We start from the raw sequence: 72,089 nt of genomic DNA on the forward strand, positions 1-72,089 counted from the left end.
GCTGATCACAAGCTTGACAGAGTCCGAAAACATCATAAAGTTAACTCAAGACAGAAAATTGAAGTTGTTATGAATCCAGACCTCACTAGAACTACTCATAAGAACAATTACAGTTTAGACTAAGTCCATCTAACTTTTAGTACCCTGCCACCCCCAGTAGCCACCAACAGAAGCATGGGTGAAAGAAGAATTGAACCATAGTGATAATTCCTCAGGACGTTACCCCAGCTTCCAGAATTTTGTACCTGCAGGGTTTCCTGAATGAGAAACAAGGTTTGTGTGTTCAATTTATTTCCATTAATTTGTCTAATACCTTCATGAACCCTTTTGGCTCAGCTGTTACTCACTTTGCTTCAACTCACCATTAGGTTTTCTGGTTGCTTTCCAATTGCTATCACAATCCCAGAAGACAAAGGACAAAATTCCCATGGCTTCACCCACAGCAAGTAGCAAAGAGGGAAAGCATAGTGAAGACACAGTCAACTTGCATGGACATGAACCAAACCAATATAGTTATACTGGCTAATCTATTCCATGTTCTTTGAACCTCTAGGACTTACCTTGGCTTCTGACTCTTCTCCTTCATGTGGGTAAGAAGCCTGGCAGGAGAAAAGAGACATCAACTCTCATTTTGTTGTGAGACTTGGTTGGTTTGTGGTTCCAGGTGCAACCTGAATGAAAAAAGCTCCAAAGTATCCATACACTTCAGCCATCACTACTAACTTTTATCCTTACCAGTCTCAAAACAAGAATATTCAGGCCGAGTGGAAGAGGATGAGAACTCCACAGGCTTTAGTTTGTGCTTGGGGGAAGGAGGTGGAGGGGGTAGAACAATACTCACTTTCACAGCACTGAAGATGGATCCATATTTTGCTAAAAATTGCTGATGTCACCTAATTTAATATCATTGCAGTTCAAATGAGCACATGTTGGTAAACAAAGATGCAATGGAAGGGCAGCATCCTGTTTACATTTCATTGCATAATGATTCGTTTATGGTTCTTCAGCAGGGCAGAGGCTGTAATCATACAAAAGGTCAGCAATTTCTACTAGGGCTTTTGCATTTAGCCTGATAGTGTTTAGGTTAGAAATTCCAGTGTTGATATAATCCTGATGAGCAGTCTTCATCTTTCCTGGAAATCAAGAGTTTGACGTAGACAGAACTTTTTAATTTAAGGTTTGGAAAATACTCCCCATGTTTCAAAAGAAAGCTAATTGTCTTTGAGTACAGCAAATGTAATCCTTCTGCAAACTATACCCTCTGATGGATGCAGAGTATATGCTCTCTCTCACAGGTCCCATAAGGACACAACATTGCCAGACTTGAAAGGTGAAGGGAAAAAAAAATAAAAATCACCTTGAACATTAGTGGCCTCAGAGTTAAATATAGCTGGGGGAAGCTCTATCATTGTTTGGATAAAATAATGACAAGTGAGCAAATATTCTAAAGCCTTCAAAATAACCTTCCCTTCTTTCCACTCTGGAATCAGTTTTCTCAGTTCCTATACCAAACCACCCAGGTTCTTCAATAGCTTTGTGCAAAACTGGAAACTTGAGGTTTTGACATCAGTGCATTACGTATTAAATCAGTATTTACACATTGTTCTCACAGATATAAGGAGGGAGGTATTTTGCTTAGTATGGTGGCTAAGAAGAGATTAGTGTTCAGCAGTAAAACATTTGCATTCTACCCTGTTTACTAGGGAAAGAAATCATAGAAAATCCAAAAGGGTTGAGGGGGGTGAGGTCAATCTATTCATTCACCCGGTGGTCAGTTTTGTTTTGTTCTTTTGCTGGTAGAAAGACAGACAACGGCCTGTTCAGTTAGTATCAGCCAAGGTCTCACATGTTTCATGACACAGTCACAAGAGTTATCATAAGTTCAAGCCCAATTAGGGCTGTCTTGTCACACAGTAAAGTCTGAAATTAGTGAGTTACTATCTCCATTTCTTTCCTTCCCCCCGCCCTTTGACTCTTTTCTCTCTAAATAACCATAGCTTTTACAGCTTATAACACAAATACATGCACCAGCACCCTTGGCTGCAGCACCTTCAATTTTATAGAAGTCATCTGTGGAGAAAAGAAAGGTGACTGCTATTTTTTGAAGCACCTTTTTTGATACCAATAACTTAATTGCTTCCTCAACATACCAACTTGGATGAAAATTAAGCTGAGAAAACAAGGTACAGGAAGGAGTAGAAAGCAGGAACATGTGCAGCATTACAATATACCTTTTGTTTTCAAGCAAACTGAAGGCAGCCATTGTATTTAGGATTCAGCATTCCCTCCTCATCTATCTCATACCCTAGTCAGATGCCAAGCAGAGTTATAAGATAAAAGGCCTGCAGGATCAGCTATTTAACTGCAGCATTAAGATAACTAGCACAAAATCTTGACACAGTAGGAGCTAATGGCACAACTCCATCAGGTTCTGATAAGCTAAGATTTCTTCACGTTTAGTGTTTGCCTGAAATCTAATCTTCAGCTTTACCTTTCTTATGTATTAGTTAGTTTCTTGTGATCTCAATTCAGTGAAAGTCAAAGTCACAGGTAACACTGCACATTTAGGAAGGACTTGTCCCCTATGTCCACAGGAACACACTTTATGGAATTTGTGTGCGTACCCCCAAATAATAAATCTATTGATTTAGAGGTCGACACCAACTCTTAAAGATTGCATACCCTCCCAAGGTTTATCCTCTTCAAATACTAAACATGATTCACATATACCAGAAAACACACACAGAGCAACCTTTCCCAGCTGTTGGAAGAGTATGATTTTACAGTGCTACATGATTTACATTATGATCAAACAAACATGGCTTCTGAGAAGATTAAGAGCTACTTTGCAATCTCCAAATACTCCCTCACATACATACTTTCAAGCCAAAGATGTCCTTAAATCAATACTTCACAAGCCCTCAAGGAACTGGGATGTAATTATTGGAACACCAGCTCCTGATTAAGGACTTGTTTTTTAAAAAAAAAAAAAAAAAAAAGAAGAAGCTCATTAATTTGCATGCACATCTGGTTGATTATGATGGAAGGAAGCTGGTAGCAAGTTACACAGGGCACTGGCTCCACTACCTAGTGCTTGTAATGTCGAATATGTATCCATTAGAAAGAGAACTGCAACCTATTTGTCTTCTAGCTCTTCCAGGCAAGGATCTTAACCCCAAAAAACTCCAACCTCCTATTTTCTCACTGGCCCCAAACAATAACAATTCCATGCAATTCTGTCCACACTGTAAAGGCAGTCACAAAGCACAAAATAATTCAGAAAACTGACCTGTTTTCGAAGAGTATGTAACAGGAGAGAGGAAGGCTAACCTAGCTGGGGAAGTAACGCGCTTTGAATTATCCACTCCAATCCACTGCTACATGAAATAAGGTCATTTTAGAGCAATATTAAAAGTAGCAGTATACAATTGTAAACATTATATGAAGTACTGCTGATGGGAAAATAACCCAATTTTAAGAGTACATTTTAATAAGCAGAAAAATTTAATCACCGTTTTACTTGCACTGTGAAAATGAAGTAACCCAGCCTTACACCAATGTTACAAATACACTTCCTGCAGCACACTTTTGCAGCTTTAAGCCAGGGGTATGCAACTTAATTGCCAGGGCAACTGGCCAGAGTTCTGCTTGAAACCAGAAGGAAGCTAGCTAAGACTACAGCACTGCTTAAGCAAGGCAGAGACTGTTGAAATAGGAATTACAGGAATAATAAATATATAGGAATACGGAGGCCGATTGACCCAGCAGTGTTCCTCCAGTACCAGCTAATGCGACCACAAACCAGCCACAAGGATGGATTCCTGCCTCAGGCAAGCCCAGGCGCCAAGAGAAACAGTTCTCTCCCCCGCTCTGCCCCCGAGTCCTGTGCACATGTGAGCTAGCCACTTTGGCTTCAGTCTCTGGTGACTGTGGAGAGCTTGCAGGAGGTAACTACAATCTGATTTTAAAGACAATATATGTACCCTCACGCTGACTGTTTTGATGGAGCATTCTATAAGAGATGGAAAAAAAAAATTAAGTGGTTGTGCAGGGATGTCAGGAAGGCTCATATTCACCAGCACAGTAGTAAAGCAGAGTTAACACCTTCATCCTCCCAGTTACTTTTGCACTTCCTCCAGTTGTTTACCACATCCATTATTTTAGGTTAGACTCCTGTGCTTTCACACAAGCACCACACATTGCACACAAAATTCCTCATGTTCTTAATTTCATTAGTTCTGCAAGATTTCTCAGTCCCAGGGAGTTATGCCCCAAATAAATGTTTGCATGCTCTTTGGGTGCACTGGCTCTCTCTTCCCCCATCTGAGGAATATTTGACATCATCATGTCTTTAGGCACTAATCTCTACTCAAATACAAAGATTACACCTACAACACTAGCTTTTCACCTACTGCTGATTCCAGCCAGTCTTTAGCTTTTTCCCAAGCTGCAATCATTTTTTAAAGTATTCACTTGCTTATTGTATTTATCTTGGCAAAAACGTTTCTGTGTTCACAGTTAAACTTTCAAGTACCTGAAGAAATCCAAGAGACTTTCTCTTTCTTCCCTCATCTCAAAGGCACCTCTGCAGCTGGTATCACCCTTCCATACGGGGGTTAGAATGTTCTTTCCAAAAATCATTTCTCTTCTCTCCCCCTCCCTAAGGATTAATTCTCACACTCCTAACAACCGAGTTTTATTAGATATCTAGACCCTGGAGAGCAGTTTTTATCTGCAAAAGGACCACCATTGATGTGGACAAATGCCGGGTATTCTGGCCTTTTACATTTTTCCTACAAAACTTTCGCAAAGAAAAGTCTGCTGCTCTGCCTTTCTATTCATTTAATTTTAGCTTTGCTTTCCTTCCTGTGTTCCATATGCTTTTATACTGGTGATAAAAACTAAGGCCTGATAGCAGTGAATATACACAGCTCTCTCTTGTCAATAGCTGTTTAGCAACTAGCAAGCACCAAATGCTCAGAACGGTGATCGGTTCCTCGGGGGATTATTGCCTAATCCAGTATTAGGGCCGAACCCTTCCCCAGCATCCCTGCAGTTCTGACAGCACTACAACCAGAACTGACACACCGCAGTTCACAACGGGCGTTTGCATGCTTCTGCAGCGTGCTAACTGGGGCGCTTCAGCAACTAACCTGCTCCCATGAAGTCAATGGGAGTTTAATCATTTTGGAAGATTTGGTCCCATTCTTCTCATTTCTGTGTATCCGACACCCCCTCTCACACACACACGCTTGCACGCTGTTCCTACTGCAGAAAGGAGATGGAAAATTACCCAGCAGCCAGACTGGTTGGCAGCTCTACGGTAACCTCCCTTCAGCAGGGAAGCGGCTCTGCACACCAGACCTGCACGCCTGGCACGAGACGACTTGTTTCAGCACCTCGTGGCCTGCTACAGGAGGAACCGTTCCGAGAGGAGGGTGCCTCACACCTCGTGGGGCCCCGCCAGGCTCCCTGCTCCAGTGCTTAACTCAGCCATACTGACACTGCACCGATACAGAGCCCCTGAGCCCAGCTTCACCTCCAAGCTCCCGGAGAGCCTGCACAGCGAGGATCCCAGCCTGAACTCAGATGCAGGTTTCAAATAACCCTCAGGGAACAACATGTGAAAAAGCAAAAGCCCACAGAGTCCCTGGAGAACGGGCTCACACTTGGCCCTGGTCACTGCTGCCCTCCCTCTGCCCAGCCTTTGCAGCGCTGTCCCAGGTACAGTCCCCACAGGGAGGGTGGGATCTGTAGGCAGCCCAAATTCAAGTTACTGCAGGAGGCAATAAGAAATGTAATGAATTTGAGTCCACTCCCCAGCCTCGCCATTACAGACAACCCAGCAAGACTGAAGCTGGCACAACTTCAAATCTGTTTCCCCATCACTGTTCCCCATCAGTATGGCACAGAGAACAGTTTTCTTCAATCTTAACACCTTGGCCTTGTCAATTCATATTGAAGACAACTGCATAAATCAAGATCAGATATACTGCAAAATTCAGAATTATAATGTGACCTACTCCACCCACTGCTCTTGTTGATGAATGTAGAACCAGAATACAGTTAAGATTTAAAACAATCATAAAATGCAAATCAGCATACTTAAAGAAACACTGTCAGCTAGTATTAGGTCCAAGAAAATCTTAACTTTGTATATAAATAAGGTTTTTAGTAAGAGCCCAGTAGGAACGGAAATATTTTCTTGAGAAGCAGGAGAGAAAAATGTTTTAATCAAGCTGTCTCTGCATGGCTGCAAATCAAATATTGTTCTGGTGCATGGGAACTGTGCAGTTTATAACCTGACTCTAGAAGTACTAGACAGATCAGGAAAGAAAAGTAAGAGTTGCTCAAATGAATATGAACATGAAAAAGTTCAAAATCAATATGAGAAGTGACTTATTTTCATTGCTCAAACATGGAACAAAATAAAGCTTTAACACCTGCAGGTAAATCAGTTACAGCAACCCTGGTTAAAAAGTTGTCCTTACTCCTACATTTTTTTGATATTACCAGGACTGATGGTTGGGAAAAAATGAAATAAACAATGTCAATAAAAACCTAAATATTATAAAAGTGTATTTGCATTCTATTTAGGAAAAATCTGACATAGAAAAGCTAAGAGCTGCTGATTGTTGCTTTTGTTTCAAAAATGTAAACCCAGTGTACATTGTAACATCTACAAAACCAACAAATATGATGAGTTCATTAAACTAAATGTTCACTTTAACCCCAGCATATATTAATCTGTGTACAAACACTGTGCAAGAGCAGCTTTCTGTTTCTCAATTACACATTGTGGTTTGTAGACATGTGGTAAATAACCTTTAGAAAGACTGTCTCCAACTCCCTTGCATAGTCAGCCAAGTCACTGCTCAAATGTGAAATCACATACTTCTGGGGAAAAAAAGTCTGCTTTTTGTAAAAATCCTGAAAAGTGGAACCATTTGTCATGCATTCAGTATGTGTATTTGGAAAAAGTAACTTATAGGGACAGCTTAATTCCCTATACTACTTTTCATGCCTGGGAAGAACACAGTAGAGGGAGAGACCATCTTAGTTTTGTTTAAAAAAAAAAAGTTTGATGTTTTTCAAAGTTACTATATGATTTAGGATACTGAAAAATAAGTGTCCATTACCAGAAGCAGTCACTGATGAGATGTTTTTAGAAAGACACATGGTCATTACATTGGCATAAGTGCCATCTGACAGTATAGGAAGGAAACACAGCACAATTACTCAGAATCTGCTTTTCCAGATCCTTGCTGAGGCAAACTTATTCAGTCCTTACACACCACACTTGAAAATAACCTGCAAGCACTCAGACCTCGGTGCAGAGTTTGTATTTTGCCTCACCAAGACACAATTTTAATCAGTAGCAAACATATACAGCCCTAACTTGTTATGACTCTTTTGAAGTAAACCAAGCCAGAATGGAGGATAAGGGCATTTTTCTGTTTGTGTGAAGTAGTACGTACTGCAGTCTGGTGCTCCTCTGAATATTCTTACGTTTCTTCAAGGCAGGAGCCTTTAACTGCTGCAATGACTAACCTGCAGCCTACTTGGGAGAGTGAGCTCAGACAGAGGTAAACTCATTACCCTGGGCTGAGGCCTGGGCCATGAATATCATGGCCTTCTTGAAGAGCAAAATTTCCTATTGATGGGTTATGTGTAGTTCTTCCAAAGCACTTAAATGAAGTCAGCAGGAGTTCGGCACCTATATATCTTTGGATATCTGGGCCTTAGTGCCCACAACAAGTTATACAAATCTGAGCAATGTATCTGTTAATAGGAAAGGCAGAAAAAAATGAAATACACCATGGAAAATGAGATGGTTCTAAAAGACACTTTCTAAGAACTGAAGCAGGATCGGTTCTTAGAGTCTTCATATAGCTTTAAAAAGTTGTATACACACACATATACCCATGCACACATATACATTGGCTTCAAAGAGTTTTCTGCAGAGTAAGAATTATAAATCAACAATCCCATAATGTATATTCTGGGTTTTTTTTTTTTAATAGAATTTTTGCTGCAACAAAATTGCAAAAAGGTTTAAAAACAAAGAAAGCTACAGTTCCCACTTCAAAACTCTCCTTAGGCTTACTTTAAGTCTCCAGATGTACTGCATCCTACAATACCTTATACAGTACAGTGACATTTATGACACTCCTATATTTCACCGTTCTGTATCGTCCAATTCCTCTAGAAAACAGAGAATGGGGAGTATACCCAGGAGTGTCTTCACGCGGCCACTGACTGCCTTAGCAGCCCTCATATTCCAGCCTACTTTTTGTAACTTCCTTTTACCTGCAGAGTGAGATAAATTAAAGTGTTCTTCCTAGCAAGTGAAAGGATTTGGGCCTGTCTTATAGTCTAAGTAGCTGTGAGTCATCAACTCTCTTCTGAAGCCTGAAAAGCACCTGACTACTGGAACCAATAACCGAGCACCCTTGGTGAAAGTTAAGATGGCAGTGGGGAGGGAGGGCCTCCAGAAATAAACTGAAAAATAGTTTTAGACAGGTGCTTTTAGACTTTTTCTTCCACCCTTTCTTCTACAACACAGTTTCGTCTCAAACACTGTCACACAACGATTCTATCTAGCAATATGCATCCTGTTACTCTAATCAAGCATTCCCCTCCTTGTGCAATATTGCTGTAACCGCCAACATGTGAGAGATGTAATCTACTTTGCCTCTGGCATAATCAGGAAAAACCTTTAGGTTTGAAGCACTGCACGATACTAATGCTGAAGAAAAGGGAAAACAAAGATGCCCAATTTGCTCTTAACAGGGGGAAAAAAGTAATTGAAGAAATGGAGAAGGATGAAGGTAGAAGGCTTCTTTTTAAATGACTATTTGCAAGTGTTTTTGGTTTTGCCTTTTTTGTTAAAGAAGTGAAAATCTAGGTCCTGATTTAAGTGGTATGTTTTAGATGAACAAAATGAAGGTCTGGCATGAGAAGTATAGCAAAAACTCTTGAACATCTTTAACTCCAGTTTAGTAGAGGACAGACACAGGAGTAATTCCCTTACCACAGTGGTAACAAGAAAGGATTGATTTCTGCCCTGTCAGATGGACACCTCCTGCTGTTTTCCAAGGAGTCTGAGACAGCAGCAGGCAGCTCTGTTTCACTTGGAACGATCCCAGGACAAAAATCCAGCCTCTCCTGCTTCAGCTGCAGGCTCCATGAATCCCCAAAGCCTTAACACAAAAGACCTTTGTAGAAGTGCCGAGCCACCATTACACACGTAGCCTTTGATTTTTATTTAGAAAAACCTTTAAGCAGCTTTCTGGCCCAACACAGTTCCATGCTGAACAGCGGAAGGATGAACTCGCAAACGAACATGTGACCTGGGACTCCAGGCCATTTAACGCAGGATGCAGACACCTGCAGCCTCTCTCTCTCAGTGCGATGACAGAGAACTAGTGAGGAGAAATGCTCTCCTCCTCTCTCAGCTCAAGAAACAGAATATTGCCAAGACATACTAGAGACATGCTGTCATTTTAATACATCTTATTACCTATCTCCCTTAAGTCTGGACAGTTAAAACTGCTTTTATTTTAAAAGTCTAAGAATAAATCATGAAGTCTTATTTTCAACAATGGTGAGTATCTGTTACTACTACTGCTTAATAGGAACTGGGTTGCTTTCCATCTTTGAAAAATGAGGTATTTGTTCATCTAAATAAAGGTGCTTAATGCTAGACACCCAGATTTGAAGATTTTGACCAAAAGCTAAGAATTTATTACAACTGCTGAAAGCTTGTTTCCAGCAGGCACGGTTTAGTATTAGAGCAGCAGTGCAGGAGAGAGCATGCGAAGAGAAGAACACCTGATAAAAATCCAGTAGAGAAGAAAGCTCCTTTAAGTGAGCTGCAAGCTGTAGGTTTACTTTAAAAAGCCATCTCATCTCAACTTAGACGAGAAGCATTCTAACAGCAAATGTACGAGAGCATGTTCTAGCTATTTCTTTGCTGTCCTCTAGCGTCAGCTTTTTATGCTAAACAATTGGAAGAAACCTTGTTCTGTAGCCCATTCTATTTTTTTTTTTTTTAATGAACAAATACCTGTCATATTGTGAACTTCAGCAGGGATATCGATGCATGAGAAGAGGCCAAATTTTGATCCAATAGTAAGTTTGAGACAATGTCACAGCAGCACATGAATGCAACTAGAAATCTTCAAGTAGGAGATTTACCCCACAGGGAGAATCACAGCAGAATACAGAACAAAACTGATTTTGCTCCCAGCTTTTCTTTAAACAAATGTTTGTTTATGCACATCGTTTGTGTAACTGACACTAACAGAACTATCTTTCCCTCCTGACTGTTTACAATATACCTATATATGCAGGTTGTTCTGCTTAAGAGCATCTCTAGCCAACCCCAGCCTACACTAAGCAGTTTTACCAGTGGTTTCAAGAGCAGTCATAAATTTTACCAAAGTAGAGCAGCTCTATAAAATGTACAGTTGTCTCTGCATTTAGGGGTTGGCACAGTAAAGTATCACAAAATTTAGCTATACTAATTTAAAATTTAAAAATTTAATTAAAAACAAACAAAACCACAAAAACTTTAACCAAAATAACCCCTGCACAAAACCTGCAAGTATATCAGCACAGATCAGAGCTGGCCGAAGACCTCCAGCACCCTCTTCTGGTTCCTAGAGGACACGCTGCACGCTCACAACTAGAAACTCCCCCTCCTGTTTAGCGGGCACCAACTATGGCCCAGCTGTGATATACCCAGATGCTTGCTAATTGCATGCTGCTGCCCACACACAGTGGCACTGCAGTGGACAATACAGGACATCCTATTATTTTAAAAGTTTCAAGAAGAAATTCCAGTCCTTGCAACACTGTTCCTATCAGTCTCAGGATGCATTATTTGTGTTACTGTATCAGTTAGAAGCTGTATGTGCAGGGCCAGAACCTTAATACACACAAAGTACAGACACAGGGAAAAATTGCTTACAAGAGGCAGATGGAAGAGCAGAGGACAATTAACATGCAATAAAGTCCGAGAGCCCAGCAGAGATCAGAGCAGTCTGGCTTGCCAAGACTCCTCACTATTTTGTTTCATTTTGGAAGGTTTGAGGGGTTTTGCCAGACACCATCTCTGGGAAGGAAGAAAACAATGTAATTTTGCTTGCCTCCAGAAACAGCAGAGAAGAAAGCATAAGGATGCCCTCTTCAAAACTGAACACATGAATGACAGCCTCTGGAGTCACTGGCTAAAGGCAGGTGCCATCCTCTTTGAGATGAATGAGAAGTGATGCATAAGTTAGAGGTGTCTACATTACAGAAGGCTTGAAAGCGGGACAAGCAACCCATGTTTAAAGTAATCAGGGCAGGAAACAAGAAGAAGGAAGGAGCCAGAGATGATCCACGATGGGAGAAGATTCTTTGCAACATCACTCTGAGACAGGCAGGGCAGCACTGTGCTACAGCCAGACAAAGAGATGCTGCTGATTTGAGAACTAAGTTGATGAAAACAATCTCAATGAATATGCTCTAAACAGACAGAATAGGTTATACCTTAGAGATGTTACCCAGCGTAGATCTGCAGTATTTAGATGCAATACCAGAACCTAAAGGTTTGGAAGATTGAGACAGACAAGATAAATTAATAATTAGGAAGTGAAACATGAAACAGTCAAAAGATACTATTTAGAATTAAGAAAATAGAAAGTAGACCATTGATTGGGAAGTCTGTGCTCTCAGTTAAGCGATATCACTTCCACACTGCTTGAAGCTACTCACTTTTCTGCCTGTAGTGCTGACACTCTACTTCCTTCGTGCAAATTGCTCTGGGGGCCAGGCTACACAACATAAAGCAGATTTCTTCCTCCTTGGGTACTGCAGAAATGAGCAACTACAGCTCCCTTCTAGTCTCTTTTAATCATATTGGGGTTTTTCTCTCCCTGTAGTACTTAGAGAGTAAGAAGTCCTAAGTGTAGCAAAGTCCAAAGCCCTGGACTTTCATCACTTTGCATAGATACAGAAAGGGGACTTTTTGTATCTACTTAAGGGACCACTATACAAAGAAAAAAAATGAGGCCTTGACCAAGCAGCTGGAAAGGGAAGGATACAAGCACAGTCCTGGCATGGCCCAGGACTGACTTTACTCTAGGACTTTGGCTCAAGTAAGCCAAAGACAAAATGATCAGTGTATCCCTACGTGGTCAAGGCTTCTTGCATGACATGAGCAGAAGAAGGTCATGGCATGAGATACCATCAAGGCGCACATCACAGAAGAGGTTAACAAGAGAACCAAAATTATGCCGAAGATGATCTTGGGAACAAGAATTTCCTCAGGACCAGAGAGATCAACCAGATGCCTACACAGCTAAAGAGACTCCTACATGTACTCCAAGCTAAGCCACTACTCCCCCATTAAAGACCAGGAAACCAACCATGAGCACAACCATTAGATCTGTATACATCAGTGTGTGATGACAACAGCAGTCAGCATATTTTCTGGGCATGACTAACATGAGCAAGCATTATCAAATACCCTTTTCAGTGCCACTCTCACCCTTACCATGCAGCAGAGCCACCATCCCTCACCATGCAGCATTCCTCTGCAAGGCAAGGGCTCACCCTGCTCACCTTAACATCCACGCCTGCATACTGTTTCCTTTCTCTAACTGCCTGATTAAGCCAATTAAAATATTTGTGCTTTGTTAACCCACAGCTTTGTCAAGATTACAGTTGTTTCAGAGGTCATGAGAAACACTTCTTCTTTGCTGAGGTTTTTTATTTATTTGATAATAAAGTCAATCTGTCCTGGTTTGGCAAATCCTAACACAGTTACCTGACATTGCAAGTGGTGCATTTATCATTTTTTTCCTTACAATTCCTTTTTTTCCTAACAATTAACACTGAAACAGAATTGGTCTCCTCTGGTTAGCCCTGGACATCCTGCCTTCCCATGCACTCCCCATACATACAATTCCTTCAGACACTGCCCAGCAACTCATTGCTCAGGAAGAAAGTGAGAACTTCACCACCTCCACTTCATCCACTCATTTGTGCATTTGCTCTTTGACAGGGATTAAACACCACTAAAGCAATCAAACACTGACCGTATTCTTGTACTTACCAGTTCGCAATCAACACAGCACTGGAACCAGGTTTGCAGGTCTTCACTGCACTCACCAGGTAACTAGCAGTGCCACCAAAGACTTCCAGCTCAGGCCAGCAGCTCTATTGCCTCTCCCACAGCAACTGCTTTCCATGAGTCTTCCACCTTGCAGCTTCTCCTCCCCAACATCTTGCTCAGTATTTGCTCCCCCCAAATCCTACTCAGCACCTGCCAGTCCTCCAAACAGCACAGCACAGCACAGCACAGCACAGCACAGCACAGCACAGCACAGCACAGCACAGCACAGCACAGCACAGCACAGCACAGCACAGCACAGCACAGCACAGCACAGCACAGCACAGCGACCTGCTGTCTTCCTTGCACCACTCCTCACAGCTCCCCTTCCTTGCCAGCCTGCAAGGCCCCCTTGCTTCCCCCACCCCATCAAGCTGCTCAGTTCCACCTGAGAGCTAATTAGCTGCTAATTAGCTGCTGCTGCACTAGACTGTTGGGCTAACCCTACCTCAACTCTGATCTGAACCATTGTCCATTCTTCAAACATTTACCTCAGCTGTTTCTGCTAAGAACATTAACATTGAGCTCTTTCACTGCCTAGCTCCATGAGCTCTGTCTCATTACAGTCCTCTTTGCCTTATTCTTACTATTTCTTTAGAAGCTGTTCTCCACTACTAGAGCAGTTCCTGTTCCAGCCTTACCTCACCACATTTGCTCCTTAAAGCAGCTTCCACTGTAATCCCTTCCCTTTCATCCTGCATCCAGGGGAAGAACCCAGCAAGTGAATCTTTGCAGTTGAAGACATCCTGCCCTATGTCCTGCTGAGTCCAAACGGGGCAGCTTCTGGGCCTGTTTTTTTTTCTTTTTTGCTACTGACTCATTGGTTCTGCACCATAAAATAATCTGCCTAAAATACAAACATCAGAAGATAAGCCTTTAGGAAGTCTAATAGAAGCCAAGCAAAAATATACATATATTTGCTAAAGAAAAATGCAGATTAACTCACACTGCAGTTGCCTAGTTTTGACCAATGCAGGAGTTAAGCCATGCTGCATAGACTCTTTTGATTTTGTTCAAATAACAGCCTCAGCTCTTTAGAGAGCTCTGGCCTATTCCCCCTTTCTGCTCTACTCTAACAATGGTGCACCCTTCTGCAAGGGCACTTCTGCACCACTGGGTTTATTTGCAATCTGCCTTCAACCCTTACCTCACAGGACTGTTTTGAGGTTCACTCCTAAATCCTATAAGGATTTTACAGAAGCTCTAGCCTTTTTTCCTAATCCATTTTTCCCAATCCATTTTTCCCATTTTGATTTTCCCCTTCTAACAATAAACTACTCTAAAATCAGGACCACCATTGTTAAGCAGTAAGAAACATACCGAAATAAAAGTAAAGTCAAGCATTTGCGAGATAAGGAACACAGAACTTGACTGAAGGCTAGGTAACGTAAGCCTGTGTAATCTTCACACCCTTGCAGACATGCATTATTAGTTAGTCTTTAATTGTACAAACACATACCATTCACTTGACAGTACACCTGCTTATTCAGTAGTTTGTTTTTACCTACCTAACAAATGTTGTCCAGACTGTACAAAATGCAAAACCACTGGCCTCCTCATAAGTATCTCTCTGGTACTGTTGTATTGAGACCTTAACCAAGACAAAACTTCTGTTCACATTCTTGTGATTAGCCCATAACATTATCCACTTTCTCCAAATAAAGTCATAAATTCAGTATGAAAATTTTCAAAAACATCTACTAAATTCAACATCTCATTGACTGCAGGTTTCAATTAAACTATTCTAGTTTATAGCTAAACTGGAACATGGATATAGTCCCACATTTTCAGAATTTAATAACTAATTTGTTAACCTCAACTAATCAAACGATTTTATTCTGTAAAAAGATTATTTGTGCACATCCACTTCAGAGGTGGACAAAGCAAAAATAAAATCGTAAAAAGTAACTCAGAGCACAGAAAAAGTGCTCAAGTGAACAGTTTGTGTAAAATATCTGTGTACTTTACACTCCTACTCGAGCTTCTTTTTGAAATAGCTTTCCAAGGTAGATAAAAGCATCTTGCAACTTTTGGTAATGAAACGTTTCATAGCTTAGCACAAACAGTGGCTTGATTCAGTAGGCTACTTATACTCAAACATATTGATTTCTATGGACCAGCTCATTTCAGACATTACCATTTAAGTAATATCTCATTACCTAAATAATGTTACAGGAAAACAAACAAATCTGACAATCAATGAGGAAGTCTTTCTGTTTGGATATAATTTAAGTTTCATGTATCCTGGGTAGCAAAGAACCTGGATACTCATATGAAGAGTCACCAATGATATCCAGAGGTATAAATGGCAAGAGTAGGAATAACTTATTTTCTAAAAGCATTCTACAGTGTTCCCTTGTATACATGCGCATATGTACGCCAGATCACTCAAGTCTTGATAATATTTTACCCATACATAAGGCAAGTCCACAACCTACACATCTCCAGTTGTTTCCTGAAATGCAGGATCCTAATGACTGCACTGTCAGAGACACTGAAGAAAAGGAGGAGGATAGGAGATAAGTGCACACGTGGACAACACATCTCAAAGTAGTCTGCTAATAAGAAACTTTTCTTTGAGTGACTGTCCATACGCATATCTTCACTGAGTGACTCCAAAAAGCAATACTATATAGTTATAATGGAACAATGCAGAGTCCTTCACACAAACAGCGATTCCAGGACTGCTCTCTACCAAGTGATATTTTGGCTCTAAAATATACTCCAGTAGTGCAGCATTTGGTGAAGGCATAAATAAAACTGGAGATTAATGAGAATAGACACTTAAGCTCAGATAGGATACACTAACTCACTAAAGGTGGTTCTGCTTCAGCAGTCTTGCAACAGGAAACAACATGAGATGGAGCATGCGAAGGTTAGGATAGCACAGAACTCCCAGAGACCAAGCTATCATATAGAGAAGAATAAGAAACAAACAGAAGTCACCATACAAAAGCAGCCATATTAGGATAAGCCAGATCAAAGCAGTACATCATTTCTTACTATCAGCTAGACCGAGTAACAGATCAGAGGAAAAGCTGCATCACCTGCCTTCACCCAAATGTGAAGCACATATGGCAAGAAATCAGGAGGCTGGCTGGTTTCAGAGAAGGTCAGAAATTGTCTTCTGATATGTGATGCAAAGAGGTCCATTTCAGAATATCTGTAGACTTGGAAGATGCTAATTCAGGACACCACACTGTCAGTCTGGTAGTGCAGGAAAATGAAATAGCTCAGGCTACCAGGTGCTTAAAGTTCATCTTCTGAGAATTTTGAATCTGTTGCATCAATTCCTAAATTCGACCTCTTCCTGGCGGACTGGAAGGAGTTTGCAGTTCTTTACTTCTGAAGATGAAACTCTGTAGTATATTATCACCTGAACCAGGAATCTTCCACTTCCCCTAAGGGGACATCTTTCCCTCATATAGCCCCAAACGCCATCAGGCTGATGTGGAGATGCTTGTCCAGCCACCAACAACCTTACCACTTGCTGAAAAGTATTCCCCCCCTCTTCAAAGCAAGATCCTTGATCCAGACAGGACAGGATGGTAAATGGTCATTTGCTCTGCAAATATGGAAGGGTTACCATTCCTCTACAGGAATCACGCTTTTGCCAGGGGAACAAATAACCACATACCAAGACGCTGTCTGACGAAGACAAACAGAATCAACCTTAAATAGCAAGCATGCTCTCAGGTATCCTTGCAGGAATTCAAGACGCACATACCACCACAGACCCTGTAAAATCTCACTATGAGATGGAACTTCACATCTCCATCAGAGGATCATATCTGCACAAAACAGACCAACAGAAGCAAGGTGTTGGTAGGCACTGAGTTTAGTATCAGAGCAGTACTCTGCTTACCAAGAAGGTACAAACTTTTCTCTAAAATTGAGGCTTTTGTCACAAGTAAAATAGGATAGATGGATTTTTTCAGATGCAATTGTGTAGGAGAACACAATTAAATTTCCTCCATACTTGATAATATTTACCAATGATTGCAATTACAAGGAGAAAAAGTCTTCTTCAGAATTTTGACTGGGTCCAATATGCATCAATGGACAACTTTACTGTAATTAACACTGCAGCTTCTCTTACCAGTTAAGACAGAAAAAGGCCTTATACAAACTGATGAGGAAGGTCTCTGTCGTCATTCTAGAAGTAATGGAGGAGCCACAGCTCCCCTACTATAAACAAAAGTACCCTTCATACCTTTGGCAGGCAAGAGTGTATATCCCTCATCACCAATTGATCAAAAACTGACAACTGACTGATTAAAATTCTTCCCCTCAAAAGGAGGATGGGAAGGGGAGCCAAGAGGATACAGTACACTGTCAGCAAAGACAGGCTAGATAGAGAAGAGAAATTGTAGTGATTACTGCAAATCATACATCTGCGCCAAGTCTGTACGCAGCATTCAGTGATTACTTTCATTAAAGTTGAGCTTTCTGGACTCGGCACTGACAAACTCTATATCCACTAGACACAAAAATGTCTGTGAATCCTTTCCAGAGCATGCTAGAAGCTAACTAAAGGATTAGGCAAGCTTAGTCCAGCAACTTTTTAAGCCTTAAGGCAGCCATTTTTCCAAAGAAACAAAAATGTATCCTGGAAAAGGATCATGATACAGGGAAGACAGAGAAGGAAGGCTGATGAACAACTAAAATTAAACTGCTCTGGGACAGGAACAACCAAAGTTAGAGGTGAAAAATTTGTATTGTTACATACTAGTGAATCAGTGTTCACTCTGCTTTATGTACTCATTTGGGGAGCAAAACGGAAGGGGACAGGGTGGGCAAAAGACTGTCTTCATGTTTTCTGAAAGTAAAACAAGAAAAACAAACTTTGATTTAATAAGCCAAACCATTTGAAATAATGTCCATATGTATATTCATGACTTCTAAGTGTGAAGAGGAGACAGGATTCCTGATGAACAAGTGAGCTAGCTAGGAAGACAGCAAGGATTGGAAGGCATCTCCCAGGAAAATCAAAGTTGAAAGCTCAACAGAAAACTGCTGAGAGTTCCTCAGTGAGTAAGTAAAGGAAGTGTTTCTTAATAAGGGGGGAAGAAAGAGGCCCAACACACTACTCAGCTTTGCCTTAACTAATTATAATGCAAGGCTGGCCAGGTCCTTAGTGGGAAGATCAAAGCTTCACCACTTCTATCTCTTACTACAATGAGGGGCAAACTAAGTAACAGAGCAGGCAGATAACCATTTAGCTAAGGGTTATGCAGAATTTGACACCCCTTTCTGAACGAGCATGAAAGGTACTCTTACAGTTTCTGCATCTAGAGAAACAAATAATCCGAGTACAACTGTTATTTCTATTATCTCTAAAGAGAGTATTCTCTGTTAAAACCTGCAAATTTCCCAAGTCCATAAACTTATTATAAAATAAGTGTTCTACGATTATAGAATCTTCCCAAAGGATGAGAAGAGGTGACTTGTCACTAAACCGAAGACAGGAAAAACACTGAAGTCCATGTCCCACTTTGAGAGATGCCAAGGCAAGAAAGTTTTCAATTAGTAGCAAAATGAGTGCACTTACATACCACGAAGTAACTAGGATAGGCAGAAGACCCTGTTGATAAGATGAAACAACCAAAAAAACCAATAAAAACTGCATCAAGATGTCAAAGTAAATTTAAAAAAATGTGGGAAAGGGAGGAAGAGATCTGCAATGCATACAAGTACCTAAAGCATTATTGATGTGGCAGTTTCCCCCTCCCCCCCAAAAAAATCCCTTTTATCCTTTTAAATTTAGACAAGAGCACAGCATAATATTCCAATATATAGTGTCAAAATTAACTACACCAACACTTGTATGCCTGTTCCAAGTAAATACCTTACTTAATAGAAACCTCTATTTAAACTAAAAAACTAAAAATCCCTAAAAAACCCACGTATTTCACATCCTTATCCCAAAATTTTTAGGTGCCACCATATAATCTTTTCCTAAAAAAAAAATTTAAAAGATGGAAAAGAACCTCAACTTTATAAATATTTTTGCTTAAGTTTTACATTGCAAATCAGTAATATAAGAAAGTGCAATTCAAAAACATCTTGAAGGAGGGAATGTCTACATATAAGCTATGTTAAAAAAAAAAAAGTATGTGACATCACCAAGACCAGTTGTGCCTACAGATTAATTCTATGTACTGTTTGTACAACCTTGGGAAATATATTTAAGCTAAAATGAACCAAATAAAATTAAGTAACACCATATTAGTTTAAGAATGCGTGATTATAAAGAAAACAAGGTTTTACACAAAGTAACTGAAAAAAGTGCTTATTGCATCGATATACTAGCATTGCTATAAAAGCATGATCTGGTGATAAAAATATTTTTACTCATTCTGAAATGCAGTAGTGACTGCTGCCAGAGTACATTTAATGTAAATGCAAACAGAACTGTTACTAGATTAAAAAAACCAGTACCCTTGATGCTATGCACTGAGACATTACTCTGTAAATCAGTTTATTTCCCATGTAGTGGACAAATCCAGTCAGTGTAGTTATTTTTCTGCATGTGAATAATTTATCAGTGTTTATTTTCCCACACAAATATGTTCACTGTGAGAACACTGGGTCTTGCAGTACCCCATAAAGCTTTCAAATTAAAGGTTAGTTCTAGAAATTTGGAACTGTAACATTAGGGTTTTTTTGCTATAACAATGACTACACTACAAATGGCTAAAGAGCAATTATGTGTGGAAAAAGTAGAACAGTACAACAGCTCAATTAAGGAAAAGAGTTTTAGTGCACTTTGCTCATTTTAGCCAACATGCTACATTGCCCTTTTTGCGTACAAAGTGGATTTGAGGATTTCCATTGTAAGAAAGAAATGACCTGGCAAGCAAAACACTGTGTCAACTGCCCTTTTTTTCCTCATAGTCTTGGACATTTTAAGACAGAAGCTTTGCAAGACATTACACAATTCTTTTTGTTTTTATTATTAAATGAGAAAGTCTGATTTGTTACATTGTCACATTGCTAGTCAGAAATGCTGCAGTGATGAAGAAAGTCAATGCTGGGTCAACCCAAGTCCTCATTCTACAACATTCGTTTACAAAGAAATTATAGTAATGTTCAACACACCCAACACAACATTCCTCGCTTTCTTCAGAGAGAAGTCCATCATTCGTTCTCTAATGGGGTATGTTACTACATAAATTAGATTTTTTTTGGACAATATACCCCCAAATTTTCGTGAGATCAAAACGAGCTTCTACAGATGTTAGAGAAATCTTCACACATCATCATCATCTGATGTATCGCTGCTGCTTGTCTCAGAATCCTCATTCTCCAGAGCAGGTTTGAAAGTGCTGTTTTTCCAGGGGCTAAATTTAAAGTCACAGATGAGGCCATTTTTCAAAATGCCATTTTTCCGAAGGCCATTTTTTTGCAACTGAAATAAAAAAAACAAGATGTATTTAGAGATATAAAAAGCTAAGTACTACAATTAAGCTTCAATATTTTCTGGATCTTCATCTATGGGCTACAGCAAATCTACAGTACTACCTATTATACATATACACACAAAGAAAAATTCAGCTGAGTGCCTTCACTTTTGGATCAGTTACACAGATCCAAGAACCCCTAACTGTGTTAAGTTAGGCTCTTGCAGTGAACAACAGCTTTATCCTCTTCCGCCTCCTCAGATTCCTTGTCCCAATGATCACTCCTACATGTTCTCTCCTGTGATACAATTCCCCTTTTTTCCAGCCTGCTGCAAACTTGTGTACTAAGGGGGGCAGTGTCTGAAAAGAGGAAGGGGCTCAGGAAGAAGACATGGGTATTCCATTCTCCATCTACCTGATGCAGTTGGAAAGTTGAGGACGGAAGAAAAAGGAAACAACTAGTTCTAAGAAAAACCCCACAAAACTGAAATGTCAATCTCCCTAACCATCAAAATTACTAGAGATCCCCCTCAAACACAGGTATTAAAGACATTCACCTACAAGTTCACAATGGAACATTAACTTAGCATCACCTGTTCACTAATGACTTTGAATTCCCTCATCTCATCCTCTGTTAGTGGAGCGCATGTTTCATCATTTTCACTGTCTTCCTGCCAGCCCATCTCCTTTAGCAACCTTTAAAATAAAGAGAACATCATCAAGGAATTTGCTTCATGCACTCAAGACTTTTCAAGCTTTGCCTAGGTAGATAAAGATCTGTAATAAGTAGATTAATCAGTCCATAATTATTATTTTAAACAAAGAGCTCTTATACAGAAGTATACATCTTTAACTTTTTAAACATAAAGCACAGTGGCTACAAAGTTACCAGGTCCTTCACAGCTGACCTTGTTTTACCTCTACACACTTGATTTCGAAGGTTGCAAAAATTAAATGGTTAATAGTTTAACAACAGAATATATTCTTATTTTCAAGCATATATCCACACCATCACTTGCATGTACCAAGTATTACATTTCCTACCACTAGGCTTGGCATACAAAATACAGCCTGCTTTCTCTGCCAATCCACTAAACGTAGGGCTGCAAAAGCTAAATTTCATACCATCTTGGTCCAAGAGGTAGACCTTTATTTATTAATTGACAGAATTCCAAGATATAACTGTTCATAGCATAAGCAGCCCAGTTTTTCAAGTAAACTCTTAGGGAAACCAGCCTAAAACTGATGGCTTTCCATATCCTGTTTCAGTGGAATGGCTGCTTTCCAGAACTACAGCAATAAAGAAAGCAAAAGAGACAAGAATTTGGATCGTACGCATGTTCAGCTGTTGATACATAGGGTTTCTCTTAAAAGCAGATCTGGAGTTGGCATTATGAACTTTTGGCTATGGAGGTATCAGTTTAATGGGCTGTAGAGATTGACATAAGAAGGTATCCAAGCCAAATGCATTGAATACATCCAGTGACCTTGGCTAGAATACGGTATTTGTCATATTCCCAAGGTTCAAGCAGCAAGAGAGCACAATCCAAGCCAGTGTACCTTCATTTTAAAGCAAGAAATTTCCCCAAAGAGGAAAAGAACGAACACATTTCCTTTGTAAAGCTGGTCTGGCAGAGCAGCAGTAAACATCCTCACAATTGGTGTGAAGCAGCAAAGACTCACACCGAGGTAATCTACAGTTTTGTGGATAAAAGAGCAGCCATGAGGAACACTTATGGTGTCCTTCTACAGCAGCCAACACCAGAGACTGTTTCTCACCTCAGATCCACAGTATCTTATGCATCAAGTCTGCAGATGGGGACAGTGCACACTGGAGGAGCTGCACTGCTCCTCAGTGATAGAATGGGCAGGCATGATTCAGGACCCAATGGCCTTATGTAGTTTCTTTTCTAGCACATGCTAACGTCAGACCCAGGAGAGATTTCTTGGCATTTGCTTGAGTATCACTCTAAGGGCAGATGCTGACATGCCAGCATAGACAGACTACATCTAGGAGTGAGTTTTGGGATGAGGGAAAGGGAAGAAATGGGGACAGATTCCTCTGATGCCAAGAGGTTTACAAAGTACATGCCAGAACTGATACAGGAATCCTAGGGCTGAAGAACACTGAAAATTTGAAAACAGAAGTTAGATAAACTGACAATTGATGTCACATCACGTACTTCATTTAGCCAGATACCAACAAGAAAAGCCCTTCAACATAACCCTCCGCACACCAAACTCTTAACAGGTGTGCACTGGGCCGACCAGCAGGTAACCAGTGACAGCACTGACAATTCTTAAAACCAAAATAAAAGCCTGGAATTTGAGGGGGAGAAAAGGAGAACAGCACCACACAGTTTGTAAAAGAGAAGTTAAAGAAAAGAAAGGTTTAAAGAACAAATAACAGAAATGGCATCCTCTGTAATGTTTGGACCAAACTGGACAATGTTACAATGAGGAACGGTGTAATCATCAGAAAGCTGAAGAAATAATATGCAAGTTTTTTTTTTCTTTTAGTAAGAGAAAATGTGCATTTGTACATATACATACAGAAAAAGACTCTCCATTAGTCATGGCCAAATTCAGTTCAAGGACAAGTATATTTTTAGCAACAGTAATTTGAGTCAAAAAATTTTACTGCAAGCAAGCTAAGATGTTAATGCTATTATATACAACACAGTGAAGAGTTATACAGCTTCTGTTAATGTCAATAAAATTTACCTAATTAACTTCTAAGCAACTAATTAGCTAATTAACTTTAAGCAATATCATCTAAACTCAGCAGGACCACTGTCACTTTAAAGCAGCCCTAGACTTCTGGAAATGCTTAAAAGAATGTGAACCACATTTAAAAAAAGAAAAATATATCTGAAATGAGCCAAATTTGAAACCAACAGGATGAGTACACAGTCACTGCATACTGCAACTCCCTCAGCGGAAGGGGAGCCTAAGACATGCTTTATACAAGATGTGCCAATAAGTATGCACAGCTATCCAAAAATTAAGCTGGTCACTTCAAGTCAGATTTATCAGAAACAGACTTACCATACCATGTGTTTACATGCATGTAGAGGTCACAGCTGAAAGACTGGTACAATACAGAGACACTATGTCTCCAGAATACCACAAGGAAAGAAGCTTGCCCAGAAAGCTGTGAGGGATACTGTTTGAAGTGACCAGTGAGATTTAGATTCAACTCCTACCTTCTAGTCTAATATTGCTGTTAATAACCTAGAGCAGCAAAGGATTTTTGTCTCCAATACCAATATGGAGGAAAATAAAGGTGCAGAACAGAGCAGGGTGCATTTCACTTTTCATACTCCTGAGGGAAAAGAGGTCATGAGAGTTCCCTCTGTAGCTACTACAAAAGAAAAGTTCTCTAGTCCTATGTGTACATAGGATCCATCACTAGAAAAGGATACTGCATTTCTTTAGTTACCAGGAACAGGAGAAATTAAAACAGACCTCACAACAAGCTCCCCTCTAGACTTTCAGAGCTGTGATTTCCCAGCAGCATCATTCTCTATCAGCTGCTACTAGAGTTACTTCTATGAGATACTACAAATATGTTTCAATCCTTTTCTGAATTTACTTGCTCCCTTTCCATTGTCTTGTGATACCACTGACAGAGTCGACCAAATTCAGCTATATAAAAATAATTAATTTCCTTATTTCAACAATGAGGAAAAACTGTGTTACATAAGATGTTAACCTGAGCATTTACAGTACTATTAATACAGACAGGAATTATATGCATTGTTCTTTCAAGATATGCACACATCACTATCAGAGATGAAGGTCATAATGCAGTTTGCTTTACTTCTTTATAAAGAAATACATCAAAAATTACTAAAAAGCAAGTTTAAGATGTCAGTACCCAACTCTAGGAGAAGCAAATTACATTCCATGTTAAATTAGAAACCATCTAAGAGTTAGACTTTTACAGTATTTTTATGAAATATTTAATACATTCTCAGTTTTCAGATTCTGATCTCTGAGCTGGTAAGAATTTAAGACAAGCTCATTTACAATGAAGGAACACCTTTTATATAAGAGTACATACCTATGTTCTGCCTCAAGTGAGCTTGAAAGAACATCCGCCTGAGGGAAAGTTGAAGATCGAATGATCTGTTGAGAAGTAATTGAATCATTTCCATTCTCTTGTGGAATTTCATTTTCAAAGTTTCGGTTTATATCTCTCTCATGATGAGGACTGTTGCTGTTGTGCAAGTTAAAGGAGTCATCATCCTGTCAAAAATAATTACATAATTCCATTCACAAATAATCCTCTGCAAATGCTGAAAGTCAGTGATTCTGTTTTATTTAAATTACTTTTACATGGAAAACCTCTATACTACTTCAAGAAATAATTTGGTTCATACTTCAAGAGCTTACAATATCTAGATACTACAGAAACCTTAAATTATGCCACTGATCAAGTAAAGTAGAAAGCAGTAACTCCATGCTCTGCCTCAAACTGTTTTTCTACACAGTTTGTTTCAAACATATCTTAAAATCCAAACTTAAATAAGTTGGCTTTCATATTTTAAGAAATGGTAAGTTATCTGTTGAAATTACTAACGAGGTTTCTAACTGAATAAATATCAGAGCTGTATGTGTCAGGAACAGTTTGAAAGCAAGAGAATTAAGTTTACATCATTTAAGAAGCAGGCTACAGCCACCATACTGCAACCAGCAAATTCATCTGCCACAAATTCAAAACAATCAGATGTCGCTCTTTAAACCTAGCCAACATCTTCCCCTACACACACACACCACAGCACTTCTCAGGCTGTTGTTACGGGAACGATACCTTATCTAGCCAAGAAATAAGAACTAGGAAGAAAGTGCATTTAAAAAGCTGATTGTTTAAGTTCACTCAGATATTAGAAGCTCTTGAATCAAAAGAAACATCTCTGGCTAGAGGATTTCACTCATTCAGCAACTTGTAACTCTTAGTCAGTAATTAGCCAAGTAAACGTAGAAGTTTTATCAACTGTAAAAAACAAAACAAGAACAAAAAAGAAAGAGCAGGATTTTCTAGCTAACACCCTTTTGACCATAAAACCCCTACACATGGTGTGTAACATCATTATCCACTGCAGGAGGCAATCACTCAATCAGCCAGCTCTGCACTTGTGAGAAATCATACTTCAGAGTCCAGGATCAAGACCATCATCATCATGCCCCTTCTGTTCGCAGTGTTACCTGCTTCCAGAAATTTTAGAATGATGAGCAAATATTTAAGAACAAATATTCCAGTAAACACATGTTCAGCTGTTAACCTCTAATGTTAACCTCTAATAAACAATATGTTGTTCAGATGATCAAAGAAAATCCATAGAAATATTAAACAATTTTAATATATTAGGGCAAAATAAGCATGATTTGGCCGCCGAATATGATTTGCCTCATTATTTTAGAGATGAAGTCTGTTACAGCAAGCTTTAATATCCCATCACCAGGATAATATTATGGAAGACTTGTGTGGATATCTCCCTGTCCACTCAGGTGCACACTATGCCTTCTCGTTATGATCACTAAAATGAATTTGGAAGTAGGACAACTATTACAAGTACATGATTTGTTAACCTTTAACCTCTTTTGATGTCTGTTAGTGAAACAGCAATGGCAGGGAACAAAATATATGGACCTAACAGCAAATACTACAGATGACACCTTATGTATACCTGTCCAAGGACTTTAAGACTTTCCGCAACTAAAATGCTATTTTTTTCAAAATGTACTAATTCTGAATGTCAGCTGTGTACAATGGGATAACCAAATGTCTTTGGTGTATGTATCATCAAGATATTAAGAACTCAAGACAATTTCAGGACCAGAAACTCCCACCAAGCTCATATATTATTTTACAGAATTCTGAAGTTCAAGATAGCACTTGCCAAAATATCTTTTTAATCTTAAAATCAAACTCTTTCTCCACTTCTTAAACACACACAAATATCATCACGCCCAACACCCACCTCAAGGAAAACATGCTCAGCCACATAATACTTAAATATATGGTCTGTATCTTTCCATTAAGTTGTACAGTCCCATTACAGCAAATTTTATTAGAAAACATGAAATAAAAACAGGGTCAGAAGTCACTCATCCCATTATAAGGAATGCACACTGGCATCACTTCTCTTATTTCTCTGAATCATAATAATCCTTTCCCCAAAACATCCATTTTATTAATTTTGCTGATTTGTCCTTTGTGCCTTTTTCACACTCTAAACCACTTCACTCATTTACAACAAACATAGGCTTGGAATAGCTTCATCCTGGAAAATACATTACTTGACTAAGCATGACAAGAATGCTTATGGCTTATTGCTGGCTGGCAGCACTGACGCATTATATCCTCAGGTGCCAGCTAAACACTGCATAAGCTGATCCATGCTGAAAGAAATCTGACACATTATATCATATACAGAATGTACATATACATCCCAGTTCTCAATTAGGAAATAAAAAGACAGATTCTTTATATATGCATAAATCAAACTATTGCTCCTACGACTAGACTAAGAGGAGAGAACTTCTGGCTATCTAAACACTCCAATTCGATAGAAAACAGTCTGAGAAATAGAACTCTAAAGGCTTGGATCACATTTTTTCATCAATTGTTTTATAGGATGACAGTCAAGATGTGAAACACTGCTCTACAGAAAGATTAGGTTAGTGTACTAAGCTTATTCTTTTTGTTGTTTCTTAAGATACAGGACTAAGACATGGTGCTATTCATATACATGAACAGATCCTGCAGGAAAAAAAACAGCTAAGTAGCACTGGAGAAAGAAGTAACTGGGTTTTTAAAATGCATCAAAAAGTCTTGGTTTCCTGTATTTAGAGATCCAAGGCTTAACTGTATCACAAGTGTCTCCAATGAACTTATTTTCTCGGCATAGCGTATCTGTTTACAGCCAAAGAAAAAGTAATTTATGTTCAGTCCGAAACCTGTCATTGCTATATCTATAGGAGCTTTGAACCAAACTACCTTCTCTTGCCCAGCATGATTCTCATCTTCATGTTCCTCTTCCACTCTATCTCGTTTCAATGCTTTCAAAAATTCACTCTTCTTATCAGTTCGCATTCTTGTCAATTTTGTTAAACGAGGCTGACCAACTTTGTCAACAGGGGATGAAGAATTTGACCGATTACACTAAGGGAGGGGTGAGAAAGATAAGAATATTAGAAGATTATTCATTCAGAAAACTTTGAACAAAAGACAAAAAGCTTCTAAAGTACCTATAGTTTCAGGTTTCATGTATGTCCACATTCAAAACCAAGGAGAAACATATTTCTATTTCAGTATAAATAGTTCTTATGTGTGATGCATATTTATGAATTTATGGAGATGCAGACTTATGGAGCATTCTTAATGAAAGGTGGACCTCCATGAAACATATCACACATTAGCAGTTTTTAAGTTTAAACCTATGAGGTTATACTTCCCATGCATCATTTTTACTGCATATCAAACCTGCAAAGCAAACTGTCAAGCACTCAAAGGCCACTGACATTCCTTCCCTATTTCTATATTAACATCCACAAAAATGCTATTTAAAACAGTTCTACATAAATGTATTAATCCAGTCAAGTAATCAAGCTAAAAAATGGACAGATTTGATAACAAAGAAAAAAACCCAAAGATTTGCTTTACCTCTTTCACTGAATTCTGTGATACACTAAATGCCTTGGCAGTTGATTTGAAAGCACTGAAGTTGCCAATACTATATGCAGATTCATGAGGAAATGGATTCCCAAGTTTATTTTCTTTTGTTTGGCTTTTCCACTGTGTCGGCTAAACAAAAGTTTAAAGAAAAATTTAAAGACTCATTAACTATAACATGATTGTTTCCAAGAATCTTTAGAAAAATGATTAAGCAAAACTGAATCAGCAAAACTAAATCTACAACCATAATTTAGTGCAAACACCTTTCTCTTGTGGAAAGGACAGACTCCTTTTAAGTAATTCATCCTCTCTCAAATACTGTTCACGCCTTTAACATAAAGAGTTAAATTTAAAAACAATCAAGACCCTGATATTTGATGCATTAAGAACTGAAATGTAAGAGCTTTTCATATCTGAAAGTATTGTTTTTAATGCAGTAAGTAAGAGAGCTAATAACAACTCCATGAGACGCCTTCAGGGGCACAGAAAAATTCCAGAAGGAAATCAGGAGATGAACAGGGAATGTTGCAAAAAGAAAGGGACCAAAATGACTCTACTAGATTGCAACATCACTACATCAATAACTGGAATAAGTTCTGAAGGTAGTTTTATGCAAACTAAAGTTTTTCAGTAGGTATTTACTCTTCTGTTAAAAACACACAGAAAAAAGGCACTGCTACTCCATAAGTTAGAAAATCCTTCTCACACTCACCTGGACAGCTCTTGCACACCTCAAAAAAAGGTAAGTCAGAAATAAAGAGAGATCAAAACACAGTACAGTTTAAAAAGAAAAATAAAGAAAAGTGTTTCCAGACACTTTCAGGGTATGCTACAATTAAAGTACACAAGACTTGAAAGCATAATACTCTAAGAACAGTATTCTTCGGGTGAAACAAGCACATTCAGAATTAGAGCATAATTTTTTTCAGCATGTTATTCATGCCACCAGTATCCAAAACTTACTTTTGCAGGTGGAGTGGCTGGTTTAGGGACTAATCCTTTATAAACACTTGTGCCGGTTCCATTCTTGACTGACTGTGAATGAAGACTTCCTACTACAGGGAATCCAGATATCTGCAATTCTTTAGTACTGCCCTTCTTAATGACCAGCATTCTTGGAGATCTAGACTTAGGATTCAAAGGATACTCTGAAGGGGGGGAAGAGGAGGGAGGAAAAATGTTTTTATTATATAAAAATACACACACACTTAAGTTTCTAGTTACAGGGTGCTAGGTAGTCATACAGTCCAGAGCAAACAGGAACTTAGTCCAGCATTAGCTTCATCAGTAACACACTGTACAAAGTTGGATAAATAGAAGTTCTGCACCATTTTCTACAATCATCATTTGTAGCGTTATTTGACTTGGCATGGTAGGAATTCTAGCTTTTGGAAAAATAAAGCTATTCTTCAGTCAAAGAAAAGAGCTATATAGCATTTGTTTGCAAATCCAAATACTGTTAGTGGTTAATAATTATCTAATCTTCAAAGTATTATTGTTTCTAATTTCAGTTTAAGGTTATAAAGAATAATTTTATATATTTATTAAAAGCTCACTTTAGAGTCAAGTGTTCCACATTGATGCTCCACAAACATGAGAAAAGGATGCGTACTACTCTAGACCATGGCAATGACAGCTTTCTCTACCTCTATGCCTCAGTTGAGCGTCAAATTTTTGAAGCTCACCCTATTATTTCCAGGTTCAAGAGCACACTAATTAGAGATACAGTCAATTGCCATACTCACTAAGCAACTGACACTTAACAGTCTCAAAAACACCTACAAAACAGATCTAAAATTTACAAAAAGTGAAATAAACATTTTAATTGATTTTTTCTGCACAGGTCTTTCAATCCTGCAGTAATAAACTTTTCCAACATCATTTCTTCTCCTCGTATACTACTTCTAGGACAAGAACCCTAGCTGTGCTGGCATCCACAGACCAATAGAATGATACCCAAATAGAAGTATTACCTCTCTTATGAAAAGGCAGTTACATTATGGCAATACCAAAGTTTCCTCAAATTCAAATACCATTGTAATATTCCAAAAAACAACACCCCACCACCACCTGTTTCAAATAAAACAACTTCAGATCTCTGCTAGATTTTTATATTACAAAGTCAACAATACTCACCCCACACACCTGCAGCTAAAGATTTATTCTGGTTTGGTTCTCTCTCATATTCAGGATTCAGTGATGGCTGAAAGGAAGTTTGAACATTATTAAAATGAAATTTAACAGTAAGTTCTTTAATCTGGAATCAATGAAATAAAGAATCACAGTAAAATATGAAGCATACCCTCTGCTAACAAAGATTTTTAAATGGAGACGGATTAGACACTTCCCCCAGAACACACCCAAGTAACTCATTGCTCACTTGTTACTTTACTCTTCTCCAATAAAATAGCTCAGGCAGTACTCAATACAATTATATGAACTGTGCAGAGAAAGCAAAAAAAACAGTGACATGTAGCTCTTGAAGAAGGAAGCTTACTCTTCCTCTTACTTCCTACAATTCTAGGTTGAAGCGTGTGACCTCAAATGGCAGGTGGCAGAAAGACCATTTTGTTAGTACTTCAGATTTCCATTAATGTAGTCATGTAGAATTTAATACACACACATGCCACAGTAAACTGCAGTAAGATATTATGATATAAACTTAGAATCCAATTGTAGTTTCACTTATAAACACTTGAGCTTCATTTAAATGCTTAAGCAACAGTAACAAAATAACAACAGTAAGAACTAGAGATAAAAAGAGAAATAAGTTAGTGGACAGATGACTAACACCCTCTTACCTATGGAAAGGGTGATCCCTTATAAGATGATCTGTAACTGCTGAAATCTCATCAAGTAGCTTGCAATGGACAAAATGGCACTTGCAGAAACAATGAAAGCTTGTTTATTATAATTACAATTAACTTACAAAATCCTCAGCCTCAAACTGTTTGGGTTCTTCCTTGTCTTCCTTTTTCCCAGTTTCATTTTCAGGTACATTATTTTCATGCAGTCCTTGGCTTTTTCCACAGTGGAAAGTGCTGGTACGAGTGCGGGAGCCTCCGCCATGATATCCCCCACGATGGTTTATATTTTCTGTACCATTTCTGCCTTGTGAACGCCAACCATTTTTCTCTTTTCTCCCAAAATGCCCTTAGATTTTTAAAATTTAAAGAAATGTAATTACAAACAGTTCTGAAAGAATGTTTTACTTTTGCAAAATTGTTAGAGGAGTTAGGCAAGCAGCTCTGTACTCTGGGATGCGATAACTTAGTTTACATTCACATAAGCAGCAGGGTAGAATCTCACAGAACAGTGCTAGAGAAAGAAGACAATAGTCTGACACTAAGACTAATCAAATCCCTTTTCCGACTGCTCATTTATGTCACTGTCTAGAAAGTTAACTCCACATTTTTCTTCTTGTTAAAAGAAAAATACATCAGCAAGCACATTACTCCAACCAATTATTAGTCATCATATCCTGTCCCAAAAGAAATGTCTTTCCATATCTGTGTTCTACTACAGAATAAGGCATCTAGCATAGGACAGCTATTATCTTCAGATTTTTTTCTAGCTAGAGCACTACAAAGCAATAAGGTAAATATATATAAGATGTTACAAGAAAGACAAATCATACCTCCATTATGCCTTCCAATATTAGGATCAAACCCATCTGAAGAGTTGTGTCTTCTACGATTTGCTTCATAACGACTCTCTGTCCACGAGAAATTTTCAGAATGTTTCTCAAAGTTCAGTGATGACTGGAAAGGAGCAAAAGTAGTAGACTGAGATATCTAATTACTAATAAAACTGGGTTATCAGAGCTGATGTGCACATTATTCATGGTATATACAAACCATTTTAAAAAGGACTTTGAATGCCAGCCCATACACAGCTCTCAAGTATGCATATGTTCAGAGTTACATCATTATCTTCTATGCTAGTAGAAGCTACATCTTCCACTTCAGGACATTGAAACAGAGTTGCTTGTGTCATTGTGTCATAAGAAAGGAGGACATAGGGTAAAAGTCTCAAGTATTTTGGTTGTGGTTTGCCACCAGAAGGGAGTAAAGAACAATGTATGTTGCAGTAGAGTTAAAAAAAAAAAAAGGGGGGGGGGGTGTAAGAAATGACATAAGAACCCAGTTTTGAAAGCAAGAGAGAAGCATGGGATCTTGATTTGGGCAGTCAGAGATTGCACGTGTGCATTGCATAGAAAGCCAGGAGAGGCTGCTACTACAGGCAGCTGAAACCAAAAAAGCCCAGTTTATAAGCCTTGTCATTACAATTTAGTACAGCAAATGTAACTAATTATGAAATACAAATAAAAAAAAAATCTATGGAAGAGTTGAAAGTTCAGATTCACCAATATACTTCAAATTATCAGAAAAGTAGGCATCAGAAATTTTAAAGTAATAAATAAATAATATATCAGTAGGAAGTACTTTATTAACTAAAATCTTGTGCTGAGAATAGCACTCAAAGAAGTCAAGATACATCTTTACTAGAACTCATACCTTAGGGAATTAAACCTAAAAAAAACACATCTTACAGCAGCTGTCTTTACTATTTTAATACTACAGCATTTCTTTCACTACCACAGCTCAAGAAATAAAGGACAGATTTTCATCCTACAAAAGCAATGCTTAGTCTTACTGTTGGATGTACTGCACAGCTGCAGGTGACAGAGGAAGACTCTGTTCCCCAGCACCCGCCTGCCACAAAACCCATTTGGTGCAGATGAAGGAAAGCCCCCTTCTCTCAGTACCAAACCTACTGAGCACATATATGTCCACTGCGCTGCATGTAACCAAGAGATCCAGCGCTTCCAAGTGCCATATTACCTGTGAATGCATAGATGAACAGCTCTGTGAAAAGGTACAAAGTCAGAAAAGTAGATCTAACAACTTCAGGAAGCATCTGCTTTACTGCACAAGTATCCATTTGCTGCCTGAAGCCCTTTCCCTCTCCAGATCTGAAGAATATTCAGGGGAGAAAAAAAAAAAAAAAGACAGTAATAATGGCTTATTCACATAATCCTTGGGATCATACAGCCCATGATCCACGATGTACCAGTTCTTATTCTTACATATTCTGAGTTGAGGCAAAAAAGGTGAAACATTCTATTCCGATAGCAGCGTGTCTAGGATAAAATAATCAGTTTGCCTCCTGTCTTGATCTAGACCTCATTTCATCATGAAACATTATCCCTGCAAAATCCTCAGAAAGTATCTAAGTTTTAGCTGCTACCTTTCCTATACACCTCTGGAGAAAGAAACAGAGACATCCATTCTACTTTACCTAAGTAAAAAGGCAGTTCTAAGTTCTTCAGACTACATCTGAAAGAAAAAAAAAATCCTCTGTATGCTTCAGAAGGCTTGAAGAAGCCTGAAAGGTCCCACGTTTGACTGAAGAGATGCCAATTTCTGATTCAAATCCTCAGAAGGAGGCGGGAAGAAAAATGAAAGAGCAGAATAGTAATACAGTTGAAAACATTTAATGAAGAAAAACAAAAGGAAATACGCAGAAAGGTCCTGGCTTTAAAGGAGCAAATGGAATCATAATTTCACCTTATAAGTTTAAGATGAATATCTAAAGGAAAATCTTTAATATTCACTTGTAATTTAGAGAGGGGGAAATCAAACAAACAAAGAAAAGCAGTTAACCTGAAGTCTAAGGAAATACGGAGAAAGACCAAGCATCACCCTTAGAAAAGAGATTTGTGGAAGGCTGTAGGTGAGGGGGTGATAAAAGTACATTAGAATAAAAAGTAAGGATAAGCACAATCTGCAAACTCAAACTTCCTGAAGGCAGGGGGAATTGCTCATTATCATGATAAGAACCTCAAGCTTCACATTTCTTTTTTCTCTCACCAAAAAAAACCAACCAAACAAAAAAAACCCCACTGTTTGTCACATGCTAAATACTATTTATGTGAAATTTAGTTTTAGAGACCTTGTCATCTTGCAAGGGGCATCTCAAAAGGCCATTTGTGACAAGGTTTGAAATCCATATAGCCTAAATGCAAGGGTCATATTAACACTGGTACTAGTAAACTCAGATTAAGAGCAGCTACAGCTCTTCAGCTTGGGGTTTGATGTTGGCCTGACTTCATTAAGCTGACTGCTTTTTGGTGTTGATTTGTAGCCATGTAGACACTTCATATAGGCATTATCCATCCCGTCCGTCACATTAACCTATGAATTTTCCTAGTCAACCTATCTAGAGATACTGTGCAACCTTCATGACTATGAAGGAAAACCTTGACATCATGATTCAAACATAACCATAAATAAAGCAGGTCTGAAAAAGAAAGCCTGAGGTTACATTCCAAAAACTATTAGCTATTAAATATGAACATAGCTAATTTAGGAGTACTCCACTGGTCAAAGAGAATAATTATAAAAGCTTGAATTACAGAGTAAGAAGTTCACCTCTTTTGAGAAAAATGTGGCAGAAAATGATTTTCTTCTTATCCCTCCCCTCTCAAGACACAAGCACACAACAGATGACATCTAAGTTCCACTGAAGATGCCCTCAGGAGAGCTCAATGTGGTATTCAGAACCTATTGGCTTAAATTCAAGCTCAAGTAGCCCAAAAATAAGTTTAAAATAAAAGTATATTTCCAGATTGTACAAAGTCAACTTGATAGGGACAACCCCTTATCATTAGAGATCTGAACAGTGAGTCTCCTTGACAAATGCAGGGAAGAAAACAGAAAAACCACAAAAAGCAATCAAGAGATCTAAATAGTTAACAAATTATCATAATGAATCTTTCCATTACAATTAAAAAATATTTATAAAGCAAACTTTGAATAAGCTACCAAAATTTAAGCAAGCTCCAGATTTGTTGATTAAATATGAAATTTTAGAAGATAGCTCTATATTCATTTACATATGAAGACAACCTTCTAGTATTGCCTTTGGAGTTTAACTTTCATTTTTTAACTGAACTTTTAAAAATACATTTTCACAAAGTTTAATTGAGAGGATTTTTTATATATAGTGTTTGAGTTGCACATGCTATAATGCATCTCAATTCACTAAGTTGTGTGCAAATATTGTGCAGTTTGCATTCTCCCCACATGATGGAGGTATCAGCCTATAAAGGTTTTTGTGGCAAAGATGACAGTAAACTTTCTAATCAACAGGAAATCTATTGGTTATTTCTGGAAGCTGAGAAGTTATCTGACTTAATTCAGCTAGTCAAAAACAAAGCAAAATGATTTTCAAGCATAAGTCTTATTGCTTAACATGAAGGAATAGGACAACCTTGCAAAAACCATGAGTATACCAGCCTGTCTACAATCTCCTCATACGTATTTTACAGGAATGCTTTCAGAGACGTTTTCTCCATATCCCAAGCTGCCTACACTACTGATGATACATTCCTGTTTCCACCTGCCCAGCTGCAATACTGTACTGATGCAAGTACTAGACTTAAACTAAAGCTACCCAACAGTGGGCTTTGCTATGTAAGTAGCAGGCAGATGATATTAAAAACAAACAGACAAAAAACCAACAACAAACAAAAAACATATTCATAGCACTTATCCTTAAAAGGAAATCAGCAGCAGTAAGTGAGGTGGATTTCAGCCAAGCTGTTACCTGTATCAGTCACATTAAGAAAGCTCATTCACAATCCTTATTTCCTGGTATCTGGTTCTTCTGATGTCAACCTTTTACCCACGCAAGGGAAAACTTCAGCTATCCAGGACTGAGGGCAACTAAATCCCCAAAGATGTAATACCTAAAAGGTCCTCTTCCAGGAAATAAAAACCTGACAGGATAGAGCTCAGTTTCTCTTCTCAAGTTTAAGGGATGTTGATACCATAGCCTCATCCCAGCTCCACTCTGCACGGAACACGAGACACCTTCCCCTCTTCAACCCATCCTTCATCTCAGCCCTTCTTTTCTGCTTGCTCTGCAGCTATATTGTTGAGATACGGGGAGAATAATAAACGGTCTGTCTGCTCTAGGAAATGATGGGTTGGAGGGGGACCCTTCAGAAAGACCCACATTTTTGAGGAATGACAGAATGAACCTTATGCTATAAATTAAGAGTCACTACACGTCGTGTCAGACCAAAGAGACACTGAGCGCTTAATGTCCAAATGTGCTGTATATCATGAAAGGCTAATCACAAGGGAACAGGTGAAGCCAGGAAATAAGCGCCATTTCAAAAAGTGTAAGATGATGCACAAAAACCATAATTGAGAAAGCTCCTGTGTAACCTACTGTTAAGCTTTTCCAAAAAAATAAGAGAGCCTACCCTAAATCCCTTGAGGCAAAGATTCACGGGAGAGCGCAAGATCCACAACAGATGCTTACAACGACATTTCCCACAATTCAGGAAGGAAGTGGCAAAGGGAAAAAAAAATAGATTCAGATAGTTCTGAGGTAGTGCTGGAACTTATTTTTATCCTGCTCTATTGACATTTTAAGTGTGCAGGTAAATTTCTTCCAGCAGATTCTTGAAATATGCAGAGAAAGACTGTTGCGTAAGTGTGACACCATCTTAATCTAACCTCTGATGACTGTTCCTGTAGGTAGAAATCTATTAAATTGGAAAAAGGAGATCAAAAGCAGTTAAATATTCCAGAAATCAAACAGAATAAAAATAAACAGACCCCAGTTACCATCTAGGAACACATAGGCCTAATGTTCCCAGAAAGACAACTGACAGTTGCTTAAAGACGATACTAAACAAAGATAGCTAGATCAGTGCAGAAGAAAGAAATAAGAGGAATATGATGACTCAACTCAACGACTCATCTTTAAAAAATGCAAGTGCATATGAATGTTCATATATAATGTACATACACTTAAATAAAGCAAAGAGGACACAACTAACACTGACTCCGCATTTAACAATAGCACAAGCATACAGAAGTAAGTTTATAGGGGTTATTTTGCATGGATATGAAGGACAAGAAAGTTACATAAATACATTAAAACAAGGCAATGCCATTCTCAGAGCTGCAGACCACTGTGGACATTGCATTCAAAAGGATTTATAATGAAGATTGTTTTATTTCTCTGTTAAGAAACCTAACAAATGACAGTAATTTGAAATATCCAGTGCTGCCTCTGCTTCTGCATTTACCGAAGATTTTTTAAAGAAATGTAGGAGCATAAGGCAGAGAGCAAAAACTTAAGGAACACTTAGATGACACAGACATACTCAAGTCTTCCTAGAACACTTACAAGTCCTAATGATTCAGGGATTGCACTTTCTTATTCCCAAGCTAACTGTCCTGTTGCATAAGGTGAATAAGGCACTGTAGATAAAACAGCCACAGGAAGGAGACACAACTATTTGAAAGCACCACACCTCAGCAGCACTCACAAGCATCCCACTAGCAACTGAAGAGACCTTTCGGAAAGTCTATTTCAACTTTTTTTTTAAGAAACATTCAAATGACAGAATAAATGCTTTTCTGTGAAAGGTATAGGACACTAAAGAGATAACATATACCCGTCTCATTTCTTTTAGTACAAAAATACAGCAATTCAGCTTAAATTACTGATGAAAGTAAACTCAACCTAACAACAGTTCTGACAATGTGTCCAAGCACATATTTCTTTTCTTGAACTCAGCAGCATGGACAAAAAGAGATACAAACTTGACAACCGAGGTCCAACTACTTAAAACATCACAGCAAGATTTACTAGAAGACATCTGTTATCACTCTTCATGTATTCATAAAGAGATTTATATTTTTACTATGATTGAGGTGATAGCATTTAAACTTCTTTAATAAGATTGTCTATTCAAAAGGACAGACAAGAACATACCTTTGTTGATGATGGCGGAGTAGGAAAATTAAGCCAGGCTGGAGCAAAGTCATGCTGCGCCATTTAGGTCCAGTCTCTCCGAATCAGTGAAACAAGGCTTCAGCACCTCATGGCAAGTCCCTGTAATTGGAAAAAACCAAGAAATTAGTACATTTCAGATGTTTATCTTAATAGATTATTATACTCATGGTGTTTCGATCATTATTTCCCTTCTGTTTTCTAGTACTATTTTGTCAAACAAATCTGTTTTTTAATCTAACATAGTTTCATCTGTCATTATGGCAGCACACTTGCTCTTTTAATACCAAAGTATCACACTAATATTTTACAGGTATTGAAAACAGAACCATACCATTCACCTCATTTATAAAAGGAAATAAAAAATATGAGGCATCTTGTGTGAGGCCAGATGAGAAAGCTGTGGCAAAATTAGCTTGTGAAATATTTTCTGGTCCTGTCTGGAATGGATTAGAGAGCTATTTCATTCGTTTACTAGGAGAAGCTAATTTTTCAAGTTAGTTTCTAAAAGTTCATCTCAGAGGCCATACTAAGGTTTTTCATGAAAAGACTGGATGCTCACGGCCACAAAAACTCCCAGATTTTCTCTAGACTCAATGGAAACAGGACATACAATTCCAGAAACACTTCTGAAAATCCAGTAAAATTCTCTAGTTTCACTTTTTTTTTCCCTGGAAAAGCTGTCTTCCCTCCCCTCCAAACAAACAGCATTTTCTAACAAAATAAAAAGCTTCTGTAGATGAACTATCTTCTTCATTACCAGTAACAACTCAAAGGTAATGAATGACATCCCAAAAAGCAACTATCTGCTCAAACACTTGCACTCATTCTTCTAACTCAAACTAATCTGCCGCCATGAAAAAACACATTTAGACATGTTAAATCAGTTAATTTCCTGTACTCGGTATGCAAAATTATACTAGGTTTAAACTTCTGCAAACAGAAAAAAAGGCAGACTTTGAAGATAACACCAGAGTCTGCCAGTAAAAACTATTAAAAATAAACCAAAATATAGTATCTTGTTTAATTTACTTAGTTTACTAAGTTAACAGTTAAATTACTAATATTATTGCACAAGCATTGAGATGCAATACATTTTGTGGCTTACCGCAGATAACTGACCACTTCAGGTCAGGTCCCTCCCAGCAAGAAATCCTGCCAGATTTTGATCATGAGAGAAGACCATTAGAAGAATGGGCAAGAGAATGGCTTAAGATGTTAAGACCCAAGAGTACTTCTTCTACTCCATGTTCTCCTCACAGATGGGAAAACATCACTCAGTAAGCAAAAAAATACAAGATAATGTTACCCATATAATTTGAAGCTGAACTATAGCACAGAAAGGGAAGAAATGGATGGAACTACCTAAATTACAAGGACATCTGAACCACGGTCTGTAGTGAGCGCAGTTATTAATGATTCAGAAGTATTTTAAGTGTGATATACACACAGTTAGATATTCAGCTACTGAAAACATATTAAATATCTATGTGCATTTGCTTCGGGGCACCAAACAAACGTGTATTCTACCTCTGCATAACTCCCCTTCCTTCATACACAGCTCGCATCTCCTAGTTGAAGAATCACTAAATCTTTAGAAAGGATGAGGCAGATATCGGTATTGGAAGATTGGCACAAAAAACAGATCTTCAGACCAAGGTACTCACAGTCTAAAAAACAAGTGGAGAGACTCAGCATAAATCCATTGAGAACATTAGAATCCAAAATACATTATCAAGTTATTGGTGAATCAACTATCAGGAGTGGGACAACAAAGGCACTAACAATGTGATTTCTTAATATATTAATCTTACTGTTTAAACAAAACTAGCCAAGTTTTTCAATACTACTATCTATCCAACTGTCATGAGAAGAGTTTATGCTTAACTCACTAATATTCCTAGCTTTAATTTTTTTAACCTTAATTAAAAGTTGAGGTGAGACCTGGTGACCACCAAGTATCCCAGGACTGGAAAACTTTTACCAACCTTTGTCTGCAGCTTAAATGCAGGTTTAAATCCTTTAATGCAGACTTAAATGTTTATTCACAAACTATGATTCAAATCTCCATATTTTCAGTTCTTCAATTAAAACCTCTAAAAAGGTTTTTTGATAATGTCACTAAAATAAACAGATTTTCACTACAAGCATGAGTTCTGTTTTAATGACCTAGCAAATATTAGCTAGCCCTAGGACACTCTACCAAAAATATCTTCCTGAAAAGGAACACAACATCACAAAAAGCAAGAATGGAAGGTCAACAAAACTACTCTACTGCCTCAGGCTATATTTGCCTTAAACAATTCACGGTCAGCTTGGTTGCCAAACATCAGTTTGATTTTCGGTTGCTTTTCAGTTTAAGTTAAACCAATGACACAGACTGCAATGTGTCCCAGTACTGAACTACTCTTCCACCATCAGAAAAGTTTCTTCTATAAGATCTGACCCAAATCTTTTTTGCTGCTATTGAGCTACATTACTTCTTAAGCCAGCAGTCTGGGACATTTCTGTATACTACATCCTCCAGAGCACTTGCAACTTCTACCCAGATTAGTACCATCTACAAATTTCGTAGCATTTCAATACTGGAGTTATTAATGAAAACACTGAATACAAGAAGAGCTCTGCAGAAATTTAGATACATGTTTCCAACTTGACACCAAACAAGAGTTGCCTTTACAAAGGCTGAGGAGCTGCTATGGCTGATAAGTAACACTGATCTTCGACAGTTGGTTTCCCCACTACTATGTGGATACTAAAGCAATTTTATTTTAGTAGAACACTTCTGCCTTTCACAAACATGGGACAACTGTCCTACTTTTAACTAAAAACAGAATGAGGGTTAATAGCACCCATACAAGCATTTACAAGAATCTGCTTTAATTGTACTGACAGACTATGAAGAACTCAGGTGACTGCTAGCAAGTCTTCTCTTACACATACACCATACAACAGATCAGCTACTTCATTAACACCGATGGAACAGCTGTTGTTTTCCTCACATTAAAACTGCTATCAGAATTAAGCTTATTCAGGGAAATTGCACAGACCCTAACACAATGCCTCCACTGCTTTCAGAATCTCTTTTGAGAACAAAAGATTAGGCCCAAAATTCATCATTTAGTTTAATTCTAGTAGCACAGCCTCAAAAATACAGCTGCCATTCTCTAATAAGAAGTCAAAAATGCTATCTTGGTTCAGTCTGTCTATTACTGAAGCAGCAGAGTTGCACAATTTTAAAAAGGCAAGAATAAAAAAGGTACTGAAATACTGCTATCCTCATATGATTAACATTCAAATGCATTCAAGTCTCTTCAATCAGACTGTTCAAAATATTCAATTTAATCTCAGGAATGATCCCCAACATTCGATTCAAGAATTGCACAGTGACTTCAGAAAGATTGTCTTCTATAGACAGTGCATAAATTCATCTAAATTTTATGTTTTGCTGTGTATGTGGATAGCAGAATATTCTGCAGCAAAGAGACTGTTCTTCAATTTTCAACTGTTCTTCAATTTTGCTTATTGTGGGGCATATGAGAGAAGCCTGTAAAGCATTTGTTTTAGGTAGCATGCAACAATTGCTCCAATAGCCTAATATTTAATTATACAAAATTAAATTTATTAATTTTTGTGGGGATCTTCAACGATAAGGCAGCAAACGTCAAACGATGATGTTTCAAAAGATGTACAGTGAAGATATTTGTTATAAAGATAACTCAGTAACACAACTTTGAGCCACAGTAGCAACTGAAATAAGAAAAACATTGCACCAAGTATGCTGAGCCAACATCCAAAGAGATTTTTTTTTTTTTATTGTTTGGTTGGTAGGGTTCTTTTGTAACAAAGTATTTTTCACCAGTTAAAGTAGCTGGAAGCACTCATTTTTCACTTATTTGCCTCTGAAAAGTAGCCGGGAAAATGCAATGTATCACCCTTCCTTAAAATAAAGGCAACACTTGAGAAGTATAGTAGAGAGCAATTATATGAATTAGAAATCAACACTTCCGTGAAAAAGCTAAGAAAAAAATCTAGAGCCAACTCACAACAACAATAAAGACTGACCTAAAGAAACAACTCCTAACATTAACTTGTGCTGACCCTATTAATTAATTATTACCCTATTATACCCCAAATCTGAAACAGTATGGTCAGTTTTCCATGCACTATTTTTTTTGTGCGAGTAAGAGTACCACCGCAGAACATGATCACATTTAAAGCAAAAATTCTGAAATTCAGAACTTTACTGAATACAACAAGGAACTATTTTAGTGATCAGGGTCAAGAAAAGACTAAGAAAAGAACTTGGCTTGCTTCATCACCAAAAGAGGGCCTATGAGGTATTAAACAGCGTTTATGAATATCTGTTAAGGAGTGAATTCCACTGAGAAATGAGATGTCTGTTAATCCAAAACATCGTGAGAATCACAAGATAACGGTCACAGCAGACTGAGGCTAGAAGTGTAGTAGTTTTAAATATCTAAAGAACAAGATTCTCGAACACTAACACAAATGTTTGAATCTTTGCCAATTGTTATTATGCTTCAAAGTCAGAAATTAATAATTGTAATTAAGCAGTTTAACTTATAACACATGTATACAAAGATAATACTGTAATAATGAATCCATCTTTCCCCATCTTATGATGTAGCTACACAAGAATAAAGTTTATGCAGTTTTTTCCTCCCTCTCCCCCCACTGAACTACGCTCCTTTAAGCCAACATAGTGTCTAAAAATCAAATATTTTAAATGTGAAGAACACACCACAATCAATATATAAATTGAATTCTTAATTTTTTCTGCAATAGAGCAGATAAAATTCAGCATAGTACAAAAAAGCAAAAAAACAGACTATACTGATGAACTTGCGGGTGAATTTATAACAAATTGCTTCTTCAGGCTTCATCTTATGTTACAATTTTAACATCAGATGCAAACTTTAATCCACTAATACTGGGAAAAGTATGCAACAGCTGAAATGACTAACATCTAAGTTTTGCTTACAAAGCTTGTTTGGAAGCTAAGGGCCTCCATGTGGTTAACACATAAAACGGGCGTGAAATACACAGATAAAGGAGAACCAGTTGAACAAACTACCTGAGACTGTTATGTAATACATCTTAGGTTTAACAAACATAAGCACTCACATTTTAGTAAAATGTGCAGTTTCTTGCAGCAAGAATAGAACGTTTTCCCTCGTGTTCACCGGGGGGGGGGGGGGGGGGGGGGGAAGAGTATTTGTCCTAAATTGGGGACATAAATATGTCCAGTTACAGATTACACCTTCCTTCACTCCTGAAGGATTTCACTAGATAGGCAGGTCAGAAATACAGGGCAGCAGTTTCCAACAACTAGTGAAGAGTAAGAGCATTATCAGCAAAGCATAGTGTAGAATCCAAGCAAACATCTGTTAGTCCCACTCATATCTCTGCATAGCATACTAAAAATCAGAATACAATGCAGACACATATCAGACTCATTTACAGACAGGGTAACTGCAGAGTCGCTACAGACAGAATCAGGTGGATTTATTAACTCACTTAGCTACACTGATAAACGAAGAAGCAGTTATGCTGGCAAAAGCCATGGAGCAAAAAGATAAGGCAAAGAGTTATACCTAGAAAGGTCTGCCTCCCCACCCCCATCCTCCCTCCCCATACCAGACATCTATAAGAGGCTGGAAATAAATAGAAAAGACAAAGCCTTAAAGGGAACAAACAAACAAAAAAACAAACAAAAACAACAGAATCAGATACTGGAACCATTATGGTCTAACCGGACTTCCTTCATATACCAGAAATTCATATAATGTCTCCTGCGCTGCACCTGTCAACACAGATGAACAACAGTAATTTCATTTACAGAGATCTCCAACCTGGCTTTAAAATACGGACAAGGAAACAAAGGTTACGGACTCCTTGAATGAACTAGTTATACAAAGATAAATTTAACTGATCGCTGTTACCCTAACATAAACACATTCCTTCTTCCAGAATTTTTTCTAGCTTCATTTCTATTCATTAGATCTTTCTAGCATCAGAAACCTTCTCTCAGAATTTGTACACTTACACAAGACCAGGAATAGACAAACAGCATCTCGAGCTGCATAGCACTCATCAGGAGTTGGAAAAGTGACTCTCATAAAAATCCTTCTCAGCGGAACCTGCACTGGCCGCCTACATGGACAGAGTATCAGCAAGCTGAGGATGGGAAAACCCACAGACAAGGAGGAGGGAGGATGGGGAGAGAAGCGATATTCCAGGATACTGCAGGGACAGAGAATGGAGGAAGTAGGTGCAATCCAAACATTCTGAATTTTAGTTGTTTTGTTTTCTATAAACAGGCCAAATAAGAAAAAGTGTATCTGATTTTTAAACAACAGAGTGCTGAAACAACTGTGGCATATAATGTAATTTGTATTGACATTTAACTATTGTGATTTGTTGAGATTTTCATTTTTGTTTTTTAATGGTTTAAGTAGCTCTTAAAAAAATGCAAGGCTAAATGCATTTTGTTTTTATATTTAACTATAAACACGACCACAATTTTGTGACGCATTAGAATCAAGCTTTAAAACATGTAACACTACCCTTTAACAGATATAGACCTTGGAAAATAAAGGTTAGAGTAGAGATGTCTCAACTGAAAACGTAACTCTTCAGCTTATCAGAGACAGGGTTACAAACCTTAAGCCTCTCCTTGTAAAGAAACGTGCTACCTTACAACATCCTTTTGAGAGCACATTGTCTACTACTGTGTCAATAGTTCTGATAGTTCTGTCAATGGCATTAACAAAGATAGTGTCTCCCTGACTGTCTTCACATTCACAAAATGGTAAATAGGAAAGCATGCTTAATTGCTTACTAGTTCTAAAATTGGAAAGCATCTTTTGAAAAATTAAGACATACCACTTACAAATGTTCAAAAAGACTAACTTGTATTTACTTAGAATATCAAGAAGTTTTATCCTGTAACTTAATCATAAAATTTTCTTTAGTAGCTCACCTCTTGCTCTGATACCTTAGAAAATAGGTGACAGTTTTAAACACTGAACCTCCTTAGGATCAGACAGCATATCTATACACAGGCAGTAACAATCACATGTACAGTATTCTCTATATATATATATCCTACATAATACTCAAATATAGACTACTATACAATAATTAGGAGTTCCTATGCTCAAGCCTTTCCCATCAGCATAAATATAGCACGAACAACTACACTGCTGTAATTGCATTTAAAATATAGCCCAAGAGTGTTCTGAAACACTTGAGAAGAGGCAGATTCTTCCCTTCATGTAACTTGTCGAACCTGATTGTGGGCCCCAAAATAGCTCTCTAGATGTTCTCTTGGAACATTTGTGCCAGACTTAAGAAAAACAGTTGCAAAGGACTTAAAGACAACTGCTTTTCTGGTAATTCCTTCAAAGAGCGTAAAACTCCTATGCAGACTACCCCCTAAGCAATGCTGTCTTCTGCTGTCATAAGAACTTGAAGAAACATCTCTACAAACAATTTTCTGACAGTTACCTGAAAATAAGAAAAGAAAATGCACATACTCTAAAACAGAAGAAAGCATATCAGAACATTTAAGATGACAAGGACATGAGATCAGAGACCATCCCCACCCAATTTTAAGGGCATGTTGTTTAACTTGTCTAACCAGTATTTAGCTGGCAGAGGAAGGACAGTCCCTGTGCTGTTCTGAAAAGATCCAACCTCTGTTCTCATTGTGAGGGAGGTAAAGCCTCTTCAACATGTGAAATAAAAATATTGCTCTAGCTCAGAAAGTTGTCTTCAATAATTAAGACAGATTTTTTTACTGTTGGTAAAATACACTCAGTCCATGATGGCATCACTTGTTCGAACTATCATAATAAAAAAAGCTTAGCTTTTTCATGTCACTAGAAGGAAGACACAGTTTAAATTGGTGGCATCACTGAAGTAAGGGAAAAGCTGGTCAATACCATAATAAAATAGCCAAAACATCAAGAATCTAAAAGTTTAATTTATGAAAAGATCATATGGTTTGTCCAACTCAGGAATTTACCTTATTAAATTAATTCCATTTAAACGGAGCTGACTAAAATTTTATAGGAAAAATCATTTTTAAAGTAATACTAAAAAGTACAAAAACCCTGGCAGCTGAAACAAGCCCACTAGAAGCTAGAGATGAGGAAAAATAGCTCTGTGTTTTCAGCTGGGATACTTTTCACACACTCTGGATATCCTGAAAAATTTTACAGGAGAAAGTTTCTGTAACACAAATTATTTCAGAGATTGTTAGAAGAAAATTAAAATAAAAGGCAATTATAAACTCACAAGCTTCAGGTATTCTTACCTATTCAAGTGAAGTAGTAAGCTTATTAACAGAAAAAATTAGAGAAGCTTTAAGCCATGAATTCCTGAAGCTTGATCTTAAAGGAATATATGAATTCAAATCTCTCAATGCTCCCTAAAGACCAGTTAAAAACCTGTCATAGATTTGCATAGAAAAATTCAGGAGCAGCATAAAGATGTTAAAAAGCACATGGATATTTGCACATACATACACAGTCTTCAGAAAACACAGAATTACCATGTATGCATACCCTATGCTCTTTCACCTACTGTCTCACAGGTTACTATTACCATAAGTATGGCACACCACAGTGCATGGGAACCTGAACTCCACCCTTCAGCTGCAAGCTCATTTGATAATCCACCCTCACCTGTCATCTAATTTTTAGCTTAATATTTGCAAATGGGGCAAAAGAAGGTTGTAAGCCATCAGCATCTTGCATTACACTCTACAATATACTAAGCGTTGTTATGACACACTAGATGAAGTATACAGAGTTATATACTAGTCAGTGGCTCAAGTTTCTCCTTGCTCTTTCTGCTGTTCTTCTTCCCTGGTTATCAGCTACAGCAAGTATTTCAAATTCTTCAGTCAGGAAGATAAACCAAGCATATGTGAAATTCAGAGGGGCCCACTAACCAAGTCCATATGACATTTTAAAAAAGATTTACCATCTACAAGAAGGGAAGGGAGGGACACAATTTTCTAGAAGGGAACTGGAACAGAATATTCCCTATCAAAGATGTATTAAACTGACTGTACTGCATTTCACGACAACTAAAGAGAAAGCTATTTGCCAAGGTCAGAAGTTTTCTGGAAAAAATATCATAATCAGGCAAAATTCTCACCAAAACAGAGCAACTCTTGAACAACCAAGCTGCAGAGCCTACAGTTCTCCATCTTGGGCCAGCTTCAGAAAACTTGCTTCACCTGATCTAGCATTAGCCAGTATGGCAACGACAAAATTTTGCTTTTAACTAGGCAAAGACACTATATGCTCAAGTCCCCCCTATCAGATGACACAGTCTCTCTTCTTTATGAATTAAAATGTTCGTAATTTTTTAAAGTTAAGTGGACAATTAAAATAATCTAATTCCAAAAATTTTTCCTTCTGTTGCAAAACATTTTCTCTTAAAACATCAAATTTCTTTTGTGATGTGCCCTTCCCCATTACCGCTAGTCAAGAGCAGCACTAATTTGAAAAAAAGTTTGTTTCAAACAATACTTCTGGTCTAAGACCTTGTACATTTCAATTTTTATTCCCTTTTTGAAGGCATGTCTTATTAGAGACCTTGCTTGCTCTGTCATTCATTTAGCTTGAACAAAGCAAACTAGTTAATTTCAAGTTATTTTGCTGTCCAAACACAAACTTTGCAGAGTTTTTCAAACTCAAAACATTATTTCTACTAATCAAAATTTTCTGCAAAAGCATGACTATTTGACCTGAAGATTATTTCCCTCATCTTTTCTCCACCTAAATGCACAGCCACACCCCTAACAGAATCAGCTGAAATCTTTACAGTTAACCTTTAATGCTTTGAAAGCAACATAGGGGTGTCCATCCCCATTACAATGTACAAGAGGGCTTACAAACATCAGCAAATTTACGAATAAAGTGAAGTTTGGATACGATAATTCTCTCAACTTCTTTGGTTCTCAGAAATGCATTGTCAGCAATTCTCATCTCTAATTGAAAGGGAGTCGAACCTTTAAACATTTTCTCTCCCACAGGTTCAACAGATATTAAGTTTCTAACAGTCCAGTTGAAGCCCCTCTCCTCTCAACTGTGCTACTGTAGACCAACTAAAATCTGCAGTTTCAGTTTCACTGTTCCCACCATCCAACTGTATTGACACAAATTTTCGCACTGGACAATAAGGAAGATTAAAGGAAAATATCCATTCTTTTTTTCCTACCTCTTATCTTGTCTAAAAAAAAAAAAAAAAGTATGAAAACTACGGTTACCAGCAGACCACCAGGGGTGGGAGGATGCACTATGTCAGAACTATCTGAACACCTTCTAAAGTCATATGCCACGCTGAGAAATGAGTATATGGAGCCAAACTACGTTAGTCAATTTTTCAATCATTTAAACCAACACATTCTCTAGTACAGACACAGCCCTCAAACCTAACTTCATAGCGAAAAGAAAAAAAAAACCTGTTTCTACCTAGCACTCAAGTACCTGATGAGAGGATGACTCAACTGAAGAGCACTACCTTTGTCTTGTATAAGGATCTAAAACGTCAGCATACTTTGTAAGACATTCATGTTCTGAAAATCCCAAACATGTCCCTGCTCTTTATCACACAGTCCACTTTCATATATAGATATCATTTAAATATGCTTTATGAGCAACACGGATTAGGACACTTCTCTGAATCAAATATATTACTGTCACGGAAATCAAAACACCTTTTAAAACAGATATTTTAGGAACAGTCAAAGTTAACAAGAAAGCTTAGAATGACTTGTTCATTACTTTTATTCCAAAAAGCTTCTTCCACTGTAGCAGAATCTAAGAATAGAAGAACTACTTCATAACACAGAATAATTTCATATTTAAAGGGAAAATACAACTAGGTTCCTTCTGCTTGAAATTCTACACTTGCAGTACCATATAGGAGGAAGATACATATGTACTGATCTCTTTTCCTCTGCAAGTGTCAAAGTCCAAAAGCTGAAGCATTGGTGCAATAAAATTGCCACTTAGTTCAACATACATTATGCAACAAAATCACTGGGAATGCTTCTGCACTTCGGAGTCTTCACAAGGAATCTTAAGAAAAAGCAGTTAAAAAAAGGTGGTAGTTTTGACATATACCAAGTGTATAATGCAGAAAGACAATTTCTACTGTTTCCCAGAGTATGCTTACCCAAAGTAGGAAAGGAAACTATTGTAGAAGAGTTCATGGCACCAGACTTCTCCCCTCTACATACAGCTTATCACTTACTGTGTAATACTACTGCACAAAAAACACACTAACAAAAAATAAAAAGCATGCTAAATCTCATTCATGTTTGCTTTAAGTAAGGTCTGCAAGTAATTCTTTCAACAGAGCGGAACTTGCTCTTTTTCCTTTTCAGTACTAAGAACTCCAGAAGTCCTCCATGAACCAACACTGTCAAACTGTTATATCCTCACATTTTCAGCAGAGGAAACTCGCAATAGAAAAAAAAATAGCTTAAAGTATACTAGCTTGTAAAGTACTAATAAATCTAAATATCTGCACAGTTTCCCTACATCACTTTATAGATTTAACTACACTTCAGCTTTGTTGCAAGTTTAAACTCTGCTTACACTTAAAAGCTTCCAACACCACAGTTCATTCCTACACTAAAGCAACCTACACCATTTAAGACGCCTTTACAGTACAAATGTACCCATTATAGGATTTTACCAGAATAACTGTATCAAGCTGCTGACATTACTCCAGTAAAAAAAGCTATGTTTACAAGAAGGCTTAGAGTATAAGCTCTCAGGGGCAAGGACCTTATCTTCATACTTGTCTGCAAATCACTTAGCAGACTATCAGCATTGTACAAGTAAAAACCTAAAAAAGGTATTAAAATAGACCAGCATGCTAGGCATTTTCTCCTCAATGGACCCAATACTGTGAATTTTGCTCACGGTACACAGACGCAGCAGTAAAGCGCACCTGACTCTGTCAAATACATATGTATACAAATTAGATCTGCAATTCTGAAGTAAAAAAAAAAAAAACAGTGAAAAGAGGAGGGAAAAAAAAAGAAAAAAAGCAGCTCTCCTACCAGCAGCCAACAAAAGAGTTAATTTAACAAGACTAAAAGGCAAACTTTTCAACACATCAAGAAGAGAAAGAGTCCAGAGAAAGAAGTCACTCTAAACATTAAGTGTTTCACAGCAGGGGATGCAGCTCCCTGATTTCAGTGAAAATCCCTTGTCAAGGGGTGCAAGTTTCTCATACCACTGCAAGTTAATAGCTTGGAAAAAGTATCACTTTTTCTAGGAGTTAAGAGGCACTTGTATTACTATGTGATGGGCAAACCATAGACAAAGTTTAATGAGATGGTCACTTATGCTTGTATTCTTTCCATTTACCAAACGGTTTGAAGCAAAACACAAACTACTCCAACTAAAAGGAGGAGGAAGATAGTATTTCGGTTTGCTTCCTCTGTATGTGGCTCAGTTCACACAGTCTAAGCAGTCAATTCCCAGCCACAGTAAGAGACTCGATGTAGGAGAGCCCCAAGCCACAGCCACAAGAGACTAGAAACAGACTCCTATTTATGTTCAGCAGTCTTCATGTTTTCAAAATAGCAAAATTAAAACAGAAGTTAAAACAACAAAACAGCAAGGTCATTCAAAGAAACCAAAATACTGAAGCTAGATCAACTTTTAGATACTGACAAGACAGCTCACAACAGAATTACTTCAGTGATCCCAGAAATTTATTTAAAATATTGATTTAAATGCAAGTCTTTTACTTGTGGTCAAAATAAGTTACAGGGAAAGAAAAAAAAACCTACCACAGTAATTCCTACACTCCATTTCTCACACTTAAAGTTACTTTTCTACTAGGCTTTAATACAAGGCACCTTCCCAAACATCTTTGCAGTGTTCTTAGAGATCCAACTGTTTTAATTGCTCAGTATTACTGGTACTTCAGTATTGCAGAAGCTCTGAAAAACTTTAAGAAAAGGTGGCTACTAAGGTATATGTGTCACCTTTACCAGACACTCAGCCTACAGTCTACCCAATAATGCTTTAATTATTTAAAGCTTTATGAATAACGGGGGAGGGGTGAAGAATTTAATAAAATTACCACTGACTTTTGAATTAAGTTGTTCTGTCCATCTTAATTTTCTTTGAGGAAGTAGCAATTCAGCTGAAAGCAAACCTGCAGAGAAATTATTGTAAATACATTTATTTCAGTATTTAAACTATATCCATTTCCAGAAACATTCCCCTACTTGGGAGGAAAGTTGGGGGGTAAATAGCAATACTTCTAATAATAAGAACATGTAAAATTGGTTAGTTAACTAGCCTGCTGATACTTGAACCCTTCCAAACAGTTTTTGATTATGCTATCATTTCAAACTAGATTCATATTCATTCCCATCACAGAATAGGAAATTACCCTGAATACAACCTTAAAACATCAAACTACTTAAAGAAAAGAAAACTTTGCATATGCAGTAAACAAGTTTTTGGTAATGAATATTTAGCTGCCATAAGTGTGGGAGGAGGTGGAAAAAAAAAAGTCATGCTACATTATGAGACCTTCATGCTGAAAAATGTCTAATACAAATGTGAAGACTGAGATGCATAAGCCTTTCAACAGACTTGTTCAAGGAGCACAACAGATCATTCCCAAGATTACACTATCAACACAGAGAAAATAACTGAACTAGGGATTCAGTCTAGAAGTACGTATTTTTTTTAATTCCTTCCCTGTCCCCCCAAAATTACACTCCTACTTAGGCACTGCTCTCTTCTGTAACACATATATGCTTCCATTTCTTAAAGATATTCATTCCACTAATTAAGCACTGCAAATAAAAATTAGATTCTGCTAGCTCATTTCAAGCTTCTCAAAAAAATCCAGCATCATCTTTTTCACTATTCCACTGATAAAAGGTTTACTCAAGTGTAAATTGACTAATGAACACTACAATACTTACCTAATCCAAGAGGACTGCACAAGGTGTTAGTTCTCTGTGATTTATACTTTTCCAGTTTGTTTTCCTTGAGATAATATCCCAAGTTCTTGCTGATACTACATTCGTAGCTGTTTGACATAGATTTCACCTCACAGAATCAGCTACCCATCCTTTCTGCTTAGATTCCGCAAAGCTATTTCCAAAATTTGCCAAGTCTCTGACTTAAGCTTTTTTTTTTTTTTTCCTCACAGCTTTTTCTCTTCTTTATTCCATGTACATATCACTATATGAAGCATCAGCTCCAGGTGAAATAAATATACTTTTTATGCCACAAACAGTAAAGCTGAAAATCCAAATTTCACATCTGAACTGAGGAACATTTCCTAGCTTCAGATAATAGAGGCATCTGTAAACAACAGCTATCTAGATACCACCATATTGCTTATTGGCAACAACATTTTTCAACAAAAATATTAAATAAAATATAAAAGAAAAAATGATAAACAATTTTTTATTAGACTCTTCATTTAGAAAATAGGTTTCATTGCAAGATGAAAAAAGGCTATGTCAGAAAATCTAAAAAATAAAATAAGAGTAAAAATATCTGCCATGAAACTTTTCAACAATGTCTATCCAGTGACTCAGGCTGCTTTTGACCTGGAGCCAGTTAACAAAACTGGTTATGCCTATGACTCAAACAGAACTTGGCTTGGAAAAGAAGAGTAACTAAAAACAAAAAAGCACTTTATTCTGACAGCAGAAGTATTCAGAACTTGATAAATTTAGCCACGTATCCATGTCATGTGGACAAAAGTGTCCAAGGGCAAGCTGCTCTGCACTTCTTTTCTTGAGAAAGCTCAAGTCTTCGAACTTTCAATTCACTTCTTAGATGTGTATTGATTGGTTCAGAAGCGTTTGCAGGAGGAAGTACTTGGACAAACAATTCCAGGTCAGTGTCTGATATTTTTCTCCCCTTTCAAATGAAGCAACTGCTGCAGGTCAGTTTTCACCTTTCCCCCTATCAGCTGAAGCAAAAGGCTCCAAACATCCAGAACTCTCTTTGTAATCCAAATTGCCTAAGGGAAAAAGAACCAGAACAATCGTTTTTTCCTCCGAGATCTGAATTGACATTAGACAAGTACGTAAATCTGAATCTTAACAAGGAGACACATGCAATCAGGCCACCAAGCCGAACACAGAACCATCAGTTAAACCTTCATTCACATGCTGGAGAAAGAAGTAAGGACATTTATTAGGGAATGCAGTCTAACAGTGAAAAGGTTCTCCCGTCCTTCTACACACAGGCCTCTCTTCCAATTTCTAAGAAGCAAAAACCAAACAGAAAGGAAGGGGCTTGCTTTTTTTCCCCCCTCTTCTTAAAAGGGGGGGGGGGGGCGCTACAAAAGGCACCAAAAGAGGAAGCCGCTGATCTGGATTAAGAACACCCAGTAAAAGCGCAAAGCGAGAACCAACAAAATCCCAGACCCGAAGGGCGAGGAGCCGCCGGGGACTCCCGAGGGCACCCCGCCGGGGCGCCGAGCCGCGCGGCGCTGACAGCGCAGGCGGCCCCGTGGCAGCCGCCCGCCCGCCGGCCTCGGCCGCGTTTGTTTTCAAAGTGTCCGGGCCGCGCACGCAGCCGCCCCCTCGCCCCCCCGACGGCGCCTTTTGTTGCCGAGACGCAGCGCGGCCCGGCAGGTCTCCCCGGGGCCAGCCCGCGCCGCCCGCCCGCCCGGCACCCGCCGCCACGGGCCCCCGCCGCGCCGCGCGGCCGCCCGCCGGGCCCGTGAACCGGCTGCCGCGGCCGGGCGCGGGGGTGGCTGCCGATCGGCGCCCGCTGCCCTTTCCGCGGGCGGCGCGGAGCCCCCGACGGCGCGGAAGGGGCGGCCCCGCGCCCGCTCCCAACACCCGCCCCAGCCCACGGGCCGCCGGCCCCGGCGCCGCCGCGCTACTGCCCGCGGCGGCGCCAGGCCGTACCTGGCGGGCGGGCGGGCTGGCCCCGGCCCGGCGGCGGCTCCCCCGAAAGACGCGGAGGGTCCCGGGCGCGAGAGCGCGGCTCCGCTCCGCCCCGCCCCGCACACGCGCGCGCCCCCCCACGCGCGCACCGCACTCACACACACGCACACGCACCGCTCGCCGCGCTCCCAAAATGGCGCCGCTCCGAGCCGCAATGCTCTGCGCGCCCAAACCTCGCGAGAGCGGCGGCGCCGCGGGACCCCGCCGCGAGCCAGGGGCGGGGTTTCCAGGGGCCCCGGCTGCGCCGAGGAGGAGTTTCCAGGCCCCCCCTCCCTTGCCGCCGGGGAGCCCCCCTGCTGTGACGTCACGGGAACAATCCCGAACGTTCCGAGCGGGGCGGAGGGGGAATCCCCAGCGCGCGCGCGCGCGCGCTCCCCGGCTGCGGCGGCCCCGCCCGCGGGGACTCCCCGCCGCCGCGGCGGGAGCGGCTCGGCCGTAATTAACCGTGTGGCGGCGCCGCCTCTCCTCCCGGAGCCGCTCCCCGCCGCGTTGCCGCGCACCCGAGCGGCGGCGGGGGCAGAGCGGGGCCGCGTGCCGGGAGCGCGCCGCGGGAGCGGGCCGGCGCGGCGCCATGGCCGCGGGGGCGGACGGGGAGCGCAGCCCCGCGCCGCCGGCGCTGACCTGGCGGTCGGCAGCGTCCTCCGGCTGCGGCGAGGGAGCTGCTGCGTGCGTCTGGGGACAGGTCGGGGGCACGGGGGTCCTGCTCGTTCGGGCAGAATTAAGCGGGGCCTTTCGGAAGCGTGTAACCAGAGCTAATATGTGCGACAGAATTAAATCACTGCATTAACCGGACTGGAAGCGAGTAAGGGAAAAAGAGGCTATAATCACCTTTTTAAAAAAATGAAACGGTAGTTTCATTAAAAATAGCTTAAACTTATAAATGTAGTGAAAATACGTTTCACCCACTTGCAGTCACTCTATCTGGGCCTTTTTGGAAGAAACATGGATTTTGCAGCCTTTGGCAGGGCTCGTAACTAAATGTCTGGTTAGCTTGTTGCAATTTTGAAATCTCATTTCCGTTGCAAGTCAAATTATTTTGCAATTAATTACATGAAAAATTAAATATACCAAATTATGTTTAAATACCATTAGGATACTTGCAAGTATTTTTATAGCTTGTATTTGATCCCGTATTTTCTTTTATTGGCAGTTTCCTTTATGAGATTTAAATTATTGTGGCAACTTAAATTTTGCCTGATTTTACAAAAGTCTTATGAGTCCTGCCAAATAACAGGGTTTTAAATGTATTGTAAAGGTTTATATGCCCTCAATCAATTTTGTATCATTTGATAAAATTATTGGAAAACAAGAATAAACAGCTGAGAAAATTAGAGAGCAGAAAAGTGCACAAGCATTTCATTTAAAAAGCTCGAGAAGACCTCAGAAAGTTCTGTGGTCTCATTTGCCTTCTGGCCAATTCTGAGTAGTCAACCCCAATTCTATTAAATTTCTAATACTCTACAGCAATGGTATTTTTTTGGGTGGCCATCACAATCTTGACTGCATTGCAATCTTATTTCTCTACCCCGGCCTTTAAATCGTTTGGTCTTCTACTTCCATTGACCTGTGCTGCAAAAGCTTTCCAAGCCGGGTGAAGGAGAAGACACCTTGCCGCTCAGACGCGTTCCCGGTCTGTTGTCCAGCCCGGCAGCACAGGCAGGAGGCCGGGGCAGCTCCGACAGGCCGGCTGACTGTCAGCCTGGGCACTAGCAGCAGAGCCAAGTCTGATGGATCTACGTGTGGCCACTAGGACCATTAGTACGAAAACTGTTCCCACTTTCAAGTTTCATTATTAAAATTTTCTTCAGTAATTTATAACCTACATATTGATGAATTTAAGACTCTCACATATGCTGCAGTAGTACCTAGGAGCTAATGGGTTTTCCCAAGCAGGAAAAGTCACGAGAAACATCTCACAGGACTCCCTGTGCTAAGTGCTTCAGACACATAATAAAGAGAAAGCTCTGACCAAGAGGAGCATATATGTGACCCAAAGAGACGTATAAATCCTAAAACTTGATGGTTAACATTTATAGAAAATGAGATAAGAGGGGAACCCAAAGCAACATGAAAATATACAGAGTCAAAAAAGCAGAATCTTCAGTCCACCCTGACAACGCACATTTAGGGCAATTTTAATGTTCTAAAATGATCTTTCAACTCTGCCCAGCTATTTTGAGCATCTTCTAGCTTTGTAATACATCGTACATTGTGGATATCAAAGCAGACAGAGTATGCAGCAGGATACTTTCAATTCATCCATATCAATCCCCCCAACAGGCTACTGTTTGTGTTGCTTCGTGCATAATCCTTCTATTTCCTTCCTGTGACAAGAACCACATCAGTGTTAGTAACCACAGAGAAAGCTGTGATAGTCACTGGGGAAATTACTTTAAAGTAGTAATGGAATATAGGTTTGAGTCATATCTCTTTAATTGTTTCATAAAAGAATGTATAATGACATTTCTACCTCAGCGAAAGCAAGGCTCTGACTCTCCAAACAGTTGAGGTGAAGTCCTTGCCTTATCAAGTTCAATGGTAAAACTCACACCGATTTCAAGTCAGTTTTCCTATTTTAGCACACTTAGGTCACATGCTGCGAGGGTTCAAATAGTTCCAGCAAAGTCAACAGGACCATTCTCAGTGTGTGAAGATTAGTTTAAAGGAACTGGCACAGCAATGTGAATTTGGTTTGTGAAGAGGTGCCTACCATGCAGACATGTACACAGTACATGTACATGCACATAGTACAACTATACCAGCAGATTCTCCTATAAAATGCACACATTTTATACCAGCAAAACAATGCTTTTACCAGTACAGGTTGTTCTGCTCATGTGGAAATGATTACACTATACTGATAGAAAGCATATATACTCCTGTACTGATAAAGAGCTCCTAGCATAAACACAGTCATCATCTGTCACAAGCAGCAAGAGGAAGGACAGACAGATTGTCAGACTGGTAAATTTGTCAAGCGATATTTATGGTAATTTTTGTTGTAAAACATGTTATTTGGTCTTCTGACCCTCAAACTGTATCTGGACCTTCAGAAGTACATAGAGCACAGAGGAGGGTGAGAGCCTAGGAAAAGTTTTTAGGCCAATAATAGTTTCACGTGTGGCAACACTCTAAACATATAGAAACCAAAGACAATTTGAACATAGTATTTTATTTTACATGCCAGGAATCCCTCCCTGGTCAGTTACTAGCTGCCCTTTCCAGTATTTGCCCTTCTGCAGGCAGCTGGCCAGTCCATCCCACCGTTCACTATTAGCATTTCAGATATTGTATGAACTCCCACACACAGAAGGCATATCAGGATGCATCTGCTCATCTTCTGGCCACAACTGGCTGCTCCAAACTATTCCTAAATCTTATCTCTTCCAGGAACCAACTTCCTTAGCCTTGTCCAACCATAAAGTTTAGCCTGACGCCAGAAACATCACCTAGATTTCTTTATTTGGGGAATACAGCAAGTAGCAAGCATAACGCCATGTGCTGCTGACAAAACAGCACACACGGGGCCCCGACCATTCAGCCACAAATCTAGATATCTCCTCCACACACATGTAATTGCTTCCTTATACTTTGTATCATGATCTTTTTTTAATTCGTTGTTTTATTCATATGCTAAGCACATACTGAAGCTACAGTCTTCAGTAGCACCATGTGTTTAAGTCACATCTCTCTTTACGTACTACGTTTGGACATTTCTTAGGGTGTTCAGCCCTAATACCATTGATACATGCAAATCAGTTAGATTATGGACATCCTGCTTTTTTAACCTGTTATCTTGCTGCTCATTAGTCACATTATCGAGTTTCTTCCTACTTCAGTTGCATAGCTGTAGTAATTGGCTTCCATATGTTTCAGGTCTGCATAGGTGTGAACTTTAAAGTCAAATTATCAGGAAGAGGGGCATGGGAGGAACACTGGAGAATAGGGCCCTTGTATAGGGGATTTCTTGTCATTAGCCCTTGCTTATGCTGGGTTTCCAGGATCCACCTGGATATACAGGAATCTGCCAAATAAAAAGTAGGCTCCTTAGCCTTTTCTATAAAAGCTGATGGATGCTGGTGGAGCCACATAAGACAGTTTGAATTTTAACATGATTTTGCCTCTAGTGAGCACAAAGCTAATCTGGAAGGATGTTAGCTGGTCAAAATCATTGAGTTTAACTAGCCAACAGGATATTTAATAGGATTAGCTGTGAACAAGATCACATTTAACATCATGCTAGGGCTATAAATGGATGAACTGTAGGAAATCTTGCTGTAGTAATTTTAGCTGTTACCTTGCACGCATATTTATTGCACACCTTCTCTGGAAGTTACAATCCCTTCCGTATAATCAGTAGATGTGGACATTTTCTTGCATGTCAGCTGCTTTTGTTCAGTCTGGCAATTAGCCCTTACATACCACCACTGGAGTTTCAGTGAAATACTGGCCTTTGTGTAAGAGCACACACCATTACTAAACTCAGCCTGGGCCAGTATTGGACTGGGTTTCATGGACACATTCTAGTTTTTAGTAATCAGGCATTTTTGCACAGACACGGTATGAAAGACAAACATCTCACGGGCAGAACTCCATTCTTTTTAATTTTTGCCATTTGTTTGAACACTAGACTTTTTTCATGGGTAAAAATTGAAATTAAGTGGAGATTAAGGCAAAATACATATTGACTCCCACTGGTCTTTTCCCTATGTATCTGTATCAAAGTCTCCTAATTTTCTAAACCAACATTTTGATCAGCTTCACTTTCTAGCTACAGTCACCTGCCTTTGTAATCCAGAGACTCTTGTGTCGCTCTGTTGTCATCTAAAACGTGTCACTTGGGAAAACTGAACACGATCAGTGCTTCTTCATTTATTTCTTAATCTTACTTCTCTGGGTATTTTCCACTGTCTAAAAAAAGGGAAGCTGATGTAATAGGAACCTGAAGACATCATTAGAAGCTCCTTCCTGGAGGGGTAGGGGTAGGTTCATAAAGGCTTGGCAGAAGAGAGCCTCAGGTTGCCTCCCCGAACTCTGCCGAAGCCCTGGCAAGGCAGGGCACCGCACCGAAGGGGCAGGGCAGGACGTCAGACGCCTGCCCTGGGCAGTCCTGCTAACGGCAGCAGGAGCGTGCTGTGGCACCAGCTTCTAAAGAGCGTGAGGTTTATAATGGGTAAGAAGGTGAACTATAGTTTAAAGAAAGCAAGCACATCATTGACTGTATTTCAAAGTACTTCATGGACAGCTGATAGTTTACAGATGACAAGAAAGTTCAGAAAGAAGCATTACGACAGAAGATGACAAATACTGAAAAGCTACGACCTAAACTGCTGATCATTTACAGAAAATAAAATGTAAAATGCAAATATAAACAATTAAAATGATTTATACTTAGAATTTTCAAATGATTTTTCCATTTTTAACGTAAAAATCTAGATTCCAGATCCTATTTATGACTCGCTTTACTTTTGTGAACACAAAAATCTGGTGTCGCTTCGTTGTTCAGAATACAGCTGAATTCCACACTGGTGTGTCCTAATGACTGACCACTTATACATGAAAACTGTTAAAACTGGGCAGTGTTATTTGCATTTAGTGAGATAAAACTGATAAAGGGTTCAGTGTCATCTAAACCACAAGAATTCACAAAGATTTGAACATATTGGGATATAAAGTGGTGCCATCAGTACACAAATGTTATAGTACACCACGCTAACAAACAACTTGCCTGAAGCAATATACATTTAATAGCAGGCACTAAAATCAAAGCATTAAAGTGATCTAAATTTAACAGAAAAAGCTTCTGGAATAAGGTAGGCTGAGCAGAACATACTTGTTGTGGAAAGCTACTATAAGAGGTTATGATGACATTAAAGTAGGAAATGAATGTAGGAAAAAAGATGTCATCTCCTTATGAACAGTTTTCTTTTGTTAAGTGAACTTGGAAGAGCTGGCCAAAATTTTTGCCGCAGATGCTCAGACGTGTTTTTAAAAGTCTTTTTAAGATGTCAGCACAGGGTAAATCATGTGGAATTTAGACATCAGATGAGATTTAAGAACAAAGATAAGAATTACTGGTTTTGAATGACTGAAGTACTTCTGTGTAATATGATGAGGAGAAAAAATTAAACACTTTTAGCACATTCATTCAAATTCAGTATTCTGGGACTATATGTAATGTAAGGTTAAATTTGGGTTCAGCTCAGGCTACAGACTCTGAGATAAGTGAACAGATATGTAGTATAGCTCATATTCACGGATTGTCTATATTAGTACATGGAAGCATTGAACAAATACAATGAAATAAAGAACTTCAGGAAATGCTGAAGTATAAGAAATAAAACCAGAAACATTTTAACTCCCACCAAATACTACCCCCCCCATATTTAAATATAAGTCTTAGAGCTCATTTTAATATGATATATATATAATGAATTTAAAATTTAATCATTCACTGCTCAAACTTTGACTATGTGAAGAAGTGCAAGGCCGAAAGTTAAAAATGTATTTTGGCAGGCAATTGAAATGTCTTTGACTTTCATTTGTTCTATCTGTAAGGCACAAGATATTTATGCAACTAAATTATACAATCAAATAGTTAATTTAGCGAAGAGTAAAGAAAAAATAAGGAAACACGTTTAATTCTTTACCATGAAGCATTTAAGTGGCACTCCATGAAGACAGTACAAAGTACTTACTGTGTGCTAAAGACCCAGTATGCCCAATATACAACCAGTCTGAACCAAAAAACTGGGCAGAAGGACAAAATCAAAATTTTGATATAACAGATTTAAAACCTTATTAGTACAGATTTGATTCAGAAAGCTTCTGATGCAATGAGCCCAGTATTTAAAAAATGGAAAGAAAATGACCACCTAATATTAATAATAAAAAACAATTCTAATGTATATGCTTTTCAACTGAGGAATATTTGTATAGTAGGATTCCAGACGCAGTGAGAATTCCTCAGTACAAACACAATTCAGATAAACAGCCCTTATTTCAGAACTTTAATTATCTTTCAGCTACACGTTCACAATATGAAACATTTTAAGGAACAAAATTAAAAGCATGCAATGGTTATACAAAAGTAAGTAGCAACACCTAGTCATTATCATTTGGAGTAACACAAGGAACACTAGTACGAAGTATCTGTGTTGTCTATGTATAACTGTTATCTCTTCTAGGAAAGGAAGGTAAGATGACTTCTCCAACCGCTACAGGATTTCAGTGGACCCGCTATGTAGGGGTGAAATGTAGGATCTACCTACCTACATAAACAAGGCAAAGGGAGTCGACTGTATTAAGGAAATGACCATTATCACTTGCATCATAGGATATATAACCCCTAATTGTTTGATTTTTCAAGAATGCTGAGCATCTCAGCATCCACTACACTTAAATACCACTGACAAGTGCTAAATATGCCTGAAAACTGAGACACAACTGCTTCTTGATTCTTTTCTCAAGAACATTAGTATTAAAATTACCATTGACTTCAATGGGAGCAGCATTCATTCTGCGCTAAGGCTGAAATGAAGCTGTAGGTAACAGGAATTCATACTTTGAAGCAACACTTACGTATTTATTTTGAATGACACAAGTCTAAATTTGGATTAAATTACTGAAATTTCTCTTTCTAAAGACAACTGTTTCTACCTGGAAGAATCAATATTTTTGTCACACTAGTAAAAAACCAAGATAAGAATCCAAAGGCTATTTTTTTTATACCAATTGCATGATTAAAAAGATTGAGTTAAGTTTGTAAAAGAACAGCTTCTCCATTTCAGGTTTTTCACTCATATTATAATAAAAAATATCCTGACTAGTAACTTTTTCCCCTTTAACAGTAAAAGCATCCATCTCCAACAAAAAGACTCGGAAACACTGGGTGATTTTAAAACAAGGGTTATATAAAACTATTTTTAATGGTTTATCTATCTTAAGCAGTATTCCTTTTACATAAGTTATCCAGCTAAGGAACTGAGATTAAAAGTGTGCAACTATTACCTAAATATGTCCTGACTGAGTGCTGTCTACATATTTATTCTGTCGAAAGATAAAGTCATGCTATAAAGCTGTAAAATAGTAAGGCAAGCCCCACATATATTCAATTTCTGTTCTGTTCCACACAGGAAAGTGAAATAAGAGCAAGTGAATACCCACTGTTTTAAATTTCACAAAGAAGCCAAGATACTAACTGTTAATGATAAAGAACAATTTCAATAAAAAGAAGCAAGCTGAAGGAATTATAAACTGAACATATGATACTAAATTAATAATTTTTCATAAGGTACTTATCTTTACTCTATCCTTTTTGCTACAAAATGAAATCCTTCTATTTTCCCTAAAATGTAACTAGCTAAATTGTGAACTGAGAGCATGTTAATTTTGTAATAAGGAAACCAGATGACCAGTAATGATGACAGGATCTAGCACATACTTAAATATGATCAGATCTCATATTCTAAAGCAGGTTCATTTCACAGTCAAATTTATTTGTTCTATCCCTTTTTCTTCAAATTTTAAATTGACATAACTTAATATTTTATTTCTCCTATCTTTTACAACTAGATTCATTTAGAAACTTTTCACATCCAAGTAATACAGTATTTGGAAGGATTTTCTGCCCGTTTAGTTCAGAGTCGATATAAAAATTACCATTTTTTTTAAAGTATGTGTAGTTATTACAGAGGCTTCCTTTAGGAAAGTGGCCCAGCTTAAGTGGTATTTCTATACATGCACACACCTGATCAAGGAACTGCAAGCCAGACAGACTGACAGTCCTTTCCCTGGTCTAATCAATAGTATAATCTCTCCCTACCAAAAAAGAAACCTTGATACACAAACCTATGCCATTTTTAGATCTCTTTATTAGAACCACTAGAAGCCAATACTGTTGCACATGCCATACACCGTGGGATATACCTCACAATTCAAAGGTCTTCTGCATTTTGTGATGTGAACCCAAAAAAGAATTACTGTCAAGGTTAATACAATAGTCTCAGCTTCTGCAATTCCTTACCTTTATTACCAATCAGCCTTAGAGAAAAAAAATTGCATTACATATAAACAAAATAAGATTTATCTACAAGTATTTGCAAGAGAGCCTAAAAATACTTTTCTGACTAGCAGAAAGTCCCTTCCATATTTAAGCCAGGCTGAAATGCCCAGCAAAGCTCAAATATTCTAAAAGGTTAAATGTAAAAGGTTAAAAAGAGTGAAATCTACCTCTTACTCAGCTGCTCTTCTTTCTCTATTTTTCCCTTCATGGACAAAAATGGGCAGTAGAGGTTTCTCCGTATCTGTTGCATGGTGTTGTCACCTTAAACTCTGGAAAAAAAATAAACATAGAAAAGCCAAGGAAATTGATGATATGAAAAGCTGAGAATACGGTCAAGAGAAAGTGAGATATTTTCTCAGAGCTCTCTTCCTGGAGCTATGTCATCTTCTCTTACAGGTCCCAGCGAACAGATTTACCAAGGCCCTCTCTTACTTGTTCAGAATTGGGAATTTAGACATACGATTCCTTCCTATTGGAAAATAGGGGACACTTTTGTAGTGGCATTTTTGCATGTTGCTATTCAAAACTCCTCGTACTTGGGTGTTCTTTAAATAAGTGAAAAATAACTCCAAATTTGAAAACTTTGACATACAAACTTCAGACTAGTAAGATGATACAATAGTTTCAAATCAGCATTATCTTGCTTTTGTTTTCACTTCTAGCAGAGATCCTGCATTAGACTTTGGCTGAGTTTTTTAACTTTGCTTCCTCAGCTTCCACATCTGTAGGATAAAAATGAATGTGTATTTTAGTGAACTTTCTGAAAGACAGTGATGATACTTTTTATAAACTTGCTAATTATTATAACTTGGCTCAAAAGCACTGGGGAAAACACCCTCAAAACACAAGTACAGGGCTTCCTGTTTAGGGAACGTTCCTGCTCATTCCTTCCAAAACCATGATACCCTATTACATTACACTAACTTTGCCAGAACGGCTAACAGCATTACTTTACTAAATAAGTCTCCTGCAAATATTTTTCAAATTACGATGGTTATTATGTATGTGCTTTAAAATATTCTGAGACATACTGAAAAACATGTCATTTTTTCCATCATATATTGTGACACACATCTGCTGATGCTATAAATGAAAATTAGCAAGGTGTAATACTATACTTACGAGAAATTGATTTTAGTCATGCTCTTAATTGTTTACATTTTAATCACACACACGCCCTTTCATTAAAAGCCTCCTACGCTTCTCTTTGCCCAGCAGTAAGGCACACAGACGAAGCACTTGGTCATCTGTTTTTCCACGCGTGGTTGCTTAACAGTTGTTTTCAGTCGTGTTACAAAGAACTGGCACTGCCGTACGCAGGCACGCCGCGCTCACCGGGCATGAGCACAAAGCCAATTTTCCAAGGTAAGCTGCCGCCCTTAGGGGAAGCCAGGCCTTTAGGGGCGCGTGCACTTCATCACCTTCATGCCAGGATCATCCCAGCTCCTCGGCCGTAAAACCAGGAGGGGCGCAGATGCAGCCCGAGCTCCGCCACGGGCGCGAGGCTTCCCGGGACCGCCTGGTGCCCTGCCGCGCGGGAGCTGGCGGCGGCGCAGGCCGGAGGAGGTGGCACCGCCGAGGGAGAAGCCCCTTGCGAGGCTGGGGCAGGACTGGGAGGCTCTGGGGTCCGGGGAGAGGCAGAAGCGCGAGGCAGGGGCTCCGTCAGGAAGGCGGAAAGGAGGCGGAAGGGCAAACTGCCAAGGTACGGACCATTAGGAGACTTGAGTGTCGAAGAAAAACTGCGATTCCAGCTCAGGATGGCTCTGAGTATGATGCTCAACGCGAAGCTGTGTTTCCTGGCAAAGGGGAACTGAGGTAGTGAACTGGCCAGGGAAATCAGCCTCTGTAAGTTCCTTTCAACTGGCAACTATTTATGTTCACATACAAATGAAATTGTTTAAATTCACAAAACAAACCATACAATTTCTCCTAAATTCAGATTTTTGTTATGTACACATTACGCTGTCTCTGACGTAATGACCAGTGATGTCATTACATACATGTGCTCTGTGTGTCCAGAACCCTGGGTAAAACTTCCCCTTGCTGAAAATCCATAGGCTTCACCAAAAACTAGCTGATTTGCCTATTCTTAAAATTAAATTAAATTATTATTAGTAATAATATGAAAAATGAATTAGTTAAAACTTTTATTCCATGTTGTTCAGGGAAAAATTAAACTTCCTTTTTTATGAAAATAGCAGACTACTACAAGGCTTGGGAAGGAGGTAAGAGAAAGAGTATTTCCTTTGAAAATTTGGCATGGGAGATAAGCAAGCAAGTCTAACCAAAAACATCTGACTTTATTATATCAAACACAAGTTCAGCTGGTACTCCAGGAAGTCATATTACTCATGAACGCTAAAGCACAGACAGATAGGCATATCTAGGGGATTTAAAACTTATCTTGTATATAGCTAGGGAATTAAAAAATGTGTTTTGTATAGCTAGTCTTTATTGCAAATATGGTCCTCAAAACCATGGTATCTGAACATTGCGCAATGAGCAGTAGTAAGCGATGTCACTAATACATACGCGAGATTCCTTCCTTCGTCGCTTCTCTAAGCTCTCAAAGAGCACAGATTTGTGGAAGATGGTGATTTGTATATTTTACAACATATTCTCTATCTTCACGCTACTAGAAGCAATGTGGAAGATGAACAGATACAATTCAAGTTGAAGGTAGCAAAGTTTGTGATGGCTCTGTCCTATAAGGTTACCTCTTTCCTAGAAACGTACACCATGTTGGCACATGGCCACCCCTTGCCTTACACTGTTGGGATGGTGGTGGCATGCCTTGTGCCCTGCTCGTGCCAGTCAGCCTTTTCGGGGCAGTTCAGGGACTACAGTGTCCAGGGAGCCATTTGCAACAGGCACTTTGTGAAGGAAGCAGAGGTTTTACTAGCAGAGATGCGGGCAATCCTGTGCTTTCTGGTGGTTTTAATGTCTAGGAAACATTCCTCAGCACAATTAATTTACTAGTAGAGATACAGCCTGAAGGTCTAAGACCAGCTCCATCTCCTGGATAAACAGGCTTTACTTTTTGTCGTGAGGAATCCCATTAGGCCTAAGAAAACGGGCTGTTTGAGGCCATTAACGCAGAACTTATGGCAGTGGGTTTGCTGGAGGGGCGCAGACTGAGGAGAAGGAGCATCACATCAGTTACACCACTCAGATACGGACCTAATGTGGTTATGGCATTCTTCGAAGCAGCGGTGTAGACGTGTTGGATGTACCTACAATAGTCTATACTCAAGAGTGCAGAGAGTAAAAAGACTTCTGGAAAATAGCAGGTGTTTCTGGCACACTCGATGTTATCATTCTTTAATGTGAAGGAGAAAAAAAAAGCTATGTATCTCAAGGGATTCTTTTCTAGAGCCTTTGCACTCATTTTGTGTTTCCTCATCTATAACTCTTCAGCTTCACTGCATCATTATCTGGGTTTAAAAAAAAAAGATTCCTCCCTTTTAATTCACTTTAATTCTTTCCTTTCTTGATATGCATGGATCTGAGAGTAACTTCGATGATAAAACATAGTCAAAATACAGACACAAAATTTATCTTCTTCCATTATTTCAGAAAGAATAGGTTAGGTGGATTTGTTCCCATCTTCTCTGATTCCAATTCAAGAGAAAAGACTCATTTAAATACAGAACTTCACACATTCTTGCATGCCTCAGCAGCTATGGAAAACTACATTTGCATTGATATGCCCATTTAATTTACTCTGTGTGTGTGCGTGTATATATATATATATATACACACACATACATACAGACGCATATTTTGTTCAGACATCATTAATTCAGAGTCCCTATAACATGGACAAAACAATTCCATTTTGATCTTCTGCTCAGAGAAACCAGGTGGAGAGTGTGAGTACACCCACAAAAGCACACAGCTACCTTCTTCGAAGGGAGATCCCATGCAACCTCTGGCTGACACCGTACCAGACCGCAGTGAACCAAGTGGTAATCTAGTTTCCATGCTACACTTAAAAAGAGTGCCCCACTCTCACCCCTGTTTCTGGACAAAAATGCTAATTGAGAAAGAAGTGATACCACCTATGCCCATTTCTATCCCCCTCGATCAAGCTTACCCCCGTAACTCCACTGTCTGCACTCTTTATCTTGGTCTGTTCTCAGTGAAAATCACTATAAGGTAAAATGTGTTGTAATAACACGGAACGTAATTGCACTAGAGACCTGAGTATCAAAGTTCAGCCTCCACTCAGATACAGGATCAGAGCTGCCTTTTTCAAATCTTCAGAATGCAGACTTTCACCACCATTTTCCCTTTTTCCTAGGTATTTGGATCTGCTAGTATTTGTAAGCTTTTCTGTATAGATACGATTTCCAAGTGCAAAATTGAATCTCAGGAAAAGACAAAAATAGAAAATGCTCATTTTTATCCCTGACATAATTTAAAACCAGGTAAGTTTTACAAGTCAATACATTTTCTTTTTTTCCTGTCCTGCAACCCCCTGTCCACTACAATTTCAAGCACTGTAATTTTTCACGAATCCTTGCTGTAGCTTACGTGACAACTCTGGATCACACGTAATGCCCTGCTGTGGTAAAGCTGTGAGTTTATATTATTTTATCCATGTGAATTCTAATAAAAAACCCTCTTTGATCTAAATCTGATAACAGATTCAAAAGTAGCAAATTAACAGCAGATTTCTCTGTAAAAATGCCCACAATATGACTTGAAAAATTACAGCACTAAATGGTTGACAGACTAGAATAATATTAAGATTGTCAAGTAAACTACTCAGGAAGTTAGGAAATAAATTTAATCACATATCCAAGTCAGTGGAGCACTTCTATTGAGAGAAGATGTACTGAAGCAAGCAGGTATTTCCCTGAATTGGGGCCTACCTGCTCGCATGACTTTCTAAGCTATCATGTTGATTAGATGAACAGATCCCCGTATTGGTCACACATTCCCTCTGCCCAGGAAGCTATTTTGACTTAACGCAGCTGAAACCTCAGAGGACCTGGGACATGCACTAGGTTTGGTGTATCTGGAGGGAATGAAACTGAAAAGGGTTGGGAGGCGTTACAGAGCTGTACTGCTGGAGCTGCTTGTGACTGTGACAGCTTTCCTCAAACTGAGTTCCTGCAGACTTTGGGGATTTTCATGTCGTGAGCATTTAATCCCCAGGTATGTAAAGAGCAACCCTCCGTACAGAGTCTGCAGGTATATTCATATCATAGGCTGCTACGTAGTTCGGAGGTACACGAACAGCTTTTATGTTGGACTAGAATCACCAGTGCAGAATCTGACACAGCTTAATTTACTCTATTTCTCACATCAGCATGTCCCAGCAGAATAAATTAAACTGTACAGAGCTCCATTCCTCAGGTACCTAAAATAGCCTGGGACCTCTGCACTGCCCACGAAGCTGACTTAGGACGCAGCAAGGAAACGGCTTACTCCAGCACACAGTCTTCAGCCTCTTCAACTCTGAAAATGGGACGAAGTCGGGAGAAGCGGTGCCTGTAGGATACACTGCGATCCCTTGCTGCTGCGAAACACACGACTTCCCCCGCGAGCGGAGCGGTGCTTCATACAGCAAGTATGGTGGATGCAATTTTGGCCAGGAGCAAAGGCATGTAATTTCCAAAGTTAAAAGCATGAATCTTCACAGCTTATGCTAAAGAACCAAGCCGAAAACGGTCAGATTCTCACTCCTGGTGGATCGGGACAAAATAAAGCACTAAAAAGTGACGGCACACACACTAACTTGCACATTCGAGGTGTCGGTCACGGCTAGCGTCACCCCGCAGGGAAGGGCGGCAGCGGGGCGCGGGGCCGCGCTCACCCCGCTCTGCTGCGTCGGGGCCGGGGGCCGCGCGTGGGGGGTCACGCGCGCTCCTCCGCCCCGGCGCCCCGGTGCCGCCTCCAGCACTGCCTTACGCGGCCGCGCGCGGCCCTGGCGCCGGGCAGCACAGTAGCTCTCGGCCGTGAGGGCTGAGCTCGCCCACGCCGCGAGACCCGCTGCGCCGCACTCCCGGGCCGGCCGCGACGCCGCCGGGGGCTCCCCGCGGGCTCCACTCCGCGCCGCGCTCGGGCCGCCTCAGCCGCCCCCGCGCATGGCGCCGAGCCCCCCAGCCGCGGGCTCCCCTCCGCGGGGCGGCGGCGGCGCAGACCCCCTGCCCGGCGCCCCTCGGCGCCCCCGGCGCGGCGGGAGCCGAGCGCCCTCTCCGGGCGGGGCGGCGCCGGGCGCCCCGGCAGCCGTGGCCGCGGGCCGGGCGGGCGCGGGAGGTGGGGTCCCGCGGGCCGCCCCTGCCTCCGCGCCGCCTCCCGCCCAGCGCCAGCGCCAGCGCCAGCCCCAGCGCGGTGCCGGCGGCCTGCCCGCGCCCTCCCCGGCCGGCTCCGGCTGGGGCTCGCGGCTGCCATTGGCTTAGCGGCCCCATCCGGGCACTTGGCGCAGCGCTGCTGCTCAGCCCGATCGTCCCAATATGGCGGAGGTGAGCGGGGAAAGCGGGCTGGGCGCCGGGGTTCGGCCGGCTCCCCGCGGGGCCCCGGCGGCGCCGGCCCGCCCGCGCCCGCCTCGCCATCCCCGTGAGGCGCCGCCGGGGCGGACGCGGCGGCGGCGGGGGCCGGCGGGGCGGCGGGGGGCCGGCGGCGGCGCCCGCGCCGGGGCAGCGGGAGCCTGCGCGACTAGGCCGCACGGCGGGCTGCGCGCAGCGCGGTGCCGGGTTCGCAGCCCGCGGGCGGCCGACAGGCCGCGGCCCGGCGCCGAGGGGGGCGCGGCCGCCGCGCCGGGCCCGGGGGGCGCGGGACGGGCAGCGGCGGCGGCGCCGCAGCGCGGGCGAGGGAGAAACGCCCGGCGGGAGGGAGGAGGAGCGAGCCCGGGCGGGGAGCGGGCGAGAGGCGGCGGCCGGTCCCGCTCCCTCCGGCGCTCGCTGCCCCGTCACGTCCCGGCCGGGCCGCGGAGCGGAGCGGGGGGCCGGGCCGGGCCGGGGCGGCGGCGCCGGGGGCTTTCTCGGGGGAGGGGAGCGGCGGGCGGGCGGCGAGAGGGAGCAGGAGCGGGGCGGAGGGCGGCGGGGAGCGGGGCCGCCCGCCCGCCGGCGGCGCGGGGCGCGGGCGGAGCGCTGGGGGCGGCGGGCAGCGAGCGGGGCCCGGCGCGGCGGCGCGGGCCCGCCGGGGCGCGGCGGCCGCGGGCTGGGGCGGCTGCCGGGCCGCGGCCCCCGGCCCTCACCCCCTCTGCTCTCCCCCCTGCAGGCGTCCTTCGGGAGCTCGAGCCCAGGTTGGTCCTCGCCCGCCGCTGCCCAGCACCTCCGCGCCCGCACGCCGCTTGCTCCTTCCTGCTCCTTTGCAAAGTTATCCCCTCCTGCCTAGTAGCTTTTTAAGTACTTCGTACTCACGTAAATAACTCCAGGCTGCCTGTTTTTTAAAAGAAAGAGATGTGTGTTGAGGAGGTCTTCCAATAGCTCCTGTCGCTCGAAACCATACACACAAGAACAAAGTTTCTGTAGCACTTTTAAGCCAGCATCTCAGTAAAGCCGTGTAGTGTGGAGAGAGGCCTCTTTTGTTACTGATAGCTACAGGCTTGTGTAAAATTCTGGCTTCTTGATAATGTCATATACATATATACACATATATACACACATATGCACATAATAAGTATCTAGCGGTAATCTCATATTTATTTCTATGTGTGTGTATACACGCATACACAAAAGATTACTGTAAAACAGTTGATAGTTCTTTAAAAACTGTAGGATCAGGATGTAATATCTAACACTAGAAAAATTCAAGGTGTAAATGTAATTATTGTAATTGCAGTAGTATTATCAACTACGTTGAGAGCTCTGCGCTCTATAATGTGAATAGCATGTGAATAAAAAGCGTTTTTGTCCTGAATGTTTCCCTGTGGTACTGTGAACTTTCACAGTATTGTTTTAAGCAAGCTAAAATGGACAAAGTTTACCTTTGTTTCCTGTATATAAGGAATACACTTAGCATAAGTGCTAAAAATTAAGCTTTAAGACTCAGAAGTGTTAGTGTATGTGTCTCTTCGAAAGTTAGAAGTACTGTGAAGAAGGATACTGCTTTTTTTTTGCCTTTTTTTTCTGTTTTAAGAGAAAGAACTTTGTAGATATTTCCTTGATGCTCGGAAGATCTCATATGGAAATAATACTTAAGAATCCTTTTCTTTGCTACTTGTAAGCCAAACATTGCAATAGAGCACTACTATGTAAGAACTAGAAAGGGAAACCAGAAGTGAAAGAGAAATACGCTAATCTGTTTATTTTCTCCATCCTGAAAGCCATAAGAAAGTGAACATGAAAACAAAACACACTGTTATTTTGATAATTTTGACTTGAGAACACCAACTTTGAAGTGCAGAATATTTGCATCTTTAAAACTTGTAGAATGTAATGATAACCTTCCCAACAGGTGATAAAATTCGCTTAAAATAAGCACTCTTTTGGATGACTTGTGAGTAGCTCTTGAGTAATGAAAAAGTGTTAGACTACAGAGCTGTCACAATAACTTGTTAATTATTGTGATCCATAACCACGGTTTTGTTATTTCTGTTTTTTCCTCTGTTTTGCTTGAGGCTCTGCTATGTTTGTTCTTCCTTTCTTGATCAAGTACCAGAGTTAAATTAGTTTTAGTAATTTAGTCTCACAAATGAGATATTTTAATCCACAGTGGGTCTCACTGTTATTTCCTTGGTATTAGGAAACTGATTCAGAACCCATTAGCTGTTTACCAGTGGAAAGGTATACTAGTTATCGTAGCTGTAAATCATATAAATGTAATCAAAGGCTACAAATCACAGTCTCTGATTTATGAGGCACAGTTGATGTGCTTGCAGTATTTGAAATCTTGTGACGTATACTTTTTTACCTTAGTAATGATTTCAGTGATGTTTTGGACACTCGTTTTATTCAGTGAAATTTAATTTGGGATGGTACTTTCTGAAACTTTATTTCAGTTGT

General features: G+C 39.8%; 2 protein-coding genes across 12 annotated transcripts in view; one reads left to right on the forward strand and one right to left on the reverse strand.

Moving 5' to 3' along the window:
- Nucleotides 1-20,094: 20,094 nt before the first annotated feature.
- On the reverse strand, nucleotides 20,095-54,328 carry LOC135325079 (vasculin). 8 transcript variants are annotated; one of them, XM_064502551.1, is made up of 14 exons: nucleotides 54,183-54,328; nucleotides 52,077-53,131; nucleotides 51,225-51,292; nucleotides 39,599-39,738; nucleotides 38,051-38,170; nucleotides 31,887-32,010; nucleotides 31,179-31,402; nucleotides 30,386-30,452; nucleotides 29,213-29,397; nucleotides 28,238-28,378; nucleotides 27,572-27,736; nucleotides 24,632-24,816; nucleotides 21,159-21,261; nucleotides 20,095-20,573 (listed from the first exon to the last, which is right to left on the reverse strand). In XM_064502551.1, exons 5-14 carry the CDS (start codon nucleotides 38,111-38,113, stop codon nucleotides 20,415-20,417), a joined length of 1,416 nt encoding a protein of 471 aa, XP_064358621.1. In that variant the 5' UTR covers nucleotides 38,114-38,170; nucleotides 39,599-39,738; nucleotides 51,225-51,292; nucleotides 52,077-53,131; nucleotides 54,183-54,328; the 3' UTR covers nucleotides 20,095-20,414. The 8 variants fall into 8 exon arrangements, with proteins under 8 accessions (XP_064358621.1, XP_064358617.1, XP_064358619.1 ...); XM_064502547.1 differs by lacking the exon at nucleotides 39,599-39,738; XM_064502549.1 differs by lacking the exon at nucleotides 39,599-39,738 and having other exon boundaries at nucleotides 54,177-54,254.
- A 15,180-nt stretch (nucleotides 54,329-69,508) lies between these two features.
- Nucleotides 69,509-72,089, forward strand: part of LOC135325128 (mesoderm induction early response protein 3) — a 20,823-nt gene continuing 18,242 nt past the window's right edge. For 2 of the 4 annotated variants that reach the window (XM_064502733.1, XM_064502734.1), the window contains exons 1-2: nucleotides 69,509-69,605; nucleotides 70,363-70,387. In XM_064502733.1, coding sequence (XP_064358803.1) covers nucleotides 69,597-69,605; nucleotides 70,363-70,387 — 34 coding nt within the window. In that variant the 5' untranslated portion in view covers nucleotides 69,509-69,596. Of the gene's footprint in view, nucleotides 69,606-70,362; nucleotides 70,388-70,459; nucleotides 70,506-72,089 lie in introns of those variants that run through there. The other 2 variants (XM_064502735.1, XM_064502736.1) reach the window with 2 other exon arrangements.

The sequence above is a fragment of the Dromaius novaehollandiae genome, chromosome Z (genome assembly GCF_036370855.1).
Source record: "Dromaius novaehollandiae isolate bDroNov1 chromosome Z, bDroNov1.hap1, whole genome shotgun sequence".
Lineage (NCBI taxonomy): Eukaryota > Metazoa > Chordata > Aves > Casuariiformes > Dromaiidae > Dromaius > Dromaius novaehollandiae.

Excerpts from the sequence above, each read along its gene's own strand:
- LOC135325079 (XM_064502553.1), bottom strand. The coding sequence starts at position 38,113 with ATGGCGCAGCATGACTTTGCTCCAGCCTGGCTTAATTTTCCTACTCCG. Across the intron at positions 32,011-38,050 it reads CTCCGCCATCATCAACAAAG|TCATCACTGAACTTTGAGAA; the intron begins GTATGTTCTTGT and ends GCTCCTTTCCAG. Across the intron at positions 28,379-29,212 it reads CAGCCACTCCACCTGCAAAA|CCGACACAGTGGAAAAGCCA; the intron begins GTAAGTTTTGGA and ends ACTTTTGTTTAG.